The sequence below is a fragment of the Tachypleus tridentatus genome, chromosome 8 (assembly GCF_004210375.1).
Source record: "Tachypleus tridentatus isolate NWPU-2018 chromosome 8, ASM421037v1, whole genome shotgun sequence".
Taxonomy (NCBI): domain Eukaryota; kingdom Metazoa; phylum Arthropoda; class Merostomata; order Xiphosura; family Limulidae; genus Tachypleus; species Tachypleus tridentatus.
In genome coordinates, this window is record NC_134832.1 from 11,525,662 (window position 1) to 11,579,570 (window position 53,909).

At 33.2% G+C, this 53,909-nt stretch overlaps 1 protein-coding gene and 1 long non-coding RNA gene across 3 annotated transcripts; one reads left to right on the plus strand and one right to left on the minus strand.

Annotated features, from left to right (window-relative positions):
• The first annotated feature begins 1,202 nt into the window (after positions 1–1,202).
• On the plus strand, positions 1,203–36,915 carry Mpc1 (mitochondrial pyruvate carrier). 2 transcript variants are annotated; one of them, XM_076517621.1, is made up of 5 exons: positions 1,203–1,701; positions 15,963–15,978; positions 22,257–22,337; positions 30,658–30,790; positions 34,165–36,915. In XM_076517621.1, exons 1-5 carry the CDS (start codon positions 1,666–1,668, stop codon positions 34,217–34,219), a joined length of 321 nt encoding a protein of 106 aa, XP_076373736.1. In that variant the 5' UTR covers positions 1,203–1,665; the 3' UTR covers positions 34,220–36,915. The 2 variants fall into 2 exon arrangements, with proteins under 2 accessions (XP_076373736.1, XP_076373735.1); XM_076517620.1 differs by lacking the exon at positions 1,203–1,701 and adding an exon at positions 7,660–7,752.
• A 126-nt stretch (positions 36,916–37,041) lies between these two features.
• LOC143258524 (uncharacterized) lies at positions 37,042–43,832 on the minus strand. The gene is made up of 2 exons (XR_013032337.1): positions 43,665–43,832; positions 37,042–39,238 (listed from the first exon to the last, which is right to left on the minus strand). It is a non-coding gene; the product is annotated as an uncharacterized LOC143258524 (long non-coding RNA).
• Positions 43,833–53,909: the final 10,077 nt, after the last annotated feature.

Consider the following 53,909-nt stretch of genomic DNA (forward strand, 5'->3'; position numbering starts at 1 on the left):
CGATAACTCTTTTAAGTCTTCTGGCATTTGTTTCATTTCAAGTGCATGACGATGAAGACAGCAGTGGATACTCTCGATGACCGAGTTTTTGTTTTTTATGCGTGTCACTGCACCTGAAAATTTTCCAGTCATAGCTGCAGCCTCATCAGTGCAAATACTTGAACAAAACTGCCATTGGATTTTATGTTCTTCCAAACATAAATCTATCAGCTTAAATATTTCTTCGCCTGTTATTTGAGTAGACAAAGGGTTGCAAATTCGTATGTCTTCTTCCAAACTAGCTTCGTTAATATAGCGAACAAATACATGCAACATCACATAACCTGCGACATCTGTTGATTCATCCATCTGAAGCAAAAGCGTTGGACTCGCTTTTACTCGCCTTACTAACTCAATTAAGCAATTTGCTGACATATCCTTGATTCTTCTTGATTCTGAGTTGTCAGAAAGGGACACAGAGTTAATGTATATAAGAAATTTCTCATCAACTGTGCACTCTACCAAATCTTTTGCGCATGATTTTATCAAATCTTTTGGAATTGTATGAGCTTCACCTGTTTTTGCAATACCGTAATTAACACGATATGAAGCAATAAGAGCACCTTTGTTATCCTGATGAATAAACGAACGAAATGTAGCTTTCCTTGCATTTAATTGCAAACACTTTCTTTTGAAATACTCGTAAGTTGGATTTTTTAATTTGGAATGTTTGATTTCTAGATGTAGTTTTAACATTTCTGGATGCAAACTACTGTTACTCACACTGTTCCACATTCAACACACAACCAACTGGGTCTAGGTCCATCTTCATTACCTGTTTATGTAAAATCATATTCAATAAAACTTTCATCAAACTTCCTTTTCTTTCTTGTTTCGGTACTTCTTGCGTCATCCTGCGTTGAAGTGCTTGCATACAACGATAACGCAGATGAATTCGTATTAGGCCTAGGCCTAGGAAGACTTTTGCTCGTATCATATTTATTACTGATATTCAACCACTTATCCATTATAAGAATGACAACTAATTATTAATATGTCTAAAGATGAATTCTTATATCTTTGGCATTTCAAAATAGTTTCATAATGAAAACTCGTTCAAACACTTGAGTTTTATCATCATACAATGACATGAATATTTAGCGCACTAATTCAGATCTGACTTTAAAAGACAGTTGGCATCACTATCCAGGGTTGATTGATTTTTACCTACAGTATTTGCATAAATAAGTGTCATATCATCAGTTTTGGAGAGTAGAAGAGTATAAAAAAACTTTTTCAGAAATACTAATTATTTGCTTGGTTATGTGTAGAAACTAGTATATGTGCTTGGTTTATTATATTTAAGAGAAGTACTTGGTGTTTTTATAAACAATGAACTTACATATGCCAAGAAAATTAGTTTCATTTGGATTCTTAATTCATATATTAACTTTTTATTAGATCCAATGTATTTCAGTTCTATTCAGTTATTGTTTATTTTAATGTAGAGAAAGAATATTGTGGTAAAAGAAAGTTTTTAACTTCATAGAATAGGAAAAAGTTTGATAAAATTTATGGTTATTTAGTGAAGTAAATATATGATATTTTGTTGGTTTTTTTTTTAATTCATTATTCACTGATTTTCTTTTCTATATTGGAAACATTATATTTCATAAACCTGTTCCAATGCTGCTGTTACCTGATTCTATTGCAAACAGTACGGTAAGTTACAACTTCATAATTTTATAAAATTGATTGATGGCTCAGACTTCCTGTTTGTTGTAAACATGTTAGTCAGGATAAAGTTAAAAAAAGAGTGGCTTTAACCCCATAGTTGTAATTATAATTTTTCTTGTTATTTGGGTGGGGGGGAGTAGATGAGTTACTCATGCAAAAAAAATCACTTCTGTTATTAATATGTGTGTTAAGTTACTACAGCGTTTTCTAGTTCAGTTGGAGCTGTATAGTTAATTTGTTGGTCTGTTTCTGGTTATTCTTAAGTGTGTAGGGATATAATTAGTCTAACCTACACTAGTAATGTGTGAAATAAGAAATATAGGTTTATTCCTAACTATGATGGGTCTAGTGATCACTTTATTACACTACTGTCTATTTTATGGGAGTGACCACATACTGTCATGTGAAAAAGTTAGAACACCCTATGAAAGCCTGTGTATTTTTGTAACATTTTTGGACATATAGATATTTAATCTCAATTTTAACAATACTGAGAGATTATAGGAATATAACTAAACAATTAAAACTGAAGAAAAGACTTTTCAAGATCTTCTGTAAATGTAACTCTACAAAAATGCATATTCTGAGGAAAAAGTTAGGACACCCCCACATTTATTCCCACTTAAAATGGCTCAACTCACACACAGGTATATTACACCAGGTGCACATAATTAGGAGATCATTACTCAGCATTTTGAATGAGGCTTGCCCTATTTAAACCTTAGACATTTAGTTTGGTGTGCTCCTGACTGTTGAAGTAAGAGTGAGCACCATGATGAGTGCAAAAGAGCTGTCTGAGGCCTTCAGGAAGAAAGTTGTAGCAGCTTAAGAGTCTGGTAAAGGATTTATAAAGATCCCAAAATATTTTGAAATCGGCCATTCCACTGTCCGGAAAATAGTCAACAAATGGAGGGCTTTCAAAACAACTGCCAACATGCCCAGGTCTGGCCGTCCCAGCAAGTTCACTCCAAGAGTAAACTGCAAGATGCTAAAAGAGGTCTCCAAACACCCTAACATGTCATCACGGGACCTACAGCAGGCTCTGGCTACTGTTGATGTGAAAGTGCATGCCTCTACAATCAGAAAGAGACTGCACAAGTTTAACTTGCATGGGAAGTGTGCGAGGAGGAGACCTTTGATCTCTAAGAGAAATATCAAGGCCAGACTTAAGTATGTCAGAGAGAATGTAGACAAAGACCAGGACTTCTGGAATAATGTTCTTTGGGCAGATTATTCCAAAATTGAATTATTTGGACACTAGAACAGAGGACACATTTGACATAAAGCAAATACAGCATTCCAGGAAAAGAACCTGATACCAACTGTGAAGCATGGAGGTGGCAGTGTCATGGTTTGGGGCTGCTTTGCTGCAGCAGGACCTGGACAGCTCACAATCATAGAATCCACTATGAATTCTGCTGTGTATCAGAGGTAGCTTAAGGATCATGTGAGTCTATCTGTACAAAAAAGTAAAGCTGAAGCGGAACTGGACCCTGCAACACGACAATGACCCAAAACATACCAGTAAATCCACCAAGGAGTGGCTGAAAACTAATAAATGGAGAGTCTTGGAATGACCGAGTCAAAGCTCAGATCGTAGTCCCATTGAGATGCTGTGGGGTGACTTGAAATGGGCTGTACATGCAAGAAACCCCTCAAACATCTCACAGTTGAAAGAATTCTGCATTGAGGAGTGGGGCAAACTTTCTTCAGACCGATGTCAGAGACTGGTAGATGGCTACAAGAGGTGTCTCACTGCAGTTATTTCAGCCAAAGAGGGTAACACTAGCTATTAGGGGTAGGGTGTCCTAACTTTTTCCTCGGTCAGAATATGCATTTTTGTAGAATTTACGTTTACAGAAGAGCTTAAAGTCATTTATTCAGTTTTAATTGTTTAGTTTTATTCCTATAATCTCTCAGTATTGTTGAAATTGATATTAAATATCTATATATCCAAAAGTGTTACACAAATACACAGGCTTTCCTAGGGTGTCCTAACTTTTTCACATGACTGTATGTGTCACTTTGTTAATTAAAGTATACTTATTCTCTACAGTATTTAAATTTCTTATAACCTACAAACTGGAAAAAACAACAAACACCACCCTTTTATACTGTTTGAGAGGATTAATTTGTTGGACTTGATGTTTTGACCATTGTTCTTTTTTCTTTAAACCAAAGATGCAGAGAAATGAACAATTAACATAAACATGCTGATCTTAGTGAGATCTTGGGTATTGTTGGGTATGAGGAGAATGTTGCTGTTTTGAAAAATTACATAGATCATTGATGATTTAGGAGAATAACTGGATGATGGATTTTCTGATGATGTAAAGTAATGCATGTGGGATCATGAGCTGAACTATAATTGTGATGGAAATTAACGGTGTTTATGGAGGAAAAGTAGCTTAAGTTTTTTGCAATTATTGTGTCATTATCCTTATTAGTAAAATCCCTGACTTCATTTTATAATTTTGTATTGACACTACCTGCCCGATGTAACCTAAATGATTTCCAGTTAAGAACTTTTCAATCTTTGAAAACTTATCCCCTTCCTTTTTAGCCATTAAAACACAGGCGTAGCATCTGCCTCTTTCCTTTTCAACTGACCATTCCTATGACTACAATCACCCTCTTACACTGATGGAACTCAAACTTATATTCATTGGTCTGGCAATACATCAGTTGGACCTGATAATATACATTATTAGATGTTAGGCCACCTCTCCCAGCACTCTCTTACTATTCTCCTAGCTGTCTTTAATCGAATATGGCAGGAACATGTCCATCCAGATGCTTGGCGACAAGCTGTCTTTCTCCCTCTTCTGAAACCTGGGAAGGATCCAATGATTTCTTCAAATTACTGTCTCATTGCTTTGATAAGTTACCTCAGTAAGATCTTAGAGAGGATTATCAATGCCTGCCTCGTTTTGGTTTCTTCAATCTGACAATCTCCTCTCACCTACTCAGTGTGGGTTTCGAAGACAACGCTCTACAATAGACCACTTAATTTGCCTGGAAACATCAATCAGAGAAGCCTTTTTAAGGCAACAACATCTTGATACTGTTTTTTTTATTTAGAGAAAGCTTACGATACAACATGGAGATATGGCATCTTACGGGACCTTCACTTGTATGGATTGCGTGGAAAATTACCCCTTTTCATCCAGCAATTCTTAATGAAACACCGATTTCAAGTCCATGTGAGCTCAACACTTTCTCATTTTTTCTCACAGAAACTTGGAGCCCTTCAGGGCGGTATTCAGAGTGTCACACTTTTCATTATAAAGATTAATGCCATCAGTGAACAGTTACCCCCTACAGTTGCAAACGGTCTTTTTGTTGATGACTTTTAAATTTCATGTCAGTCATCGAACATGAGGTTTATTGAACAGCAGCTACAAACTGCAATCAATCAGATACTGAAGTGGACCACGGCAAATGAATTTTAAACTCTCTCTCTCTCATTTGTATACATTTTTGCTGCAAATGAAAAATCCACCCAGATCCAGAACTCTGTCTTGATGATGTTGTATTTCCTGTTGCCCCTGAGGCAAAGTTCTTAGGTCTTATATTTGATTGTAAATTAAATTTTATATTGCACATCAAGTAACTTCATATCAAATGTCCAAAAGCATTGAACATTCTCCATGTTCTCTCTTCTACTTTGGGAGCAGATCGATACTCCATGCTCAAAATTATCGTGCCCTCGTCCGATCCAAACTCGACTATGGGTCTGTGGCTTATGGTTCTTCCAGAACCACAGCACTAAAAGTGTTAGATCCTGTCCATCACCAGGGGCTTTGGCTTTGCATTGGAGCTTTTCGTACTTCTCCTGTGCAAAGTCTGTATGTGAATTTCATGAACCCCCTCTATATATTCACCATTTGCAACTGTCTCTAATGTATGCTTCCAAACTTTAATCCTTCCCTTAGCATCCTACCTGGAGTTGTGTTTTCCAACCACAGTGGACCACACTTTTAAATAACAGAAAATCTGCCATTGTTCCTTTTAGTCTCTGTATCCAGGCACAATTAGAAGATTTAGATTTATCCTTGAATAACATTGCAGTTTCTTCAAATCAGCCTATTCCACCATGGCAAATTACTGTCCCCAATTGTAACCCATCTTTGAGTTATCCGAGGAAAGCAGATACACCCGACTGTAAATATCGTTCTTTCATATGATCCATCCATTCCTATATATACAGAAGGCTCCAAATTGGGTGACTCAGTGGGCTCAGCCATGGTTTGTGACAGTTCGATTATGGCACACAGACTCCCCCCTACAGTTTCTGTTTTCACTGCCGAATTGTATGCCATCTCTCTTGTCCTATTGAAATATTGAAATAATGCTATATACAAATTGTACAATATATTTGGACTCACTCAGCTGTCTATTGGCCCTGTAATCATTCCATGTTAGTGATCACCCTCTTCTCATCAATATCGAAAACAAACTGGCCCATCTTTCTCTTTCATCTGTCTCTGTCCACATCTTTTGGATACCAGGTCATGTTGGTATTTGTGGGAATGAGCTGGCCGACAGAGCAGCAAAGTCTGTCTGTTCTGAATCTATCATTCCAGTACCCATTCCATACGTGGACTATGGTCCACTTTTCAAATCCAGACTGTACACCAGATGGCAGGCAACCTGGAATGAGCAACACAATAACAAGCTTCTTCAAATCAAACCTTCTCTAGGTCTTTGGCCCTCTTGCTGTTGTAAGGATTGAAGAGAGGAGGTTGTTTTGGCAAGGCTACGCATTGGTCACAGTTTTTTAAACCAACACTTCCTTTTATCTGGAACTGCTGCACCAATGTGTGGTCTATGTGGCACTCAGCTCACAATCATCCACATTTTATTATCATGACATTGTTACAACCTAGAATGATGACACAATTTTTAATTGTGAGGCAGGTTTACCCTTGTCTTTGGCCCATGTTATAGGTGATACTGCCCATCTCACTCATGTTTTTACATTTTTAAGAGTCATTGGTCTTTTGCACTTAATTTAAGGTTTTTTATCAGACTATATAGTATTTTAGTATGATTTCTTTTACACATTTCAATTTTTCTTTTGACTTGAACTCAGGACTGGAAAGGCCAACTTCAGGTGACTAACTGCAATTTTGATCTTGTTGCTTCAGTCTTGCTGGCAAGTCTTAATTTTACAAATTTTAGTTTTTATTTTTCATTTGAACTGTACTCAGGACTGGAAAGGCCAACTTCTAGTGACTGTCAGCAAGGGTGTACTTCTTGCTTCAGTCTTCCTGGCAGTTCCTAAGTTTACATATTTTACTTTTTACCTTAATTGCCCTATACCTATACTGTACCACATCTTGTCTGGCACAGATAGCCTTGTAGCTTTCTGCCAATAAACACTGAATACCTACCTACCTAATCTTTGAAATGTAAAATAGTATTCAAATATACAGGAATTGTTTGGTTCATCAAGGCTGTACTTGCAACCTGACTCTTGAAAAATACAAAAATTTAAATTTAACCTTAATTTTTCAGGAAACATATGATAGTTTTCATACGTAAAGTACTGTCCTCCATTAAGGTAAATAAAATTATCTATAGTGTACTTGATCCAGACTTTTATAAATAAGCAACTGAATTCTAACTGAGTCAAAGTAATGTTAACAAAAATGGTAAAACTGTATTTTTGAGCATCTGGATTATATGCTTTAAGTAATCTGTGTGTGTGTAATATGTGTGTGTATTTTTGCTGCATCTGCCGCATTTTAAAGCAACCTGTTTTAAAGACTAGCCACCTTATTAGCATAATAAACATATTAAAATTTATATTTGTGTCCTCTGGTCTCACCATTCTCATCATAAGTACAAAAAGATATCACTATCAATCCCCATTAATAAACATTTTCACCATATCCTTTTTTACTCTTTGATTTTCAAGGGAAAACAATATCAGATTTCGTAACTTATTCTCCTATGAGGTATTTCTATTTCAGGTATGACCCTAGTAGCCATCCTCTTAACCCTTTCCAACATTTCTGTGTCCTCTCTAAGGTAAGAAGCTCAATACTGAACACATTCTTCTTCCAAATGTGGCCTGTCAAAGACTTTTACAGTTATATTATAATCTCTTTTGACTTGTTTTCAGTACCTAAAATCTTATTTGCCCTGTCATTAGAAATAGCATATTACTTGGATAGCATAAGAAACTGGTCAAACAGAACACCAAGATCCTTTATATATGTAAAAACGGCTTGTTTGGGTTGAGAAAATATTTTACATAGAAGAGCGAACAACGTTTCGACCTTCTATGTAAAATATTTTCTCAACCCAAATGAGCCATTTTTGCATATATATTTCTCTACAAGTGGGTTTTCTCAACATCACTGGCCAAGATCTTTTATTCCATAACACTATTAAGGCTATTCCCATGAAATTTGTAACTGGTAGTCTAAATCCTCCTGACAGCCAGCAATATCTAAAACATTAATATCATCAGCAAATCTGAATATTTAGCTGACCATTTTCCATTTTTGTCATTGATATAAACTTACAAAAAGCAAAGGTCCTAAAACTGAGCTTTAAATTACTCTACATGAGACATTAATCCAGTTTTACTGAAATTCATTTATAACAATGCTCTTCTTTCTTCTGTCAAGCCAGTTTTCTATTTAATGAGCCAACCAATACTCCACACCTACAAAGATAATTTTTAATAAGTTTTTCATATGCCATTTTGTTCCATGCTTTCTGAAAATTTTGATATGTCAAATCCACTGCCATATCATGATCTCAATAAGCAGTAAATTCTTCAGAAGATGTCAAAAAATTTGTAACATATGATCTTTCCCTAGTGAAAGTATGTTGATTATCCAACAAAATTTAAACTTTGGTAACTGTTGTAAATAATCTTTTATTACACTTTCTGAAACTTTTCTCAACATTGATTTAAAAAAATTGACTTGTATAATTACTGGGTCAAAATTATCACCATTGAAAAGAAAAGCAATGTTTGTTAACTTTCAATCTCCTGGCATCTGCCTGCTGGTTAAGGATTTAAAAAAAAAAGAAAATGTAGTAAGTGAGTCACCTATCTAATCATTAACCTCATTCAAAACATTTGAGTAAATGTTATCTGTCCCAGAAGCTTTCTCATTCTTTAAACTTTCCAATTTTTTAACAAGCTCAGAATTATGGTGGTAACCTTGATCCATCTTATTTCCATCTAACTACTGTACAGAATGACGAATATTGCTTAAATCTTGAAGTAAAAAATGAAGAAAAATCAATAATTTAATAATCCATCTATCCCATAATCATGAGGTATTAGTCTTCTTGTTTTATCTTTCAGAGGCCCTACTTGCATCCTGACATTTTGCTTAACCTTAATAAATTTAAAGAAATCATTATTAATTTCTACATTTTGAGACAACATTTTTCATACAGCCTTTGGATTTTCTAATTTCTTATTTGACCAACTGTCATGATTTTCTATACTCTCGTAAGTACCTATCATTGCAATCTATTTGAATTTCTTAAATTTGTAAAGCTTTTATTTCATTTTATCTTTTATAGCTTTTTTTGGCCAACCTTATTTTTTACTTACAGATAACTTTTTTTTTATTTATTTAAGGAACATGGGCACCCTGCTGGTACAGTAATATGTCTACGGATTTACAACGCTAAAATCAGGGGTTCGATTCCCCTTGGTGGGCTCAGCAGATAGCCCAATGTGGCTTTGTTATAAGAAAAAAACACACACACACTTAAGGAACATGACTATGTTCAGTATTTAAAAATTTAGTTTTAAATTTTTACCATACTTGGTCAGTTTCTCCAGTTAATTTAGTTGCCAAGTTCACGGCAGATAATTCCAGTCTCATTCCTGCAAAATTTGCTTTCTTTAAATATGTAACCAAAATATCTTATTTCTGTTATCTGTATGCAGCAAAACATCAAACCCTACTGAGCAATAATCAGTTGCACCTTGATATTTTCCAATATCCATCCTAACAACCATTTCTGTATTAAAAGTTAATAGTAAATCTAAAATAGCATTGTTTCTAGTAGGTTCATTAGTCAATTGATATAGAGATCTATTCTGAACATTTTCTAAAACCTGTCTCAATTCATAATTTGATTCTTTTCCCAATTTGCATGTATATATCTGAAATTAAAGTCTGTCATAATTATAATCTGATTAATAGTTGAATTCTTTATCTCACTATAAAGTTGTTGATGAATTTCCCCTTCCCCAGTTGCATCTGGTCTATAAAAAATTCTTATTAAAAGATAGTGTCCCTTATAACTGCTAACAGAAACCCAAATAGATTCAAACTTTTTAATGTTAGCTTTGATATCCTCAAATAGAACGTAACTTATTCTAATTTTCTACTCAGATGACATAATTAGATAACTGAGATACAAGTATTGGCTTCAGATAAAATATCGGAGTAAAATACTTACATGTAGTAATACACTTATTTATAGCTATATCTCTAGCTAATGTGAAAAGACTTTACCACTGTGAGAGTAAAGTTACACTTGATACTAATAGGGTGCAAGCTGTCATGCATAAGGAAATTCAAATGATAGCTTAACTAAATAAGAGAGGAAAGGATTTTATAGTATAAACAAAAGTAATTGACAATAGCTGAAGAAGTGTCACCTTGCAATCTCTTACTTTTGATTTCTTTATGAGAAAATAACTTAAGAGATCTTAACCTGATAACTCCTATCAGTGGAATAATCTTACTTTATTAATAACTCAGTATTCCTTTCTAGACAAGAAAACCAAAATTATGATAATTGCATCATCTTGCAATTAATTAAAGGTAATTTGCCAAAGATTTGTTAAACTTAGCACATGGTCCAAGTGATTGAATAAAATCTCATCATTTTTAAAATAGCTAGAAATATTTAAGAGTTTAATGCCTTCAGCAAACTTCAATAAGTTACTGTTAATGGTCCTATCAGTAACATGAATGTAATTAAGAAAGAACAGACTCAAATACTGTCCATTGAGGTACTCCATTAGTAACAGTTAAAGGTTCACTTTGACTTGACTTTAATAACCTCTTGCTTTGACTATCTAACCACCCTGCAGTTCATTTAACTAGCCTATTCCCAGTGTTTTACCCTATCTGAGTACACTAAGTATAAATAGTGTTTGAAAGAGAAAACAAAAAGTCTTAAGTGTCATAATGTGTCATTTTAAATGCTGTTTACCTAGTGCAATAAGGTTTAAGGTAATTTCTGATCACTTCTAAGTTTCTTCTAACATTTTCTACAAGATGAGCTCTTTTTAAACTTCTGCCCTTATCAACAACTTCTCACTTAAAGCTTATAATGCTTTTATACTTATCATGTTCTTAATTGTTTTTTGTGATAATGATGGAAAAAGAAAAAAAATTAAATGTCTGTAAGTGAAGATTTATTTGCTGTTAATGATTTTAATATTTTTTATAAAACTTTTGATTTCCAGCTTTTGAATTATTTCAGTCTTTGTGAAGAGGTTATCTAGTATCATTACACGAAATAGTTAATGCTTTACTGTTTTATTTCTCAAGAAGTGTTGGGAATTTTTAAACTGAATTATATTCATTTATGATACTGTAACAAAAATGTTTACTAATTCTAATTACAATTTAAGTATAATTATTTATTATGAATAATTAGTTTACTTAGCTTTTGTAGAATAATCTTATGAAAAATTTGTAGTAAGAAACCTATGGAATACAGGGATAGAAATAATGAAATAAAATTGCATTCACTTGAGGGAAAGCTATCAGCAAAAATACATTCCATCATGTAAAGTTACATTTCATCAAGAATTGTTTTTATTTAATTCATGCGATATGCTCACTTTTATTGACCATTTGTATTTTCCTTCTGATTATGCCCTAGGAACATTTTTTCCTAACATTATAGGTGCCTTATATCTCTGGTATGTTCTGTTTTTCTCTTGTTCCTGTGTTGTATGATACTCCTAATTCCTTCCTTAATAACAATAATGAACATTATGATTTCCCCTCTTCTCCTGATATTCGTGTTCACACTACTTCCTATTTTGGAATAACTTTGTTCCCATGATATTGTGTCTTGATCTCCTTGCCTTTTGTTTCCTATATCACAGCATACAGTCATTCTGACTTCTTCCTTTTGGAGTTTCTATTTCTTGTGTGTGGGGCAGACCCTTTTGATATTAGTTTCACATCCCAGTACTCAGTTCTCTTAATTTTGCATTATTCTACTCTCTGTGCTTTATCTTTTCTCTCAAACTTCATGTCAGAGGCACTTCACAAAGTACAACAAATTATTTTACACATGATATTCATTCCCTTCTCCTTTCTACCTTGGCACATACTACTTCTTTGTGCCTTTCCCTGTTTGCTTGGATCATTTGTGATTGAGACTTGTTGAGTAAGGATACTTTTTCCAGCACTCTTCCTACTTTTTACAAGACTTTTTTGCTATCTTTCTTCACTCTTCAATTATTGGGGGTATTCCAGACTCAGCTGAAGCATAGGCAGAAGCTATACATCACCAACCTTTGTATTTCTGACTGTCTCAACACCCAAATTCACTCCTGTCTTTCATGATAATTCTCCTGTTGCTCCAATTTTCCTTCCACTTTTCCTTTTCTATTCCTTTTGTTTGACTGTCTTGGGCCCAAAATCTGGTTTGCTTGACTTGTTAGTGACTATTTAGCACATTCAGTTCTGGTGAGCATTTGTCTGGCAAGGTATGCACATTTTTGAAAACAACTCTTGTAGAAAGATGGGTTCTGTTGTTTTAACTCAGACTCTCCTTCCACTTCTCCTAACCTACTCCTCCCAGTTCACCTTCCCCTTTCTTCAGACTAGGTCTGTCTCCATATCTGGAAGATGTTGTGTTGGATCTTTGGTACAAATAGAACATAGAGAGTATGTGTAATTCTTCTCCATGGTTTTATTCCTGCATCTTCATTGTCCTCCAAAAGATTGGGAACTGGTGGCTGAAGTATTTCCTAGTCGTCCTTTATTTTAATATGGAAAATTTCTTTTCTTTCTTAGGTGAATATTTTCACCAGGGCTATGGATTACCTAGGTTGACATCTCAGATGCATTTTTTTATATTCCTGTAACAGAACTATCCCAACATTTCTTTTGGTTCATTTATTGTGTAATTTTTTTCACTGTCCCTTCACATTATCAGTGTCAGAATCAACTTTTGTATGTGAAGAGGTGTAAATTGACTTGGATGTTAACATTTTCCTTACCTGAATATTTATTTCTGATGGGTACACAATTCCTACTCTTCTGCTTCATTTTTGGTGCCTTGTTAAGGAATGATTATGAATGCAAAAGCATACAAAGAGTTAGTGCATTAGGAAGTTTTGTCATTACCCCATCAATGAAAAGATTTTGCAGCATAACATCATATACTAGAACAAATCATAAAAAAATATTATGAATTTAGGTGGGGCTTCAGTAAAGGCTAATGGCATGGAAATCCTTGAGGCAGATGTATGTCAAAGATAGCATTCTGTGCATAGATGTATCTACTAAAAATACATGTTCAAGTGAGAAAAATGTTAACTTTAAGATATATCTAATATTCTGACATTTTAAGAAGTCCTAAATTACACTAACTGACATGTAAAAGGCAAAAATATTGAATTACATAAAATACATCTCAACCCTGATGAAAAGTGCTGTTAACTTTATATCATAATTGTGAAATCACCATAGAAAATTGATAACTTAAAAACAATTTCATTAAGTTTAAATGCTGTGTTGTTTGTTTACAGGATGTTTCATAAAGCTAAGTGGGTTTAGTTTGTGAATGAGAAGCAAAATTTAAACAGCATTAAAAACTTACTTTTTTGAATTTTAACTCAAATTAATAATATGATTAGAACATCAGCATTCATATAGTAAAAGCACATACTGTATTTTATGTGACTGGTATAAAGTCAATACAGGCTACAGCCATAACTGAATTAAAAGGGGAATGTTTTACAAAAAGCAAATATGTAAAGCAAAAATCTTAAGTGTATTTATAAAACTATAAGAGTTGAAAATTGCAGAAAAAACAAGTACAAAAACTGACCACAGAAATATGCAACTTGTAAACTCTGATCCATTTGTAAATAAACAAACTACCTATAATTTTTATGTAAAACTGAAAAATCCCAATATGTATAATGTATTGTCCATTGGACAGTAGTTTCAAAGTGTTGAGTTTAATGCACATATAAGATTTAATTCATTTTTGACAGCACATCTGTGTTTCAAACTATTTTCATAGTTTGCATACAAAGAAAAGTATTTGATTTTGCTATCCTAGCAATGGCAGTGTTTTCTTCTTTAACAATGAATTTTGTGCCTTCTGTATGCAAATGTTTTTTGCATGCCACAAGCCTTGAAGCTTCCACCTGTCTTTGAAATAGTTGTATCAAGTATGCCTCCCATACAAATCATCATACAATGCTGTATTCAGTTTTTTTTTAGTTGTTGTTTTGTTTCATTCTGAGATATTATCATCTTTATTCATTTTACCTTTTTGGCACCTTCCCATCCTTTACCTGTCTTACCTACAGGTTTTCTACATTCATCTTGTATGCTCAATGCTGACTGTGGCTCTGGATTAATTGGTCCCACCTTAATCAGTTCTTCAGTATTCCCTTTTTTTATATATAGTTTTTGATCATTTCTGCATAACTGCAAATTCCAACAGTACACATTCTTATCTTTGGTTTTTATACCACATGATTTGGTATTAATTTCATGCCTTGACCTTGGGACTTTGTTTTGGTTCCATATGTATCTTATGTGTGACAGTTTTCATTTTACCCAACTTTCACACTGTGTGAGATTTTACTTCCACTATTCATTGGATGTATACATTTGTTTAGCTTCTTCCAAACAGGGGTAGTCTTAACATACTCATCTACTCCTCGTACATTAATCTCGGGTACGTGGATTTTCCAGTTGAATCAGTTCTTACTGTTGCATACCTCATATTCTAGTACTTTTGGGCTGAGTATTTTTAAACACTCCCTCCACTGGGACCATTTGTTCTCCTTCTTACATGTATTTGAAAGAGTTTTCTATTAACCGAACTTTTACTTTCAGTTTTTCTCTTAATTTTCATCCATCTCTCTTCATCTGCATATATTGATTGTTGAAATATCCCCCACAATATCAATTTTATTGATCTTCTCCTTTTGGATCATTTCTCTTCCCTAATGCTCATCTCCAGAGGTGAGGGTGTGGTTTGATTGGTAGGAGACTTCGAGTCAGTGGTTAACAGGTGATAGGTCTTAACCCCTTCATGCCACTCCTACATGCTTTAGTTCACTCTCTTCTTCTTGTCTGGATTTACTAATTCTGTTTCATTTCAACTTTTTAAAGGTGATGAGTTATTCTTGTTCCCTTTGTTGTAAGTAGTAGTTTTTTTTTTTTAACTCACCTATGACATACTTCTCTTGGAGGGCCATAATTTTATTAATATTCTAATCTATGCATTATGCAAATCATTTGCCACAAAATTTAACAGTTTTAAATTATTAAGGAGAAAAGAGAGATCTTTGTTAACACAGTATGTATTATGTATACTGCAATTGATCTTTTAGATCAATTAATAAGATTAATTAGATCAAAGAATAATTAATATAAATGTTTTAACTTTGCACACAGTGACTGTAAGATATACATAATTGTCAAATATTTATTAGTGTTTTAAACACTGATTTTGAGATTGTAAGAATCAAAGTTAATATTTAAGTTTGAATTTAATACTTTATTCTTTAAGATGGCCCGGCATAGCCAGGTGGTTAAGGCACTCGACTCGTAATCTGAGAGACACAGATTCGAATTCCTGTTGCACCAAACATGCTCGCCCTTTCAGCCATGTGGGTGTTATAATATGGCAGTCAATCCCACTCTTTGTTGGTAAAAGAGTAGCCCAAGAGTTGGCAGTGGGTGGTGATGACTAGCTGCCTTCCCTCTAGCCTTACACAGCTAAATTAGGGACAGCTAGCACAGATAGCTCTCAAGTGGCTATGCGCAAAATTCAAAACAAAACAGTTTTTAAGAGATTAACGTTGAAAAGCAAACTTTTTTCCACTGATTAGTACTTAATTGATGAAACTATAAATTATTATGCTTCTAATAATTTAGACATGAAACATTCTTGTAGTGTTTGTTTTTTAATTATATATGAACTTATTCTAATAGAATTTTAACTTACATGATGTTTTTGCCCTTCTTTTTTTACAGCATTTCTGGGGCCCAGGTAAGGTTTTTAATTTTTTTTAATAGAGTAACCATTATGTTTTATATTAAGATAGCCTAGTAAATTAATTTGTTGATAACATTGAATGTTAATTGCACTAAAATTTAGGAATAAGAAATCAGCTACTTTTTTCAGACATTATTTCTTTTATTCATTCTTCACAAAATCTTACAAGTCATGATATTTTGATAAGTATAGTGGTTTAAGAATGTATAAGCAGAATTTTGAAAAGCTGTAAAAAGAAATTAACCCTTTCTTTACAGTCTTAGTATAATATGCATGAGTTAAGTATTTATACTATAACTTTGATACAATATATGTATCCTCACAAAATTTGGTAGGCTTTCAGTAAAGATTACAAGTCTTTCTTTTGTACACAGAAACTCAAAATTTTTTAATGAAGTATTTTACTAAATGTTTGTTTATGAAAATATTGTGTCTGTTTTGTTGTTAGTCGGAGTGCAAAGTGATTTTCACATTGATTAAAAAAAACTTTTCTTTTCCCAAAAATTTCCAATATTATTTGTGTAATCTCTAAAACCTCCTAAATACACTTCAAATGATTGTTTCAGTAAAACTATATATCTTATCTGTTATTTTCTCTACCCTAACTATATGGGGATCTATCAGTTTGAGGGACCTCATAACCACTATAAAAAAAAAAAAAAAGGAAATAGATATAAACTTTTTTTTGCTTTTTTTGTTCTAAAATAATTATAAATTATCACCCAAAAACAAATGTTTAGTCCAAGTAGCTTACACTTCGTAACATTGTACATTTATGTATATTTATTATACTAACTTTTCAGTCATGTCTAACTAACATTACAAAAGTTGCATTGGCATGGCAAACATAAATTCATGTTTCCATATTTAATAATATAAAATTGGCCTTTAGTCTTTATAAAGTGACTTGCCTTGGCTGTGCTTTGCTTTAGTGAGCTAGTATTTGGTAAAATACAGTCACATTTCAATTATTATACATTGTGTGCATACAGATTATTATTACAGTGGTACCTCGATTCTCGAACTTAATCTGTTCCAGAAGGCTGTTCAAAAACCAAGTTGTTTGAAAACTGAATCAATTTTTCCCATAAGAAATACTGTAAATTAAATTAATCCGTTACAGACCTCCAAAAATTATGCATTATGAAGCACTTAAGTAAAAATATTGCTTATTTATACCTGTATAATAATACTTACATCCATAAAATCAACCATAAAAACTATAAACACAATAAAAAAACAATAAATGAAAATTTAACTGCACTTTACTTGTGCTGAGGAGAGCTGATGGCGTAAGTGAAAGGTGGTGAGGAACGTGAAGAGTAGGAGGGTTATTAGTGTTTGGAAGAGGAGTCATGTTCCATAAAAACGTCAGGTAACTCTTCTTCTGGGGTTCTTTTCCGTCTCTTTGCACCACTACAACCTGCTTGAGACTCACTGGACCTATTTTTCACTAAAAACTTGTCTAATGAGGTTTGTTTCTGCCTGTATTTTAAAATGTTTCTAAAGTAAGACACGGCATTGTCATTGAAAAGGTTTATGCTGCAGTTTGCTACAGCTTAGTCAGGGTGAAATTTTTCCACAAAACTTTGTAACTTTCCCCATTTTCCACACATTTCCTTGATCAGTGAACTAAGAACATCCTCCCTTCCCTCCTCCTCATCTGAAGACAGTTTCTCAGTTGCCTTCTGTTGCTGCTCCTTCTGAAGGTCTTGGAGTTCTTCCATGGTGAGCTCAGTGTTGTGGTCTTCCACCAATTCCTCCACATCATCACAACTCACATTCAAGCCCATACACTTGCCTAGTGAGACAATATTCTCAACAACAGGCTCAGCCTCAAAGCCTTCAAAGTCTCTTTCTGCTACTGAGTCTAGCCACAATTTCTTCCAGGCTGAGTCAATGGTCCTCAAGCAATAGAGGATATTAAAGTGATTTTTCCAGAACTCTCTGAGGGTTAACGCTGTGTCAGAGGTCACTTCAAAACACCTTTGAAACAGTGCTTTGGTGTAGTTTCTTAAAGTTCGATATGACCTGCTGGTCCATGGGCTGAATGAGAGGAGTCGTGTTAGGGGGAAGAGCTTCACCATAATGAAACTGTACTCCTCCACCAACCCGTCCTCCAAGCCTGGTGGGTGAGCAGGTGCATTGTCCATCACAAGAAGGGCCTTAAGTGGCAACTGTTTTTCCATGAGGTAATTCTTTACACTTGGGGCAAACACTTCATGGACCCACTCCATAAAAAATTGCCTGGTTACCCATGCTTTACTATTAGCCCTTCACATGATATTTAATTTACTTTTCAGGACATTATTTTTCTTAAAAACCCTTGGGTTCTCAGAATGGTACATGAGCAAAGACTTAAGTTTTAAGTTCCCACTTGCATTACTACATAACAATAGAGTTAGCCTATCCTTCATTGGCTTGTGTCCTAGCAGTGACTTCTCCTCCTTGGTGATGTAGGTCCTCTTTGGCATTTTCTTCCAAAAGAGGCCTGTCTTATCACAGTTGAACACTTGCTGGGGAATAAAACCCTCAGCTTCTACATAATCCTTAAATTCCCTAAAAAATTTATCAGCTGCGTCTTTGTTAGAACTGGCACCCTCCCCATGTCTTACCACACTATGTATGCCACTTCTCTTCCTAAATTTTTCAAACCACTGCCTACTAGCCTTAAAGGCATCACTTGTATCAGCATTCATTCCAGGGGTGTTTTTCAGGAGGTCAGCATGCAACTGCTTTGCTTTCTCACAAATGATGGTCTCAGAAATGCTATCACCAGCTAACTGTTTTTCGTTTAACCAAATCTACAACAGTTTTTTACCTTTTCCATTGTTTGTGATCTTTGTTTCATAAGCACTGTCACTCCTTTTGCAACATCAGCTCCTTTGATGACCTCTTTATTTTTCAATATGGTGTAGACTGTAGACTTTGCCATTCCAAACTGTGTAGCAAGGTCAGACATGCGAACACCACTCTCATACTTCGCTATGAGATCTTTTTTTCACCTCTATTGTTGCTCTAATAACTTTTCTTTTTGGTTTTCTGCTTTCATTATCCTTCTTTGACCCCATGGTGGCTTATGTAATCAGAATATTTAGAAAAACAACAAAAACCAACAAAAAACGAGAACGTTCACAGCAGATTTTAGTGGGGGTGTGAACTGAGCAACAGGTGCAGGTAAAATGTTTTGGGCAAGCTTGGTGTGGGCCAGAAATGTTCAAAGGGTCATTTGGGTCATCAGTTGGTTTATTTCAGGGGTTTGGGCCATGACAGCTTGGTTTGGGAACCAAGTTTATATTCGACAACCGAGACATTTTTTTCTCAAACAGTATGTTTGAAAACCAAATTGTTCGAGAAGGGAGTCATTCAAGAACCGAGGTACCACTGTATTTACAAATACATCTCTAAACATATTTTTCTTAAAATAGAACAGTAAATAAATAACAAATAAATATATCTTCTAGTTATGATGACCTCTGTACTGTTGCTGTAAGTCACTAAGCCTTTTCAATTTTCATACATGGAGGATGTGAAACAGAATACATTTTTTAGATTTTATATATACATTTCAAATAACCACAAAACCATGAATAACTGTACTGATACCTTACAATTGTAAGGTCATAAAGTCATAAAGATAATTGAAAGAAATGTATTGGCATAGTTATAAAAAAGCATCTTCAGTAATTCAGCAATTTTTGTATTACCTAGAGATTTGTTATTATTTTCTGCAGTGTGTAATTTTATCTTACTGGGGAAAATTTTTTGGATGTAAGATAATATTATGTGTAATTATAGGCTAATTGGGATAGCTGACAATAATAAACTGTGCTTTATTCTATATTGACACTATGTATATCTATAATATTAGAAATTAACTTGTTAGTTACCGTGAGCAAGTGTAAAATAATTATTTATTGAAAGTTATCTGAAGGGAGAGTACAAAAATGGGACCTTGGTAATTTCTAGAGATCATAAGAACAAAATATAGGTATTATTTGTTTTTTAAAGATAATTTAAACAAAGGATTGCATAGTTGCTGAAGGTTCTGCAGTAAGTATTTTGCCTCTCTAAGTGGTAAGTTGTACTATTTAATTTCTATTAAATGCCTTCTGATCTGGTAATGAAAACTAATTGGTCCATTGTTGTGAGATCTAGAAATTTTAGTAAAGTTAGTTGAGATAATTTATTTTCTTCATTACAATCAATAAATTTCTGGAAATAAGGAAAATAAGTGTCATTAATTTATTGAACAACCAGCTCAAGAAGATTCTTTTGTAGATTTGTTTTATTTTTTTGGTACTTAAACATGTTGTGGTTAGAAATACTTCTGGGCAAGAGTAATTAGATATAAAGATTTAGTTTCTGTAGAGCTTCAAACTGAAGAATTACTACATTGGTCCAACTTAAACTTTTTCAATTGATTGACTTGAGTTGTATTATTCATGCAGAAAAAATGTTTATAGTAGATATTTAACACATTATTTTCACAGCCAAAAATGAATATTTTAATGAAGGAGAAAGGTATATCTTAAATTTTATAAAATGTTAGGGAAATGCCTTATTTGAAGAAATTGGAAAATTAAAAATTATTAAGCTTCTGGTCCTGAAAGCTCCATGAAAGCCTTTTTTTGAAAGCTCAAGTTTTCTGTTTAAATGACTGATTAGTGATGTTCTTCATGTATTTATTTGATATTTATTGTTTCATATTTATGTGAACTGTTGTAATAGCAACCTGAGCTGTAGATTATCTGAATTTTTTGATAACATATAAACCAGGCTGTTGGGAGAATTGATATTGAGGAAAATATTATTTGTTTCTAAATAAGCTAAGAAACCATATTTATGAGTGACTAAGAATGTGATAAATATATTTTAACATTGAGATTTCTAAGGTCATAAACTTAGAATGTATTAGAACTAGTATCTTGGGGAGGTAAATACAAAAGGATTTGAGGATTGTGTGGAAAGAAATGAAATCTTCAGAAGGATTGTAATGATGACTAGGGCTTAGTGGGTACTACGCTTTCTAGAATTTGGGATTTAGAAGTGAAAATGTTTAGATTGGTTAGATTTCATATATTGTTGTACCAACTTTTGACTTCTATAGAATATGATAGTAATTATGCTAAAAAGGATGTAGAGAAGAATTAGAAATCAAGTTTAAAAACTGAGCTACTTGATAAAGTAAGGAGTTAATAATTGCACATATTTTAGGTAAATGTTGATGTTTTGTGGTGTTACATTCAGAATTACTTAAACAACTTCATTATCAATGTACATTGCTATAAACTTCCCATGGAAGGGTAGAAAGCTTAATAAATGTAACTATAAACTAAGTTTAGCTTATTAATTTCAAAAAAGACACATTAGAAAAATTGCCAGTCATAATTTTTTTGTGTAACATGGCATATCAGGGTTTCCAAATACTGTTAATTGATTGCTCTAGTTTCCAATCAGTTAAAAACATAAACTGGACCTAATTATAAGGAAAAATCTAAAATTTTTGCTTTCTTCCTTCTTGTTTTACTGAGATATCATTAAACTTGTCAAAACCACCAGTGAAATCTACTCTCCTTTCTTTGTGATTGTTCCACTTATTAACTTTCCATAGTTGATCAACATATTTACAATAAGGATAAGTAATTCATAGCTTACTGATCGATACTACAGTCTGTGCTAGTTTAGAAGAAAGATTGGCATTTTTTGTTTCATATTTCTCAACTTTTTATTTCATTGATGATGTCCCTACAGTTAGTAGGATAGAGAAAATAAGAGATGAAATATAAAGTTTTATAAACAAAATTCATATCCATATAGGAGGCTCATATGGCTATGCAAATGAAAACTAAGAGGAAAAAGATTATAAGCATGAAAATTATCTTTAACTCGGCATAACTCAGTAAAGATATTGAAAATGTACATACAAGTGTATAGTAGAAATATTTTCTTCAAAAATCTATATTTTTTTCTTTATATACAGCAGACTTCTAGTGTTCACTAAACTTGCCAAATGTCTTAAAGATGCACATAATAAATTCAGAGTTATAGTATGCATATTTTCTGGAATATGGAATTACTAAAATTAACAAGCTTTTCATTTATAGGGTTAATAGATTGAACAACTCAGTTTTACATATACTTATATCAGTAGTTTTGACTTATGAAAATTTAGGAGATTGCAAGAAAATAATTAAAACATTAAGAAGTCCCTTATTGATGTTTTTGGTATTTTTCCTTGGAGTTAAAAGAAACATTTGTTTTTATTTTAGTGGCAAATTGGGGAATTCCTCTTGCTGCTCTTGCTGATCTGAAGAAAGACCCAAGTATTATTAGTGGAAAAATGACACTTGGTAAGTAATGCTTTAGGTTTTAATGAATCAAATATGTTGAATGACATTCAGTTTGACTTCAATATTTTCTTTCTTTATTGTGCTATTGTACATTTACATATTTCGGAAATAAAGCTTGATGCAATTCAACTATTGCTATGCCAGTTTTATTTAAAATAGTGGCTGGTTATACACAAGTTTGTGAACTGAGGATAAAATTTAGGAAAATCAGAACTTTGTTTAACCTTCTCACAGTGGGTAGGTAAATGTGAACATCACAACCTTTTATAAAAATTGATTAAAAATGTATTTAACCTACTGTATTATTATAAATGTATACAAATAAACTTGACATTTAAATCTAGTTAATAAATCAAGTTTTAACTTTAGATACATTTTAAGTTCTTAATTTTCTCAGTAATTTTTTTAATCAAAATTTAACATAAATTACTCATAATATTCATATTACTAAATCTAATTTTGTTAGCCTTCAGACTTATTTGTTTAGAAAGACACAAGCAAGAATATCAGATCCACTTGCCATACCTGCCTGTTATATCCTCTTTTTCACAAATTTCCAATAAATCCTTCTGTTGTTTTATAATGTATCATTTATAACCAATAGAAAGACAAAGCTTTAATCTGTCAGATGACATATAATGCTACATTGTTTTCACTAGAGTATTTTAAATTTCTGTTTCATTGTTTATCACATGGGTTTCAGGTCAAGCAATGAAGAAACTTAATTTAAGACCTTCTTGACTTAGTAAGAAAAAAAAAAGCCATTATACTTATAGGATATTGTTTGCTTTGTACATGTTATTGTTTCTGTGGTTTCAGGTGCATAATTTAGTTAATAGAAATTATTTTGTGTACTAGTACAATCATTATAATAATAATAAAAGTAGCCTTAGATTTCATCAACAACCAATAGAAAAATAGCAATAGGTCAGATGTTATTCTTGATGATGAGAAACCCACTTGAAATAAAAATGTATCTCAGAATGGCTGGTATGGGTATAAACACTTTTATTGATAAGCAGAGAACAATGTTTTGACCTTTCTAGGTCATCTTCAGAGGTCAAAACATTGTTCTCTGCTTATCAGTAAACGTGTTGATACCCATACCAGTCATTCTGAAGTACAGATCAGATGTTAGTACTATATTTCTTATTTTCTGATACTGTACCTTACCTTTTCTTGCAGATATAGCTATTTTCATTTAAGCTTTGATGTACTACACAATCAGTATGGTTCAACTATGTCTCATATGTAAATCATCATGTTTGGTCATTCATTGATTGGAGATTGATTATTATATGAGTTACTATTTTTTTTCCCCCTTGTCCTGATATTGCCAATTTTCCTTCACCTAGTTTTGCTGTGTTTCTCTATACCTCTACAATGGAATTAGGTGGGTCTAATACAGCTTTTATGGGCATGATTTCACAGTTGTGTTTCTATTTTATCCATTTCTGTGATTTCTTATTTCCTTTCTTCCTTATTACACAGTACCCCTCTTCTCAGTATTTTGTTTCCTCCTTCCCTGCTATTAGGAATCAAATAGAAGGTTTTGTGTTTCAGATGTGTGAGAGTGTTAGCATGCCTAGCCCTCCATGGGTTTTGGATCAGTTTGTTTGCCACTCCCTCATCCAGATTAGCATATTTTCACAAGCACTTCTCTCCACAGGTGGGGATGTGGGTAAATCATCAGGAAGCTTCAGGTTAGTGGTCTCTGGCTGAGAAGTCTTACCATATTAACATCTTTGAGTTTCTGGCCATACATCATGCTTTGGATCATTTTCTTTGTCTTCCTAGGAACTGTCTGGTTATTATCCATTCTGAAAATTCTGTGATGGTAACTTATATCAATCACCAAGTCGGCACCCATTTTCATTCCCTTTGTAGTGAAACCTTGGATCTTATATTTTGTGGCTCACTCACTTAGTATTCTTCTCCTTGCATTTTATGTTTTGAGCACAGATAATCTTTTCTCACTTGACAAGAGTTATTTGACAAAGTGGTCTATTTGATCCTGATGTTTTTGTAGTGAATTTCAATGGGATACTCCTCCCTTGGATGCATTTGCCACATCACTCAGTACCAAGTTATCTCTGTCTTGATCCCTGGTTCCTCACCCACTTGCACTAGCTGTAGATGCATTCAACCAGGATTGGGCCAGCAAGTACTGTTATGTGTATTCTCCTATCTGTCTCCTTCCCACGGTGATTTTGATCATCCACATCGGTTCATGTCAGGTTTTCTGATTGCTCCTTACTAGCCAGCACAACTGTAATTTCTATAGCTGCTCCAGCTCCAATCTACCCCAACATTACCTCTATTCTTCCTACCTTTCATCTTCAAGTTCAGTCTTTAATGAGGAGATCTGGATTGTCCTGGTGAATCATTTTGTTTTTGGCATGTTCCGTTCATCCTTCCTCTATGAATGTTTATCAGCATATATAGAATATTTTCTGCTGTTTTTCTTTGCAAGGTCTGAGGTTTTCTCCTTCTCATCCTACTGTTCCTCTCATTAAGGATTTCCTCACTTGGCTGTTTGATTAGAGATCTTTGTTCTCCTTAAATGCAGGTTACTGGCTGCCTTATTCCACATTTTTCATTTTTCCTTGTGTCATAAAGTTTTTACCTCTCCAAATTTCTCATTGTAGTTGTGTTTCTTCTAGTTTAGTTAACTTCCTCAGTGCACAGTTGTTCCAAATTGGGATATCAGTGTTGTTCTTCAGTGCCTTACTTTACCCCCACTCTTAAACCTCTGTTATCATGTTCAGTTTTTCACCTATCCCTTAAGACTTATATTTCTATCTCCTCATGGCCTGTGGATATTTTCAGTAGGATTTATTTTCATTGATGTATCATTTACTCTGTATCATTCCACATATGTTTTCTTTTATCCTGATTGATCTTTCCTTTCCAAGACGTTTGCAGCTTTTGATGGTAATTCCTCTTTCTCACCAATTTTCCTTCCTCCTATTTCCCAGCTTTATTCCTTGTCTTATCTGTATAGGCTGTTATATCTCATATATATCTCACATTGTTATCACCCACATGGCTTTCTTCTGTGGCAACCATTTCTGCCTCTTCATCCTGTGGCAGTTATCCTCTATTCATGAGCTTTCTCCTTTCACCATTACCAATTGGGTTTGGCTTTTAATTCAGTTGGCTTATACTTCCTTATATCCTTCTTCCTGCAATTTGTTCCTTGTGTCTTCTCACCAGATTAGGTACCTTAAGTTTTCCCTAGTGTCTCATCTCTGCCATCTATTGTAAGAAATTCTTCAATCGGTCATGTGGGCCACCCTGCATACATACATATGTACATACATACATCTCTGTATGGTGTCACTGGGTGTCTGTTTCTTTCTTGTCAGATTATGATGCTTCACTTGTTGCCACTCTTCAGACTTCAGTGAGAATTGAGTTACCATTGGTATATATTTCCTCTCATTTTTCAGGGGCACTTTACTTTGTTTTCTTTACAGATCCTTCTCTGTGATGAAAAGTGCCTATTCAGCTATAGTGTAGTCAAATCAGCAGTGTCAAGGCCATGATGACTTACCAATTATAACTTCCATAACCACTAAATGCACACTGTAGAAATGGGATGTTCCACAAAATCACTCTTGTTTTGTTTTTTTCTCTCAATATATTTGCTTCTTTAGTATGCCCATTATAAACTGTACTAACACACACACACACTTTGTGGGTAAAGAAGAAAGGGTTAGCTGCCCATCACTGCCATTCCTCAGACTGAATAAATTAAGAGTGGTCTTTTTGTTTTCAAAATAGGGTTTTTGTGGTCACCTATTGCACTGTCTCTGGTGTTGATGTTCCTCTGGACTCTCCACTACATTTTCTTACCCCTTTTTTCTTTCAGGAGTGTAAAGGAGTCCTTACTACTTTCCAGTTTTAAGCCACTGGAGTGATAGACCTTGTGAGAAATCATTCTGAATGTCATCAGTACGTTAAGATGCAAATACTAATGAATCCATTCAGCTGAGAGTAGGGCAGTGGTGTTCTGCTAGTAAAATGAAGCAATGTCTTCCAATCTGAAGCTCCATCTCTAATAGGTCTATCCAGAAGGTGTTGTAGCTTTGGAGTAAAATTGCATTTCATCTCTTTTTATTGGGATCCATCATTCTACCTCTACACATATATCAGTTCCTGATTTCTGGGTTTTGGATTCATAGCTGAACCAATCAACATAAGTCCTCACAAATGTATCATAGATTTCTCTCTTTCTTCACTCAATTGGCCTCACTGATAATGTGTTCTTGGTGACGGTGGATGAACATACAAGTTGCTATGGTTCTTTTTCTTGCACTATACCTTGAATATTGTCATGCACTGAGAATTTTATTGCACTGGGATATTTTGCAATATAGTATCGTCTTTCTTGTTTCAGTCGTCTGGATGTCAGGTTCTGTGATTGGAACATTTGCTCACTTTGCTGTCATATGCCTTGTCCATAGATTGGAGAGCATTATATCCTCCTTCAGGCTACTAAACTTGAGGTGAAGACAATATGATCTTATTTCCTACCCCCACTTGGATATCAGTTTCCAGTGGCTGGGTTTTGGATGCATTTGACTAGCCATGTGCAATTTTTTGCTCCCTAGCCACTCTGTCTTGAGGCACATCCATTTTACTTTTACCCACATAACTGTCATCAACAGGATTGAAATTTCAGTATCAAATGCTTTGTATCCCTATTCAACCATTATTCTCTTTGTTTTGAATGTGCTCTTCCCATTTTCTGCACATTTTAGCAACACCTCTTTTCACACTGGGCATAGAGTATACTTTCAAAGAATGCTTCTTTCTTACCCTCAAACTGTTTAATGTGGAATTCTAGTTATGTGAGAGAAGTTATAATTTTCTTATACTGAAAATGTAGTTATCACACTTCCCACCCTTCCTCACCACTGAAAGCTGGTGGTTTCATTTTCTGCCTAAAGCTAAAAGCGATAATTCAGTAGACTTGAATAGAGGGAGTCGCATTAGTGTGGAAGATGTGTCACACTCATACTGATGGAGGGTTGTGCGTGATAATTTAAAATACATTTGATGTAAATTTTTAGTGTAACAGAATTATAACTCTGTATATTCTTTTTTTATTGTTATCAAAGTAACTAAAATCTAAAAAAATGGAAATGTGTTATGTTAAATTAAATAGTGAAAAATAATAATAAAAGTTATTGATGAGGTATGCTTGCAAGTAGCTTGTGTTACTTTGATCAATACAGGAACATGAGCCACGTAGCTGTTGATTGATTTATAACTTGTGTGGGATAATTATAAGTTAAACACAGATCAAAGGATAGTAAAACAATAAAATTAGCTGTAGATAGGTGGACACACTTATGGACCTTAAGCTATTTAGAATAAGCAATTGTAATTTTCTGATACAATCTGTAGTCGTTCTAGAAAGAAAAGAAAAGGGTAATATGGATTTTTCGTATTTTTTATGGTAGTTAAATGTTGGTCTAATCAACTAAGCCATTGTAAAGTTAGGTTAGAGAATATAACAGATAAAATATAGTTTTACTGAAAAGAAACGGAAGGCTCAAAAATGGGCCTGGGATACTTTTCGTAGGTATCCCACACTCTTGTACTGCATCACTTTCCAGCAGACCTGTGCAAATGCTCGGCAGGTAAGATATTAAAGCTAGAAGGAATGAATCACTTCAGCAGAAGCACTTCTGCTTCTTCTTCCACATTTTAACCATCAAGACTTGGGCAGAGCAATAACCTCTTTCCTTTCGAGCTGATTGTCTCTTTGACTATAATCACCCCTTTACATTGGTGGAACTCAAACTGGCCCTTCATCAGTCTGACAGTACATCAGTCAGACCTGACGATATTACACTAAAAGATGCTGCACCATTTAACTCTTGTTTCTCTTGCTATTCTTCCAATTGTTTTTAACCAAATCTGGCAGGAGAATGTTTTTCCTGATGCCTTGTGCCAGGCTATTGTCCTTCCTTTCTCTAAGCCTGGGAAAGATCCTAAGATTCCTTCAAACTACCATCCAGTTGCTTTGACAAGCTGTCTCTGTAAGACTTTAGGGAGGATAATTAATGCCCGTCTTGTTTGGTTCCTCAAATTGTTGTTTTGAATTTTGCGCAAAGCTACTCAAGGGCTATCTGCACGTTCCTCAAATCAAACAACCTCCTTTCACCCACCCAGTGTGGGTTCCACTGACAGCACTCTATTATAGACCACTTGATTTGACTTGAAACATTGATCGGAGAAACCTTTCTTAAGCAACTAAATCATGTGTCAGTTTTCTTTGACCATGAGAAAACTTATGATACTACGTGGAGGTATGGCATTTTGCAAGACTTCCACTTGTATGGGTTGTATGGCCATTTGCCAATTTTTATTAAAAATTTTTAATTCACAGGTCATTTCAAATTTGTGTGGGTTTGAAACTTTCCTCTTCTTTTCTACAGGAACTTGGGGTCCCTCAGGGTTGTGTTTCAAGTGTCATACTTTTAAGTATAAAGATTAATGCCACCACTGATCAACTCCCTCTTATTGTTGTATTGGGCTCTGTGTCAACAACTTTCATATCTCATGTCATTCATTGAACATGAGTATTGAGGAGTAGCCACAGACTGCCCTCAATCGTTTACTGCAGTGGACCACAGCAAACGGCTTTAACTTCTCTTTCTCTAAAACCATTTGCATGCACTTTTGCTGCCAACAGGGTATTCACCCTGATTCTGAACTCCATATCAGTGAAGAAGTGCTGCCTGGGGTCCCTGAGACAAAGTTCTTGAGGCATATTTTTGACTGTAAGCTGACCTTTATACCATGCATCAAATCTACAAGAGCACTGAATATCCTCTGTGTCCACTCTTCTGCTACTTGGGGAGTGGATCAATGTTCTATGCTAAAGATATATCGTGCTCTTTCTTAGTTAATCAAACTACACTATGGATCACTGGTCTACAGCTCTGCCAGGGCCTTGGCCTTAAAGATTCTGGACCCTGTTCACCATCAGGGACTTTAGCCCTGCACTCGAACTTTCTGCACTTCCACAGTTCATAGCTTATACACATAGTCTCACGAACCTTCTTTGCACCTTCAGTGTGTGCAACTGTCTTTACTATATGCTTCAAAGCTTTGTTCCTTACCAAAGCATCCCACCTGGGGTTTTCAGAACAGACGATCTGTCATTGCTCCTTTTGGCCTTCGTGTCCAGGAGATGTTGGATAAATTGAGTTTGTCCTTGGATAATATTGCTGTATCCCCTTGTCAACCCATCCCACCATTGCTTATTACAATCACTAAATGTGACGTTTCTTTAAATCGTCTGAGAAAAGCAGATACTCCTGATTGGAAGTACCGTTTCACAAAAGAAATACAATTAGATTAGAAATTTTAAAAAAACAACCCAAAAAGGCACTAATTTCTAATCTAATTGTATCTTTGTTTTGTGAGACTCGCAAATTGGAGATTAAGACCGATAGATGGTGTATCTTCACCACATAGTGGGTCCTACTTCAGCAGTCACTTCTAAACCCTAGGATACATTTTATGATCCCACATTATAGTTTGTACCCTAGGATCTTTTTCAAAAAATGCAGTGTATTTTGTTTAATCTCAATGTGTTTTATCCTGGTTTAAAAAATTATGGTTATAATTAATCAGAGTTTGGGATTTGCTGTTCCTAACATAGTCCATATGATTTTATTTACTTATTTAACTTCATTTAAATGTCTTTATTTTATTTCACAAACAATTTTACTGACTGTGTTCAACATAATAGAATTCTGGATCAATTTGGTGTTTTAACATATAGTGTATGACATCCTTAAAATTGGTAACAGGTTTCTCTGAGATGTTTTGAGAGGTGAGAATAAATGACTGATGTTTCTAACTAAGGTTATTGTAGCTAATATACCTTTAGTGAGAGAAATAGAAGGATGTAAATGAAAATTGTCCAAACAGTAGAAACTTTAATCCTTGAGAAAAACCTAATTACTAGGTATTAATAGAATATATTTGTTTTGGATTTTGTTCCCCAATCTTTTTGAAATGTAATACATTATTCACTTGTCTTGATTCATATTTTGCCAGTATGAACAGCAAATAAATAAATAGCAAGTTAAATTTTATGCTGTAAAATGAATTAAACTTGTCAGAAGAATAACCAAACAAACTCAATGTGCATTGGATGCCTACATGTATCAACATGTTTTGAAATATGTTTATCAATGTTTTAATATAGCTGTTAGGTTGTTGGAAAAATTACTCTCAACGTTTAATAAATATTATTTATGCAGTGGAATCTTTTGTATGTTTGATTTTCCAGCTCTTTGCATTTACTCTTTGTTGTTCATGCGATTTGCTTGGAAGGTTCAGCCTCGAAACCTCCTTTTGTTTGCATGCCACTTCACCAATGAATCAGCACAAGTAACTCAAGGATGTAGATTTATAAACTATGAGTAAGTAATTGTTTCACTGTCTTTCTAAGATTAGCTATAAGAAAACATGATGGCATGAACTTTTATGTTAAAGAAATAAAATTTTTTGTTATAGTATATATGTATATTTGGCCTCTCTTGGTTGCATTTAAAATGTATAAATTCTAAAAACAAGTTTTTTTCTTTACCTTTGTCAACCAAGTTTTGTTCTAAAGTGTTTTTTTATTTATTATAGTTTTAATTTATTATAACCTTGACTGTTCTTTTCTTTAGGTAAATTAAATCTTGTTATTCCTACCTGTGCAGTAGATGAGTCAAGTCATGTGGTTTAATTTGTCATGGTTTAAATCATGAACATATTAATTTTTACAGTAAAGAAACAAAGATCTATGAAATCTTGCAAAGAAGAAATCAAATAAGACAAATATTTATTAGTGGTATTTCCTAGAAATTAAAACTTTTGAGCTATTAGATGACAGAAGTATGATTCATTTTTCTTTATTTAAGAAGATGAGGACAATCAAAGTACAAAAGGATCTTCAGCCTGTTACATTGGTCTTTTATCCTACAGACAGTTGCAGAAATCACCAGTTCATGTTTTGGTTTAAATCTGTATACCTATCCATAACCCCTTAAAATCAAATGAGCCATTAAAAGTTTGACTTTACATGAGTTGATCTAAGCTGTTTTTTTTTTTTTTAACCAAGCAGAACTTATGACAAACCACAAATGGATCTTCTTAAGTTTATGAACATTTGTCAGTCATGTACAATCCATAACCATTATTACTATGAATACCTGTACAACTAATGTTTTGCTCAAAGACGTGTGTGTAAGCTGTGCTGGTGTACAACGTACATAGGATATACAGCCTCTTATGCCCAACGAGAAATATATGTGGTTCATAGCCTTTGCAAAAGCTATAGTGACTAAAGTACCCCTACTTGATTGTACTATCTCAAATGACTAATGCTAGTGAGTGGCTTTGCTGCTCACAAAGCTACTTGCCAGTTCATCAAGATATTGCAAAAGCAAAATTCTATGGTAATTATTGTGGTTTGAAAACTTTCAGGTCTAGAAGAGGCCTGATAGGTAAACATGGTAGTCAGAAACTGTAATTTCTATTTTCCCCATTTGCAAAATATTTGGTTGAACAACTACCAAGGCTGCAAAGAAATTAAATTTTAAGCTTTTTCAGTGCTTTGATGAAATAATTTGGAGCTTGATGCTGTTGAAGCAAGAGAGAGAGAGATTCAGAAAGATGGCTGGTGAATAAAGTAAAGAAAGAGAGTTGACATCTGGTGGTGATAAATGTCAGGGAAAATCCGGGATAGTGGGGAAGGTGGAAACAGAGAGTTCATTGAAAAGTAGAGAGGTTGATGTTGGAACTGAAAAAGGCTACTCACTGTATATGAAGATTTGAATATCAAAGGTGGTTAGTGACAAAGAAGAAGCCAGTGTGAAGGTTAAAACAAAGAATGTACCAACCAACCAGTTCAAAGTTGACATGAGTTGTATAACTAAGAGCACTAATTATGGTCTGAAGTAGTTAATCAGTTCTTGATATGGGACAAATACATCTAAACGTACCAATTTAAATGGGCTTCAGTTTATTAAAATTGATAACAAAAAGATTAAATAGCTTTGCCTGAATTAATACATAAAAATATAATATAATTCAAATATTGAATGTAGAATATGAAGAGGAGAGGTCCTCAGGGTGGGAATCTGTAGATTCAATGAAAGTGATTTTGATGTGGGGGAGTACCCTGAGAAAACCCACTTTCACTCATCAGGTATAGAATATTCTACCTGATAAACTGCCTATATTGTTATGAGTTAATTAGAAACTACAAGGTTTTTTTTCTACTTTTATTTATTTTCCTAAAAGTGGCTGTAGTTTGGGATTTGGATTGGTTGAGGGCTACAAGCCAGTTGTTGTACCAGTCTAACATTGCACTGAGTGGTACTTGGAGCCTAAATTTTGCAGTTCTAGAAAAATTCAAAATAGTATTATTATCTGCATATTGAGGTGCAAGTATATGATTTAAGGAAGGGAATGGGATATCGTTAACATAAAGGTTGTATAATGTTGGGCTTAGCACTGGCTTCAGACATCAAGGGTCTGGAGTTCACATTGTTGATCTTAACTTTCATCTGTTCTATCAGTAAGAAATCTGGATATCCAGCATACAGTAGGGGTGGGTACATGATTATCAGTTGGTTTATAGCAAAGTCCACTGAGCCATGTTGAATGAAATGCTTTCTGGATATCTAGGAAGGTAGATGTGGTTGTACACTTTCTGTTGAAACTGTAATAATTGGTTTTGGCAAGTCTAATGACGTGGTTGGTGGTTTGTCTACATTTTCTGCCTGAACTCTGTATTGTTGGTTTCTACAGATATGTTTAACTGGTTCATGATTTATTCCTCTATCAATATAGCAAGGGTGTTTAGAAAGCTGATGTGTCTGTAGCTGCTGAAATTAGTTATTATTGTGCTCGGAGATTTCTGCAATAATAGCTGATTTCCAAATAGATGGGTAACATCCTGATAATAATGACAAATTATAAATTGTTACTAAGTAGGTTATGATTTTGTTGCCAAATATTTTCAAGATTAAATTATTAATTCCATCCTCTCCTAGCACTTTGCATTTTATTTTCATAAAATTAATTTTGATTTCTTCTGAAGTTATATGGCAGTTATACAAATCATTAGAACCAAAAGCTGTGAAGCAAAAAGTGTAGTGCTGATTGTTAGAAAGATGTTGATTTACATTCTTGAAATGTTTTGTGTCAAACAAAGGGAGATTTGGGATAACAAGGGTATTTTCAAAATATTGGACAAAAAGTTCAGACTGTTTATCAGGAGTGGTAATAGTGTTGTTGTTATATTGAATTTTATCTATAGTGTTATTTGATTTGTTGTTTGTCATAGATTTAAATTCTCCCCAGAATTTGGTAGGGTTGATTTGGATTTATCTAAGATAGACAGAAGATTCTTCTTATCTTTGGCTGAATATTTTTTGGCAGTTCTGGTCTGTCATAGGTGAATTCTTATTCATAAGTACAAAATCCTTTTGCAGCAACAGTGTGGTGATATTTACAAAATGTAGATAATCTGAGGTAGAAATTCTTTCATTCTTTATTTTGATTAAGAAAGTACACGTTTAACTCATCAACACTCTCTGAGCCATTTTATTTGAAAAACCTTTAAAAGGAAAAAATCATTACATTGACAAGTAAACAAATCTGTTTACTTGTCAAATTAATTGTTAAAAGGATCTCCCTCACTGACATTACTTAAACTTATGTGGTATTTGTATTATATATATATATCCTTGGATGCTATGTTTAGAAAAATAAATTTTATTACCAATTATATTCTGTATAGGTACTTAGGTGGAAAAAATACATTGGAAGCTAAAAATACCAGCCATGCTGAATGAGATATCTTGTCTTCAAGTCTTATAGTCCCCTGTTTTTGTAGCTGTACTTCAGTAATGAAATCAGCAAACACTACTGTGTATAAGCATTTCATGGATAGTACATAAAACTGGAAATACAGATGGAAAATTTCATCTTTTCAGAGAATATTCATTGGATATATGTACTTTGATTTTAGAAAATTGTGTACTCATGTTATTTATAGACTGAAAGGGTTACCAAGAGAAATATGTTGTAGATGATTCTAATAGGCAATTTTAATTTCTTATCATATAATTTGTATTTTAAACTGTTACCTTACAATAGTGTAGCAAACATATTTTTGCAGTTAACTTTTTTTTTCTGAAATATACACAAATTTGGTAATGAAACCAGTATTAAAAGTTGTTTTTTCCAGTCTTTCTCGGTGATTTTTTAAGTGAAGAAATAATATTTTGTCACTTACATATGTATTGAAGTTATTTCAAATGTAAACAAAATTCTGTAAAACAGTTTGTCACTCACAAATCACAGCCATAAAGAGCTGTATTAATTGTATGGCAGTGAAAAATGTACAAAATAAACTTCTAGTTCTTTTACATGTAAAAATTTTTTTTTAAATTTATTTAATAAGATTTGTTTAATTGTTTACATAGAAGATTTTAAAATTTAGGCTTAGGCTAGTGATTTAAATAGGTAAGAAAATTTTTGTTAATGTTTATTTCAATTATATAAGCTTATATTCCATTTCAGTTGATACTCGCATAGAGGTTGGAACAAAGTGATAAAACTTAAGTTGATGACACATTTCTAGAAAAAAAAAGATTTTTGTGAACAAGTTTCATCTTTTTCACACTCCTGATGTTTTTGAAACTTGCTTTATTTTGTTTCATTGGAATTGTGATGTTGCAGTATGTTAGGAAAACAAAAAAAAACAAGATGAGGTGGACTTAATTACATCATTTTGGACTTGACTGAATCAAGTTTCATTTTGGCAAAAAAAATTACCCCCCCCCCCAGACTTTGGTTATATTAGGCCATATCAACTTAAGTAACTGCTTAAAACAACATAGAACATAACCAAAAAATAATAAGTAACTGAATGTAAAATGAGTTTAAAACTCATGAAACATAAAAATCAATATTTGACTTCTACTATGAAAGTAAATACTCGTAATTGCTTCTATAAAAATATCACAACATTTTCCAATTTTGGAAGTTGCCAGTTCACATAAATAATGCTTATAAAAAATGTTTTAGATGCAGAAGCTATGTAATCCATGGAATATTCATTGAAAATTCAAACTCTTTCTTTGGTGATTCCTTTTTTGTAATGTAATTTTATAAACAAAACATCCAACAGATCTGTTACATTGCACCATTGCTGTTAGGAGTTGATGTGCTTTTAAAACCCAATGCTTAGTTTAAAACCTCAAAAAAACTGTGGATCAGTTTTCACTTATAGTTTTTATTTTAAGCTCGGTAATGGGAATACCCTTCTGTCAGTGTAAACCATTTATAGTAAGTTTCTTAGATTATGATTTAATGTAAAAGTAGAGTATGTTTCAGAAATTACTTTGCTTTTAGCTGAATGTGAATATTATTTTTCATGATTGTGTTTTGGGATTTTTTTTCTGGTTTGGTTTGTGACATTGTTTTAACATTTTATAAAATGTATTCCAAACTGATAATTTTCCATCCAGAATTACAACTGTTGACACAGTGAGTCAGTATATGCTTTTAGGTGATGCTTAAATTTGGTTTGAAAATTTGTTTCAAAAATATAAAAAAGGTTGTTTTTTTTTTTTTTCTTTTGTAAACTATGTTTCTTTCCCGAAGTATGACTTAAATTTTAGAAAAAGCAATTAAATTTGTGGCAGTTAAGAGTATTACTTGAAAGTTCTTTATTGAACTATTTTATTTTGAATCTGTTACAATGCCATAGTGTACATAGCACTTCAACTATATGAAGTTTTATGGGTAAGTTTTAGAGTAATAATTATGCTTGGAACCAAAAACATGTGGATTTTGTCCAAGTTAAAATCTGGTGAAGTCAGAGTTGTAATTTTTAATGCTTTCATAACTTTAAGTTACTTATGACACTTCCAACAAGATATCAATTTTTTTATTTTTGTTTTTATTTGGCCTACACATAGTTACAATCAGTTGATCAGTTATTGTTGTTTAGAATGCTTGGAATGATTCTAAGATTACTAAAAAATCTAGTCTGTTATCTTCTAACATGTTTAGATATTTGGATTGTAATGAATAATATCATTATTTTAACACCTGCAAAAAAAGTACAAAGATAAATAAAGCAATAAATATTTGATTACTACTTCATATCTCTGCGTATTTGTAAAACAAGAAAATTGGTTCTTTAACGAGTTTAAAAGTTTTATTTATTATTAATTTGAATGACTAGTTTTGTGAAAATGTACCTTTTATTTTTAATTCAGTATGTTATTAAAGTTTGTCCTATCTGTGATTTGCTGAATACTGTAATTAATGTTATTTCTCATTAAATTTAGCTTTCAAAAAGAGTTATAGAAATTAGTTTAAACCAAAATCACATATCCATGAGAAGATGTATAGATATTTGTTTTGAAGTATGATCTTAAGTTCATAGACAAAGTTTGAGTTTTTGTTGTAATTGTTATTAAAAAACTTGTAATAAACTCAATTCTTCCTCAGTTGGGTAATAAAGTTTACATAAATAGGTTTGTTGTTGTTTTTTTTAATTTGGATTTACAAATGATTTGCTGAGAAATATGAGCTTGGTATTTATTAATGGTTATATAGTGAGCTAAGCTGGAACAGATCATTTGTAAGCTCCTTAAAGTAATTTCTATATAACTCAGGTTTTTTTTTTATTTGTAAAGCTTTACAATTCCAGTTACATTGTGAAAGTGACAAATTAACCTTGTTATGTATTATTTTTGACTTAAAATCGGAACCTTTTTCTGTATCTGATCTTTTCAAAGAAACTTTTAGCTATGTATTCATTTACTATATTAATTCCATAAGAATGACAGTTTAGTTAAATTTCAAATTCCCTTAATTTCTTTGTAACTTTTTACCTTCAGTAATAAAATTTAACATATTTAATTTATGTTATTATTCAGAAAAGTCTTGTTTAGACCAACAATACAAAATGCTAAGTAATAACTAAACATGCAATACAATTATGAAGAATAAATACAAAGGCTGAGTAGGGTATATTAAAACAATTTTTGTTCCTTACCACATTATTACAGTCCAGATGATGTATCAAATATGTTTTACCTGATAACAGTGCATCTTGCTAATAATCCTGCAGTGTACTATCCTTGCCAAGTAAGCTGTCATAATGCTGTTTATGTCCATAACATACCTGTCTTTGCATGATTTTTGTCACCCATCTTGAGTACAGGAGCAAGGGCTTTCAAGCAGCCATTTTGATGTCCAATCCTACAGAAATCTGTAGGCTGTGCATCTGGCAACTTGTCTAGTATGTCTATGTATGGAATAGTAATGAAAACCCTTTCCATTCTCCATATCAATATAACATATTAACCATCCATATTTATTTTATATAAAAATGTGATTTTTCTTGAACTTAAGGAATCGGTTACAGAATAATTGTACCAGTACTAGGGCATAATACTGCCCTCTCCTTTAAATATTGAAGTTTTTATTCTGAAATAGCTTCTCAAGCAATGCTCATTGAAACATTGCCTTAAGAACATTATTTTTGCCCAGAGAAATAACATCATGTAATGGATTTTTGCTCTCCAACAATGTTTTTGTGACCCATATACTAGAGAATATGCATGTACAGATACTATGCAGAGTATAAGGATAGTTTGTAAAATACTTCATCATAGTTGTGACATGTTAATGTTATAATTATTAGGGAAAATGTACATCTTGATTAGAATTTACTTCTAAGATTCTAGGGTTTGTACAAGTGATCTGAACCAAGGTAATTAGTTATAAAGACATTTTTAAAAAGTAACATTAACAAAAACTAAAAATCCTTAGGGTGTTATTTTAATCTTCTACCATTTAATGTTAAGTATCATATAATAAAGCATGTATAAAGAATGAAGTTATATGCATGTTGAGAAATGAACACAACTAATTTCAACAAGAAATCTAGGAGTGGTGGTGTTTTTCTTAGCAAAGTTTTTGTTTAGCTTGCCTGTAGAAGATAAAGAAAAGATTATGACTTCATAGATTTGCCTTTCTTGATCTGTATCTCCCCTTCCCCATAGACTACATGGGTAACTCAGAAGGGAATAGCTGCCCATTCCTGCTATGCCTTTTATTGAATAAATCAATATGGTCTGCACTGTTTCATGTACTATCCATTCCTCTGGATATTTCATTCTCTTTTACCACCATTTTCTTCTAGTGGAATTTCTGAGTCCTTACCACTTTCCAGTTCTAAGCTGCTGGGGTGATGGGCCATGGAGACATCCTCCTGAATGGGTTGGTGAAATGCAAATAAAATATAGAAATGATTATAAAATTATTCAGTTGAGAATAAGGCAGTGGTGTTCTGATGATGTAGATGTGATATTCTCCAATATTAAGCATAAAAACAGATGGGAGTATAATGTCAAAATTGCAGTTCACTCCTTTGATTGCAATCCTTCATCCTACCCCCTTGTGGATACTGGTTCCCAGTAGCCAGGTTTGGATTTAGAGTAGAATCAATCAACATAACTTTTCACAAAATTATCACAGATACCTATATTCCTCCATCAATTAAACTGTCAGTGTTGTGGGTCATGCTGGAGGTAATTGCAGAAGGTTATGGTTCTTTCCCTTTCTCTGTCTCTCAATGTTTCTTGTTTCAAGGATGTTAATATGCTTGGGGTGCTTCCAGACAGTTTCATTTTTGAAGGAGATGATTTACTTTGTGATGACATTTTTTCCATACTGGTGTTAGTTCCAGGATCATTCTATAATATTCACTTACTCCTTGTTCACGAGTTGAGAGCTGGATAAAGTGGTACTGCTTAAGGTAGAGCCAGCAGTGATGAAAACATGTTGCCCTATCACAGCATAACGTAAAAAGTAATAAGAAATATTATCATCGAAGTAACATAGATTGGGATTCTATCTTAGAAGATATAGAAAAGAAACAAAAAATTAGTAAATGTACCAGACGAGCATACAGATATTTGTGGGAGAAGATAACCATAATAGTTGCACAAATAAGGTAAAATACAAGACAGAAGTAAACCTACATCACAGAGACTAATAGAGTGCCAGAGACGCGCGGGATATAATTAAAAGCTTGCATGACAGAAATGCTTGAACATGAAGTGATAAAAGAAATACATTTTCCTTATGCAAATTCAATGGTAATACTTTAAAAAACGATAGTTATTTAATATACTGTGTAGATTTTAGGAAATTTAACCAAAGTACTGTTAAAGATACCTACTCACGACCTAATATTCAGAAAATATTAAATGTTCAGGTGAAAGTGAATAGTTTTTATCTACGATCTTGCAAAGTTGATATTAGCTAAAAATATTTGCGAACTCTCTCTTTGTTAACCTGAAGATCGAAACGATATTTTCTACTTTATTTTAATACCTATACTCGCAGTCTGGAGATACATTTTTACTTCAAGTGGGTTTCTCGTAACCAAGAATGACATTAGCTAGATAGAGTTATAAGAAGAAGGTAAAGCTAAAAGCTCATTTATACAACTCTCAGGAAAGTATCAGTTTAACAGAATGTCATACAAGTTATACAATGCCCTTTCAACATGTCAAAGGTTAATGTATATACTGTTGTAAGTTTACAAGATTCGGAATGTTTTTGCAACATATTTTGAGGAACACTCACAGAGGTTACAACATGTGTTTGATAGAACCAAACCTAAAGCTGAAATCAACCAAATGCCACTTCCTATGTAATGAAGTAAATTATCTGAGTCACATGGAAACTGCAGAAGGTGTAAACCTAGCTCTAAAAATTAAAAGTATGCAAGATGTATACAATACTGAAAACAGTAAAAGATATCTAAGCATTTTTGAGATTTTACAAGATTTTATAAGAGATTTATTAGACATTTTGCAAAAGTAATGAGATATTTAACTCAGTTAAATAAGAAAAGCTTAGATATCCCACCCGGAGACATTTTCTACACAAGACAGTGGAGGAGGCTCCATCATGGTTTGGTGTGCTTTCTCCTTCCATGGAACAATGGAGTTTCAGATTATACAAGATGAAAGAAATACAAATTCCATTTGATATAATAAATGCATTAGCTAGAGCTACTGAAAATATAGAATAGCAGCCAAATAAATGAACACTGATTAGAGAAATTAAAAATATAATAAAGTATTACTGTAAACAGCTGATGTTAAAAGAGAAATACTGAGAAGTTAGCAAAACTCAGTAAAGGATGATTCCAGGCTATTAAACAAACGAGTCCAGTAAATTTGAAATAAAAGAAATCTATAATAAAATTAAAAAGTGAGTACATATTAACAAATTAAAGAAAGTACAAAAATCTAAACACTATGAATATGAGCAGAAAACAGAAGAGACAGACTCGAAAGTGCAAGGAAAAAACAAGCAAGAAGATTAAGAGTTAACATGAAATAAAATTACAAGATAATGGCATATAGCGAAAAGAAGATATATAAACAGTTTCTTTGTTAAAAGAAAATGGCATAATTATAGATGCCGAAATTAGACGATACTCACACCAAAAGGTATCAAGATATAAGCTAGAAAACCAAATTGTGATAGTAGCAAAAGCATAGCTGGAGACAGCAGTACTGAATCAAGCATAATAGATGTTCAAAACTAAATGCACCAGTAACATTTCAAGTTAATACGAGTACGTTACCACCAACATCAGATGCATAAAGGGGTGACTATAATATTAAGGTGAAGTCTAAGATCAACCATTGGTTCAACCTACATTTACGAGAACTAGGAATTTATGATTTAACCCACGAGTTATTACACATAAACCATGGAGGGATATTCCTGTAGTAAATAATAGTGCAAACAGTATATTGGTAATTATATATTAGAATACTTTAGGAAATACAATTTGGCTAATTAATCAAAAATACCCAATGATACTACATAATACAAATGGTGAAAGTAATAATTATATATAAAATCAGCAGTATGTTTTAAGATGTGCTTGGATTCTTCTAACAATGACATTAATCATGGTAGCAGGACAAAATGTAAGTATAGTTCTAGTAGGAAGCAAAGCAGGTATTGTATGTTTCTAAAGATAAAATTTAATTTTGTCAAGAAATAAACGAATAATTATCGAAGGCATCCGACTTGCATAAGATATATGGCTATTAACCAGGTTACATGAAGAGTTACTCATACCGAAAAAATTTCTTAATCATGAAACTAGCGTAAATTTCATACTGGGATATTCATTATAAATATACTAATAATAATGCAGATGAAGCTAGTAGAAACTTACGAGCAGCTAACTGGAAAATATTATGAGGCAATGCACTATTTATTAAAGGAGTTAAGCAATATTGAGGGCAATATTTCCATTTCAGATTGTAATGGATGCAAATACATATTAATTAATACATTTGCAAAAATTTAAACAAAAAGATGGAGCATCAGAGGCGCCTGTCAAAAGAAATGATATATCTGATGGGTGAAAAAGCAACCATAATGAATTCACTGAATCAGACCATAGAAATACGTGACCAAGAGACTGAATAAGTGTCAAAAGCACAAGTAAACATTATACACGCTAGGATCAAATAAATTGAAAGTGATAGAGCAGAAAATAAAAGGCTAGTTTTTGATGCATTGAGACATCTATAAAGAAATTATAATGACAGCCTAGCAACACACTTTCTGAATAAATTCGGAAGGATCAACAACAACTGGCTTTTATAGTAGAACAAAATTAGCTAAATTATTACAAGCACTTAATGTAGAAGAAAGCTGAGTTTATATTTTTATACCTTAATAACCTAGAACAAATATTGCATGAAATTGAACGAAGACACTACCACATTTACAGTTTATTTATCCTTACACATAGGGACCAAATTTACAAGTATTACTGTGAGCAGATGTGAAGACCGTCACTATAGAAAACATCAAGAAGATGTTCATAGGAATACATTTAAAGGCTACGAGCAGAATGTTTAAATTGTATAGAATAATTCTCTTACCCTTAGCATTAATGGTCAGGACGCCGTTGGTAGTCACACTGTCTGAGGGCAAAACCAGCGTGACACCCTTTAGGGGAAGGGGATATAGAAAATTATGTCATGAACACCAGAGACGATGATTTTGTAGTTCAAAAAGTGTCCCCAGAAGGCTCATTACTAGTATAGATAAAAGGCAGAGAGAGCATTGTTAAATGTGTTGTGATAGTTTCACAAAATGCAACCAGATGTTATATTGCTATGACAATAGAAGTTGTCCAAAAAGTGTGTTGGAAGGCTGTCATAATAATTTCCTTATAAACGTTTTAATTCATCTTAACATGTTTTCAACTGTTAAATTTAATTATGTTACTAGTAAAACCATTATTTTAGCAACAGTGATATTATTTCACCAGTTTGGCTTTATTCTATTCATATAACTATGATTTTTAATTGTTCTTGACAAAATATTTCATTTTACACATATTACTTTATAGTTTTAACTGACATAATTTTTACAAAGGCAGGTAATATTTCTGCAGGTAGATAGCACTATTATAGGCGGATGATCCTATTAGGCAGATTGTGTTACTACAGTTCTATAAGTGAATGGTCTTACTAGGCATGACTTTGGTTTTTTCAGTTTTGTTTTACAAGTAAAACATTAAATATGTTTCACAAGCGGGTATTGTGTTTTTATAGATGGGTTGTATTGTTAGTTGCATCTCACAAAGGTGAATATTATTTCATTTAAGAATATTATATACAACTTTCAAGCTATATTTAATTGCACACATTTTACAAAGGTATATCTACACTTCTGTAGGATAGCGTGCAAGAACATTACATCACAACTTATTTTTTATTGTACTTGTGATTCTATATGAGTATAATGTTACTAATGCTTTTAATGCATTGATAAAAGGGTTTTATCATGCCTAACACTTTTATTAATATTGAACTAGACACATTTTTTACAATTACTGTTTGAAAAAGACACTTATTTAAATATCATGTAAAAATTTAACATAAATGCTTGCACCTTCACTAGTCTATCTTTATGCTGTCCCTATCACTATGATAGCTTTCACTTATCTACGTTTTTACAGTGTTTTTATAAGTCACAAATGTTATCAGCATCCTATGATGGTGACAAATCCTAAGAATATATTTAGAGTCTCGGATCATTTATAACAAGGAAGAAAAAAAAAACTATGTTCCAAGTTACACCAAATGACACATCATTCTAAGCGTTAACACCATTCCCTATCGATATTGATTTTTTGTTCTAATGAAACTAACTTCTTACCATGCTCTATAGACTAAAAAAAAAGGTGCAGAGCCTTATGAGTAGATCCTAAGTGCACTCAAACATGATTAAACATTAATTCTGTTTCATTTATTTTTTTTATAAGAGGTTTGAGATGGTTAAACATTTACAACACCGTTTTCTATGTTTAGTATCAGGTCCAACCGGAAGTGATAAAACGCAGTTTGTAAGAAAATTTTAAATTATCTTCATTAAGTTGTGTATCCTATTTTTGAAAATGTCGTGTAGTTTGATGGTGAATTTTACCCCCTTTATAGAAAATTAATGCAAAATATTCCCAACAATCAATTTGTAGAAGGCTTGCCTGATAAATTTCATGATTATTTATGGTACAATAAACGAAATATTTTCGTCAATGGTGATTTTATGAGTGAAAGTGCAGAAAATATACAAATATACACGCGGAAATAGGTATTTGAATTTATCAATGTATTATATTGTACAGAATATATTCATCAGGATTGAGAAATGCGTACCATTAGATTGCTGAGAGAGAGCACCAGAATCTTATCACCGTTTATAAAAAGGGAAGAGAGAAAGCCTAGATATTGAGAAGTTTGTTAAAACTTCCTTGGCGTAATCTGAAATTATATGGGTGCCTCAAAGTTAATCAGCTTTCAAAATCGATTCTGTCATGTCCATTTTATATTGTTGGATATACATAACAGTTTCATTTAAGTTTAATATGAGAATTATGATTTAGAGTGTTATGAAGCATGAGGGCTACATTTAGTATACTTAGAAGCGATAATTCATTGCAGGTTTGCTCACAGAACTATTTACGAATTATATATTCTGTAACTCAGTTGTTGTGCGTTGACATCATGTTACTCAAACCTTCGGAATTTTTCTCGCTGTCATCAATGTTTATAGTTACATCATAACAACTGAGAGTTCGTAGAAAGTTCTAGGCCTCGGTCGGGAAGTATCAGTATAGGAGATGAAGCTATGTAAATATGTTATTGAAACTGAAATTTAAAAAAGTGGTGTTAAACTGCATGATCATGAGTTTAGCCAGAAAGAACACATAGCAGTGATTTTTAAAGCGAGTTTCACAGCTTGTAATGTAATAACAGAGATAAAGGAGAACACTTTCTTTTTATCTTGTCAAAAGGTGTTCTAAAGTAATTGAACTCATCTGTGTGGGCTTTGGTGTAAAAGAGACGGCTATTTAAAGCTCTGAATATAACGAAGCTTTGGAGTGCGTTACCCTGCTTTGTAGCATTCACTTTTTTTAGATAGGCAAATACGTCCAAAAGGTAAGCTACTTTCTATATCCAGCATTTGTTCCTTAATTTGTATGCAAATTCAAAATGGCATTCATATAAAAAGAAATCTATCTACTCACCCAGTTCGTAAAACTGAGCAAGCACTTTTCTCTGAGAAAGCAGCAAATTTTTTATGCAAAGTTCCCACATTTTCACAGAGTAAACTGAAGATCCTCGCATTGAGTGGTCTTGATTTTATAAAATTAACTATTTCTATAACATCTTCCGATAACTCTTTTAAGTCTTCTGGCATTTGTTTCATTTCAAGTGCATGACGATGAAGACAGCAGTGGATACTCTCGATGACCGAGTTTTTGTTTTTTTTGCGTGTCACTGCACCTGAAAATTTTCCAGTCATAGCTGCAGCCTTATCAGTGCAAATACTTGAACAAAACTGCCATTGGATTTTATGTTCTTCCAAACATAAATCTATCAGCTTAAATATTTCTTCGCCTGTTATTTGAGTAGACAAAGGGTTGCAAATTCGTATGTCTTCTTCCAAACTAGCTTCGTTAATATAGCGAACAAATACATGCAACATCACATAACCTGCGACATCTGTTGATTCATCCATCTGAAGCAAAAGCGTTGGACTCGCTTTTACTCGCCTTATTAACTCAATTAAGCAATTTGCTGACATATCCTTGATTCTTCTTGATTCTGAGTTGTCAGAAAGGGACACAGAGTTAATGTATATAAGAAATTTCTCATCAACTGTGCACTCTACCAAATCTTTTGCGCATGATTTTATCAAATCTTTTGAATTGTATGAGCTTCACCTGTTTTTGCAATACCGTAATTAACACGATATGAAGCAATAAGAGCACCTTTGTTATCCTGATGAATAAACGAACGAAATGTAGCTTTCCTTGCATTTAATTGCAAACACTTTCTTTTGAAATACTCGTAAGTTGGATTTTTTAATTTGGAATGTTTGATTTCTAGATGTAGTTTTAACATTTCTGGATGCAAACTACTGTTACTCACACTGTTCCACATTCAACACACAACCCACTGGGTCTAGGTCCATCTTCATTACCTGTTTATGTAAAATCATATTCAATAAAACTTTCATCAAACTTCCTTTTCTTTCTTGTTTCGGTACTTCTTGCGTCATCCTGCGTTGAAGTGCTTGCATACAACGATAACGCAGATGAATTCGTATTAGGCCTAGGCCTAGGAAGACTTTTTGCTCGTATCATACTTATTACTGATATTCAACCACTTATCCATTATAAGAATGACAACTAATTATTAATATGTCTAAAGATGAATTCTTATATCTTTGGCATTTCAAAATAGTTTCATAATGAAAACTCGTTCAAACACTTGAGTTTTATCATCATACAATGACATGATGACCTAAGATCAATGTTGCCATAACGAAGTAAAAAATAAAGATTTGTGGAAAAAGGCAAGGCAGCTGAATAATATATTTTTCTAAAGGAAAAGGATAACCTATTATTTTTACAATTTTTTAACAGAAATTTGAAGCCAAATAACAAAATGACGTGCCTCTAAACCTCAAACGAAATGAAACCTGACGTCATGCGGGCGTATGACGACAGAGCTCATTGGTATCAAGTTTGTCTAATTAAACTACAACGAATCTAACCTAACCTAACAGTTACCAGTTATAATTGTCATAAATATAACTATACTTCATATAAATATACTTTGAAATTGAAACAATTGATACTACATCTAACTGCATCACAATGTTTCAAATTTGCACAAGTTTCAGCTACGACGTCATGTTTCATTTCGTTCGATATTTAGCGCACTAATTCAGATCTGACTTTTAAAAGACAGTTGGCATCACTATCCAGGGTTGATTGATTTTTCATACGTAAATTACCAGGCTATCTTGCATCTCCAATGATGCATGCGATCTTGAAATGGTGTCTTATCTACTAGCAATCAGCGATGCCAATGTCGAAGTTGATTTAGATTGTATTAACACTTTCACCGCGAGAATTTCCCCTCAGCTAAATAAAATCGTCTGGCGTTAGGCAGAATAAAATACTAAAAGGCCTAATACGCGATAAACGTGTTATATTAAAGGTATACTTTACTTTTTACTTTTTTGTACAGCGTATTCTGATTCAGTTTTATAGTTTTAGGAAACAATATTAACATTCTAAAAATTCTTCGCGGGGCCCTTGGGCTCCGCGGAACATAGTTTGAAAAACCATAGAATAATGTACCATCATACGTTTCCGTCATGACATACGTAGTGGTTTACGTATTATTGGTAAATAATTATACTACCAAAAAGATAATGACCCTAAATTCTCATCAGGTTTATACATAAATCACGTAACTAAGAAAGGAGTGGCTAGGGTCATTCAAATGATATAATGGCCCACACAGAGCCCCGATCTCAACCTAATTCAACAGATCTGGGATTTGATAGATCAAAATTTATTTACAACGAAACTTTATGAGAGTGTATTAGAGATATTTGGAGTAATATTCCAAAGGATGCTTTGACTAAATATGTTGCAACAATGTCTGAAAGATTGTCTGCAGTTATTAAAGCAAAAAGGAGCCACACAAAATATTAACTGTTTGTTGAACCTAAGCACTTCCACATGTTTTTTGTTTGTAATGGATTTATTATCATATACCATTTAAAAATTGATATTTGTTTAAGTTAAAGTTATTTTTAAAAATTTATATCAGGATGATTATTCATCAGATGTACAATGGATTAATTCCTTTGATGACAACAGCAGTTCCGAAAACATTTCTGATGAAGATGGTGAGATTGATACCGCACCTTTGGTAGCAACAAGATTGATACACATAATTTTCTTTCTTAATACAAATATATTTTAATATACAAACAATGATAAAGTTTATAACAATGGTTATTACAAATAATGATTTACATACAAAAGTTTTACAAATAATATTGAGTATTTTATCTAACACGGAACTTCCTTGATATTTTATTGAGGGTTCATGATAAGCGAATTAATTATGAGTTGTTTTAAGTACAATACACGTATGGAGAGCTAGCTATCTCTTCTTATTTGAGTTTTTCTCCACTGCAGTTATAGAGGGTGTCCATAAATCAGTCATCCCTTATAAGGCTTTAGAAATTTTATATTATATGAGCTATCTTAAAACAGTTTGCAGTGTTGTAAAATACTGTCTTACTGTTGTAAAATATTTGTTTTAATTAATTGTTTGTTCGTTTTTTGAATTTTGCGCAAAGCTACTCGAGGGCTATCTGCACTAGCCGTCCCTAATTTAGCAGTGTAAGACTAGACGGAAGGCAGCTAGTCATCACCACCCACCGCCAACTCTTAGGCTACTCTTTTACCAATGAATAATGGGATTGACCGTCACATTATAACGCCCCCCACTGAAAGGGCGAACATGTTTGGTGCGGCCGGGATTCGAACCCGCGACCGTCGGATTACGAGTCGAACGCCTTAACACACTTGGCCATGCCGGGCCATTACTGCGTTAAGAAGCACGTTTTACATTATGGAAACCAATGCCTCTTTAATATGGTGTCTTGATTGTGGACCTTATTACCTTCTTTGCATCACTCTGTTATTTATATAGCCCAATAAAAAAAATCCAGAGGTGTGATATCCGGAAAACGAGACGGCCGTGAAATAGTTCAACCCCGCATGACTCAACAAGAACGAAACTTTTCATTGTGGAACCTGCGTACATCTAATCCTCAGTGTGGCGGTGCACATCTTGCTGAAAGAACACATGGAGCTGGATATCTTGAAGCTGAGGTGCAGCATACGCTTCAAGCATATCTAGGTAATTTTTAGCCTTCACAGTATTCTGAATTTTTGCTCTATTGTCGTCAGACACGCTAGGTCTACTAGCTCCTTTCTGTTTCTTAAAACTGTTTCAGCTATCGCTCGAGTGAATGTTTTATTGGTGGAATGTTCTGAAATTCCTCTCAAAAACGTCTCTGTAGAGTAATTGGAGATTTGGTTTCCACCAGCCACATCACACACATTGCTTTCTACTTCACTGTCGTAATTGTGCCCCTAGTGAATGTTCTCCGAAATAAAGAAAAACTTTCTTGAGGTGTGTTATTAATTGCCTGTATATTGTCTTCGTAAAAATACTAAAGTTTGATGTTATCCGCTGAAGTTAAACTATTTGCAATGTTCGAAATCCATAAACAGTTACCGGTCCAATATTATAGTCTCTCGTTTAATAATATTAATAACTTATAACTTTCGGCGTTTATAATATACAAAGTGTAGCAAACCAACAATATAAATTGTTTCTCCATGTTGCGACGGCTACCTTTTATAATTATTAGGCAAAGTTCTCAAAATTTCAGTAGGCGACAATGCTGGCAATCACTAGTATTTACATACACATATAATACATTATTGATTTTTAAACGCGAGAATGTTTTACAAATTTGGAGAATAGATGAGAATTCCGCAATACCGATTTAAAATTATAAGTTATATGCATTTTTAAATATATATTTAAGCCAAACAAACATCGATATTAAAATAAGTATATAATAAAAAATGCGTTACACATACCTCGAAAAAAAATTATTGCAAAAGCTTGGAATTCAAACTGACATATAAACTGAATTTACTAACTTTGTACGAAAAAGTGAAAGATTCTATTTCATTGAAAGTCTTATACCTGTATCTTTTCTAATCCTGTTTTTGACAACTGGTACCATTTCTTCCTCTAATTCTCTGCGAAGATAAAGTACAGTTTGAAGACTTTTTATTCTTTCTATTATATTTTATAATTGCTATATTTGTATAACTGTATAGTTTATTTTTGTAAATTTTGTTGTCCCATTTCTTATATATCATTTTCTAAGTTATCCTTTGTTTCTAATTGTTGTATAATTAGGGCTTCTGATTTTCTGTTTTAACCAATAAACACCGATAAATCGTCTCTTGATATAGAGAAAAAAAAACAATTAATAGAAACCGATGTTTTCCCATTAAACAGTAGAAGCCTTTGGAAATGCTTGTTCAGTTTACTAAACATATAAATTGCAGCTATCTTTGTGACAACATTGCCATGGAATATTACTCTGAAGGAAAAGTAACTTTTTTTCGTTAGAAGTAAATTTTATTATTTACTTTCGTATAAAATATTAGCTGCTGTTATAAAGCTATCCCCAATGGAACAGCGGTAAATCTAAAGACATGTAACGCAAGAATTCTGAGTTCTATGAAAAACCAAGCACACGCTTACAGAGGTTTAACAATAAATATAACTATGTTTGGCGCCTGTTATTAATCCCATAAAAAGTGTGTGTATTTTCTTATAGCAAAGCCATATCTACAGAGAGGAATCGAATTTCTGATTTTGGCGTTGTAAATCCGTAGACTTACAAACGAGGGACCCCGTAAAAGCAATGAGTATGCAAAGAATATACGTTGTATTAGTAGAGTCATTACAGTATTAAAAGCGAAAACTCAAAAACACCAATTTTAAGGTATCTACATAAAACTATAATTGGATAATACGAAATACACTGATTTAAAAATATATATGAACACTGAAAAACAAACGCCCTTTTTATGGCAAAACCAGAAAATATTAGAAAGCTTTATTTCTCACATCGCACATATTTCGTATGCGTTCTGTTAATTTCATGAGCCCAATTTTTATTTATGTATGTTTTATTTGTTCTTTATATTGTGCACTTTTAATTTCTAATCTTGATGAAGTGTAAACACCTAAAACGTAGTTATTGAAACCCGTTATCGCTTCAGACGTGTTATGCGCACGAACTAATTTCGTACTAAAAAATTAACCTACATTGATCATTGTTGCAACATATAGTTCAACGGCTGAAATGGCTGGAATAGGACGATTGTTTTGGCAAGGATTAAATTATGTGAAGGGCAAAGAATTTCGTCAATATCTGTGCAGGTCAAGCGTTTTTTATTGATTTAATTAAACTATGTTCTGTAAACGGTATTACATGTAAATGTACTAAAAACGTTTAACTCTCATTTAAAGTGATTTTACTTTTAATGTTTTATGTAAGTTGGGCTCAGTTACCATTGTAGTAGTATACATCTACGAACATTTGATAGCAGTTTTACTACAACTTCAAGCGATTTAAATATAACGTTGGTAGTGGTGATAGGGTCAACACGATTCAGAATTATTTATACTGTAGTGAGAGAGTTACTCAGTAATGTACCTTTAACACTTGGGATGAAATATTTTTACATTCTCACTTTAGAAAACAAAAGTTGTTGTAGCACATATTGAAAATTAATTATTTGAACTTTGGCCTGAGATTTTTCTCGTTTGAAAACCAACTTACAGCCCAGTATATATACTGTTTTATTCTAGTTAAAAAGGGGTTAGAATAACAATTAATGGTAAGGCTGTTAACAAACATAAAATGAACAATTTTATGTTGGCTATGGTGCAAGAATAACATCAGATTTTCTAGTGTTTACAGAGAAATCTACATGGTAGCTATGTAAAGAAGTTACCAGATATACAGTGTTGTGTTTATAGTATGTTTTATGAATGGGAGACCAGTATATTACACATCTTTTATACATTTCATATCAAATGTTTACAATTATATTTAAAGCAAATTAAGTATTTGTAGCCACTTTTCAGTGAGTGCTTTAATTTATGAGAACTATCCAAAATTTCTACCATTACCTACAGTATTTGCATAAATAAGTGTCATATCATCAGTTTTGGAGAGTAGAAGAGTATAAAAAAACTTTTTCAGAAATACTAATTATTTGCTTGGTTATGTGTAGAAACTAGTATATGTGCTTGGTTTATTATATTTAAGAGAAGAACTTGGTGTTTTTATAAACAATGAACTTACATATGCCAAGAAAATTAGTTTCATTTGGATTCTTAATTCATATATTAACTTTTTATTAGATCCAATGTATTTCAGTTCTATTCAGTTATTGTTTATTTTAATGTAGAGAAAGAATATTGTGGTAAAAGAAAGTTTTTAACTTCATAGAATAGGAAAAAGTTTGATAAAATTTATGGTTATTTAGTGAAGTAAATATATGATATTTTGTTGTGTTTTTTTTTAATTCATTATTCACTGATTTTCTTTTCTATATTGGAAACATTATATTTCATAAACCTGTTCCAATGCTGCTGTTACCTGATTCTATTGCAAACAGTACGGTAAGTTACAACTTCATAATTTTATAAAATTGATTGATGGCTCAGACTTCCTGTTTGTTGTAAACATGTTAGTCAGGATAAAGTTAAAAAAAGAGTGGCTTTAACCCCATAGTTGTAATTATAATTTTTCTTGTTATTTGGGTGGGGGGGAGTAGATGAGTTACTCATGCAAAAAAAATCACTTCTGTTATTAATATGTGTGTTAAGTTACTACAGCTTTTTTCTAGTTCAGTTGGAGCTGTATAGTTAATTTGTTGGTCTGTTTCTGGTTATTCTTAAGTGTGTAGGGATATAATTAGTCTAACCTACACTAGTAATGTGTGAAATAAGAAATATAAGTTTATTCCTAACTATGATGGGTCTAGTGATCACTTTATTACACTACTGTCTATTTTATGGGAGTGACCACATACTGTCATGTGAAAAAGTTAGAACACCCTATGAAAGCCTGTGTATTTTTGTAACATTTTTGGACATATAGATATTTAATCTCAATTTTAACAATACTGAGAGATTATAGGAATATAACTAAACAATTAAAACTGAAGAAAAGACTTTTCAAGATCTTCTGTAAATGTAATTCTACAAAAATGCATATTCTGAGGAAAAAGTTAGGACACCCCCACATTTATTCCCACTTAAAATGGCTCAACTCACACACAGGTATATTACACCAGGTGCACATGATTAGGAGATCATTACTCAGCATTTTGAATGAGGCTTGCCCTATTTAAACCTCAGACATTTAGTTTGGTGTGCTCCTGACTGTTGAAGTAAGAGTGAGCACCATGATGAGAGCAAAAGAGCTGTCTGAGGCCTTCAGGAAGAAAGTTGTAGCAGCTTAAGAGTCTGGTAAAGGATTTATAAAGATCCCAAAATATTTTGAAATCGGCCATTCCACTGTCCGGAAAATAGTCAACAAGTGGAGGGCTTTCAAAACAACTGCCAACATGCCCAGGTCTGGCCGTCCCAGCAAGTTCACTCCCAAGAGTAAACTGCAAGATGCTAAAAGAGGTCTCCAAACACCCTAACATGTCGTCACGGTACCTACAGCAGGCTCTTGCTACTGTTGATGTGAAAGTGCATGCCTCTACAATCAGAAAGAGACTGCACAAGTATAACTTGCATGGGAAGTGTGCGAGGAGGAGACCTTTGCTCTCTAAGAGAAATATCAAGGCCAGACTTAAGTATGTCAGAGAGAATGTAGACAAAGACCAGGACTTCTGGAATAATGTTCTTTGGGCAGATTATTCCAAAATTGAATTATTTGGACACTAGAACAGAGGACACATTTGACATAAAGCAAATACAGCATTCCAGGAAAAGAACCTGATACCAACTGTGAAGCATGGAGGTGGCAGTGTCATGGTTTGGGGCTGCTTTGCTGCAGCAGGACCTGGACAGCTCACAATCATAGAATCCACTATGAATTCTGCTGTGTATCAGAGGTAGCTTAAGGATCATGTGAGTCTATTTGTACAAAAAGTAAAGCTGAAGCGGAACTGGACCCTGCAACACGACAATGACCCAAAACATACCAGTAAATCCACCAAGGAGTGGCTGAAAACTAATAAATGGAGAGTCTTGGAATGACCGAGTCAAAGCTCAGATCGTAGTCCCATTGAGATGCTGTGGGGTGACTTGAAATGGGCTGTACATGCAAGAAACCCCTCAAACATCTCACAGCTGAAAGAATTTTGCATTGAGGAGTGGGGCAAACATTCTTCAGACCGATGTCAGAGACTGGTAGATGGCTACAAGAGGTGTCTCACTGCAGTTATTTCAGCCAAAGAGGGTAACA

Excerpts from the sequence above, each read along its gene's own strand:
- Mpc1 (XM_076517620.1), top strand. The coding sequence starts at position 7,675 with ATGAGGTATTTCTATTTCAGGTATGACCCTAGTAGCCATCCTCTTAAC. Across the intron at positions 22,338-30,657 it reads TAGTGGAAAAATGACACTTG|CTCTTTGCATTTACTCTTTG; the intron begins GTAAGTAATGCT and ends TTGATTTTCCAG. Across the intron at positions 30,791-34,164 it reads TGTAGATTTATAAACTATGA|GTACTTAGGTGGAAAAAATA; the intron begins GTAAGTAATTGT and ends TATTCTGTATAG.